Source organism: Capra hircus, chromosome 6 (genome assembly GCF_001704415.2).
Source record: "Capra hircus breed San Clemente chromosome 6, ASM170441v1, whole genome shotgun sequence".
Classification (NCBI taxonomy): domain Eukaryota; kingdom Metazoa; phylum Chordata; class Mammalia; order Artiodactyla; family Bovidae; genus Capra; species Capra hircus.
Genome location: NC_030813.1, coordinates 52,059,068 through 52,131,156, shown reverse-complemented (window position 1 = coordinate 52,131,156; position 72,089 = coordinate 52,059,068). Strand labels below are relative to the sequence as shown.

General features: G+C 37.9%; 1 pseudogene; it reads left to right on the top strand.

The window, feature by feature from the left end:
- Positions 14,108-71,265, top strand: LOC102172249 (annotated as a pseudogene).

Sequence of the window (72,089 nt, the reverse complement as noted above, 5' to 3'; positions counted from 1 at the left end):
GCTGTCATATTTTTGCTGAATGGACTACATTTCACAAACTCCCTGTCCTGGAATTATAAGGGTTAAAATAGGTTAAAGAGAAGGAGGTAATGGGCAGTTGGTGGTGAAGTTGAATCTACAGTTACACTTTTTGCTTTATGTTCTTTGCTATACCCTTGATTCCTTAGTTTCATTATTTTTTACATAAGTCAACTCATTAGATTTTGTTTTATACACAGTTTGTCCCAGCTGGATTCATCAGTTATCATAGGTATAAGATGACACTACTAGAGTCTGAAATTAATCCATTCTTGGTTTCATCAAATTACCAGTTTTCTTTAATGGTTCCTTCACTTTAAATTTTTAATATTCATTCACATTTCTGTTAATTTTGTATCTTTTTATTTAAATTCCAAATTTACTGAGAAAATTTTAAAATTCATAAAAATAAAAATGTACTGTGACCTAACCCAACAGAGATAATTAGGTTATTAAAGTCTCTTGATCCTTCCTCTCATATATATGTTCTAATTTCATTTCCCAATTAGGATCTACTGAGATTATGATGAATATCCTCTTAGTCAAGAACATTTCTGGCTATATATACAGCTTACACTCTAACAACAGGGTATAAAATATACAAGACATTTGATCGACAAAAAATGTCCTTTAAGTTTGGTCTTATTCAAAACTATCATGAGCATATTTGGTCTATGCCTAACGGTTTTGAGTAGGATCAAATTATCAAGGATATTTTGACATAGATGAATTATCCAAGGATGTTTTAGGCAGAAGTAAATTGTCCTGCTGATATCAAGGACCCTTTGGCATGGACCAAATGCCCTACTGACCAAATATTCCATGGATGAAATGTCTTATAAATGTTTTGGAGTGGATCAAATGTCTGTTGTTCAGTAGCTCAGTCACGTCCAGGTCTTTGTAACTCCATGGACTGCAGCATGCCAGGCTTCTCTGTCCATTTCCATCTCCTGGAGCTTGCTCAGAATCATGTACATTGAGTCAATGATGTCATCCAACCATCTCATCTTCTGTTGTCCTCTTCTTGTCCTGCCTTCAATCTTTCCCAGCATCAAGGACTTTTCTCATGATTTGACTCATTTCATCAAGTGACCAAAGTATTGGAGTTCCAGCAACACTCCTTCTAATGAATACTCAGGATTGATTTCCTCTAGGATTGACTGGTTTGATCTTCTTGCAATCCGATGGACTCTCAAAAGTTTACCCCAATATCACAGTTCAAAAGCATCAATTCTTCTGGGTTCAGCTTTGGTTATGGTTCAAAACTCACATCCATACATGACTAAGAGAAAAACCATACCTTTGACTATATGGACCTTTGTTCACAACTTAATGCCTCTGCTTCTTAATCCACCGTCTAGGGAAGTAGCGATGCATTAAATCTTGAAATTTCTAAGTTACCTGGAGTTCCAAATATGGATAATCATTTTAAAGTTCCTCACATTATATACAATGTAATTTGCTCATTCCTAGACATTTTATCCCAATTGGTGTTAAAGATTGCAACATTCTGGTAGTAAAGATTTAACTGAAAGCAAACAATCAGAGATAGAGATATATTCTTCATCTTAATAATCAAAGATTTTTAAAAGGTAAAATTCACAGAGTGATAAATGTAAGAATTACTGCAAATATTGAAACCAGAAGATCGATGGACCCTATAGAAGACACCATCAAGGGTTATTTTAGTTTTTTTTCCAGTGAAGTTCTGTCAAAGACTAAAATGTTTTATTATTAAATAAATGTACGCAATAAATAATACAGAAAAAATTAATAAGTTAGAAAACACATACCTATTAGTTCAGTTCAGTTCATTCACTCAATCGTGTCTGACTCTTTGTGACCCCATGAACCGCAGCACCCCAAGCCCCCCTGCCCATCACCAATCCCCAGAGATCACCCAAATCCATGTTCATCGAGTTGGTGATGTCATCAAACCATCTCATCCTCTGTCATCCCCTTCTTCTCCTGCCCTCAATCTTTCCCAGGATCAGGATCTTTTCAAATGAGTCAGCTGTTCACATCAGGTGGCCAAAGAATTGGAGTTTCAGCTTCAAAATCAGTCCTGCCAATGAACATCCATGAATGATCTCCTTAAGGATAGACTGGTTGGATCTCTTAGCAGTCCAAGGGACTCTCAAGAGTTGTCTCCACTCCACAGTTCAAAAGCATCAATTCTTCATCACTCAGCTTTCTTTATAGTCCTACTCTCACATCCATACATGACCACAGGAAAAAACCATAGCCTTGGCTAGATGGACATTTGTCGGCAAAGTAATGTCTCTGCTTTTTAATATGCTGTCTAGGTTGGCCATAACTTTCCTTCCAAGGAATAAGGGTCTTTTAATTTCATAGCTGCAATCACCAACTGTAGTGAATTTAGACCCCAGAAAAATAAAATCAGCCATTGTTTCCCAATTTGTTTGCCATGAAGTGATGGGATCAGATGCCGTGATCTTTGTTTTCTGAAAGTTGAGCTTTAGGCCAACTTTTTCACTCTCCTCTTTCACTTTCATCAAGAGGCTCTTTAGTTCTTCTTCACTTTCTGCCATAAAGGTGGTGTCATCTGCATATCTGAGGTTATTGATATTTCTCCTGGCAATCTTGATTCCAGCTTGTGCTTCCTCCAGCCCAGCATTTCCCATGATGTACTCTGCATATAAGTTAAATAAGCAGGGTGACAATATACAGCCTTGACATACTCTTTTTCCTTTTTGGAACCAGTCTGTTGTTTCATGTGCAGTTCTAACTGTTGCTTCCTGACCTGCATACAGGTTTCTGAAGAGGCAGGTGAGGTGTTCTGGTATTCATATCTCTTTCAAAATTTTCCACAGTTTACTGTGATCCACACGGTCAAAGGCTTTGGCATAGGCAACAGAGCAAAAATAGATGGTTTTCTGGAATTCTCTTGCTTTTTCCAGCCGATGTTGGCAACTTGATCTCTTGTTCCTCTGACTTTTCTAAAACCATTTGAACATCTGGAAGTTCACTGTTCACTTATTGCTTAAGCCTGGCTTGGAGAATTTTAAATATTTCTTTTCTAGTGAGTGAGATGAGTGCAATTGTGTGGTAGTTTGAGCATTCTTTGGCATTGCCTTTCTTTGGGATTAGAATGAAAACTGACCTTTTCCAGTCCTGGGGCCACTGCTGATTTTTCCAAATTTGATGGCATATTGAGTGCAGCACTTTCACAGCATCATCTTTCAGGATTTGAAATAGCTCAACTGGAATTCCATCACCTCCACTAGCTTTGTTCATAGTGATGCTTCCTAAAGCCCACTTGACTTCACATTCCAGGATGTCTGGCTCTAGGTGAGTGATCATACCATCGTGATTATCTGGGTCGTGAAGATCTTTTTTGTACAGTTCTCCTGTATATTCTTGCCACCTCTTCTTAATATCTTCTGCTTCTGTTAGGTCCATACCATTTCTGTCCTTTATTGAGCCAATTTTTGCATGAAATTTTCCCTTGGTATCTCTAATTATCTTGAAGAGATCTCTAGTCTTTCTCATTCTATTGTTTTCCTCTATTTCTTTGCATTGATCACTGAGGAAGGCTTTCTTAGCTCTCCTTGCTAGTCTTTGGAACTCTGCATTCATATGGGTATATCTTTCTTTTTTTCCTTTGCTTTTCACTTCTCTTCTTTTCACAGCTATTTGTAAGGCCTCCTCAGACAGCCATTTTGCTTTTATGCATTTCTTTTTCTCAGGGATCATCTTGATTCCTGTCTCCTGTACAATGCCATGAACCTACATCCATACTTCATCAGGCACTCTGTCCATCAGATCTAGTCCCTAAATCTATTTCTCACTTCCACTGTGTAGTCATAAGGGATTTGATTTATGTCATACCTGAATGATCTAGAGGTTTTCTCCACTTACTTAAATTTCAGTCTGAATTTGGCAATAAGGAGTTCATGATCTGAGCCACAGTCCACTCCCAGTCTTGTTTTTGGTGACTATATAGAACTTCTCCATCTGTGGCTGCAAAGAATATAATCAATCTGATTTTGGTGTTGACCATCTGGTGATGTTCATGTGTAGAGTCTGCTCTTGTGTTGTTGGGAGAGGGTGTTTGCTATGACCAGTGCATTCTCTTGGCAGAACTCTATTAGCCATTGTGCTGCTTCATTCTGTACACCAAGGCCAAATCTGCCTGTTATTCCAGGTGTTTCTTGACTTCCTACTTTAGTATTCCAGTCCCTTATGTTGAAAAGGACATCTTTTTTGGATGTTAGTTCTAGAAGTTTTCATAGGTCTTCATAGAACTGTTCAACTTCACCTTCTTCAGTGTTACTGGTCAAGGCATAGACTCGGATTACCATATATTGAATGGTTTGTCTTGGAAACGAACAGAGATCATTCTGTTGTTTTTGAGACTGCATACAAGTACTGCATTTTGGACTCTTTTGTTGACCATGATGGCTCCTCCATTTCTTCTAAGGGATTCCTGCCCACAGTAGTAGATATAATGGTCATCTGAGTTAGATTCACCCATTCCAGTCCACCTTAGTTCGCTGATTCCTAGAATGTTGATGTTCACTCTTGCCATCTCTTGTTTGACGACTTCCAATTTGCCTTGATTCATGAACCTAACATTCCAGGTTTCTATGTAATATTGCTCTTTACAGCATTGATCCTTGCTTCTATCACCAGTCCCATCCACAACTGGGTTTTATTTTTGCTCTGGCTCCATCCTTTCATTCTTTCTGGAGTTATTTCTCCACTGAATACCAGTAGCATATTGGGTACCTACCAAACTGGGGAATTTCTCTTTCAGTATCCTCTCTTTTTGTCTTTTCATACTGTTCATGGGGTTCTCAAGGTAGGAATACTGAAGTGGTTTGCCATTCCCTTCTCCAGTGGACCACATTCTGTCAGACCTCTCCACCATGGCCCATCAGTCTTGAGTGTTCCCTCATGGCATGGCTTAGTCTCATGAGTTAGACAAGGCTGTGGTCCATGTGATCAGACTAGCTAGTTGTCTGTGATTGTGGTTTCAGTCTGTCTGCCCTCTGATGCCTTCTTTCAGTGCCTACTGTCTGACTTGGGTTTCTCTTACCTTGGATGTCGGGTGTCACTTCACGGCTGCTCCAGCTAAGCATAGCCACCGCTCCTTACCTTAGACTTGTGGTAGTAGCTCCTCTCGGCTGCTGCTCCTGACCTTGGACATGGGGTAGCTCCTCTCTGCCGTGCTTCTGCAGCATGCCCACCCCTCTATCCATGGGATTCTCCAGGCAAAAATAGTGGAGTGGATTGCAATTTCCTTCTCCAGGGACTACACAATGTTTACCTTATATGAAAATCAATAAAAAGAAAAAGTTGATATATATTAAGGTTACATAACAAACATGAAAAACACTGAATAAATTTAGAAAGTTATTATGAAAATGAATCATTTCCAAGTCACAAAATGTACCATCAACTTTATTTTTATTGATTTATTTTATTCTTTTTTACTGATTCATATGTATTGTTTTTATTCTTCAAGCATAATTCCTTTCTGGATTCTATAAGGAAAAAATTTTAATAAAATGTTATCACCTGAAATAAATATTCTAAAACTGACTTGAATGCTGACTCTATTTGAATTTGTTTCAAGTCTAGAGTCAGTGAATAATAGGCTACATCTTTAAGAATTTTCTGAAAGAAAACTGGCTTTCAGTGTAGATTTTCATCAACATCAAAGAGAATAAAGCCATATATATTAGCATTAAAGGAGAATTGTGAGAAATCTGTACTATAGGCAAATTTAGCATGTATTTTACATATAAATCATTTAATTTAGCTGTTATAATAAACTAAATTAGAATGCTGGTATTCTGTAATTAAGTATCAAATATGACACATTCATGTCTGGTAAAGAAAAAATGATAATGGTTAGCTAATAAAGTATCTCTCTCTTCACACATTTAATTATTGATCTCTTTTCTGAAATGTTTACTTAACTTTTTCCTGAAATTTTAAGTACTCATTTCTTTATAAGTACACAATACGCTCTCAAAATCTTTATTAAAATAGATTTGGAAAACTAAAGCATAATTGTATCTCTTCTGTAGTTAATTTTTAAAAATTATTTTAAATCATTTTGCTGAGGACAATAAAATATAATATTCTTTTAGTTTCATATTGTCTCTATAGCAAATTACCACAACATGGCTTGAAACAACATAAATTTGTTACTTTATGTTGTGAAAATCAGAAGTCAGAATGGAACTCACAGGGCTAAATTTCTTTCTGAAGCCATTAATATTGAATTCATTTCTCTCCTTTAACAGCTTCTGAAAAGCATTCCTTAGCTCCTTCCTCCTTCCTTCAGCTTCAAACCAGCAATGACCATTGGAGGTTTTCTCACAGTGTCAGCTCTGTTTCTGATTCTTCTGCCTCTCTTCCCAGATTAAGGTCCATTCAGATAATTTTAAATAGTCTCTTTACCCTAGGATCAGTAGATTAACAACACTGATTTGATTCTGTGACCTTAATTCTCTTTTTCCATATTCTTAAACATTTTCATAGGTTCCAGGGATAAGAATGTGGACAGCTTTAAGGTATGAAGTAGCATTATTTTGTCTCCATCAATTCTTATTATAAAAATGTAAATCAATTATTATTTGTTATTCATTAAAAATTCTGATTATCTACTATGGGCAAGGCACTATGATAGGTGATGATGATACATTAATAATATGGTTCTTACTTTGGAGATATATGGTACATAATGAGAGAGTAAGTGTTGTTAATAGACCATTAAATGTGCTAAGTTTCTTCAGTTGTGTCCAACTCTTTGCAGGCCCATGGACTGTAGCCTGCCATGCTCCTCTGTCCATGGAACTTTCCAAACAAGATTACTGGAGTGGGATGCCATTTCTTATTTCAGGTGATCCTCCTGACCCAGGGATCGAACCGCACTTCTTGCATCTTCTGCATTGGCTGGCAGATTCTTTATCACTAGCATCACCTAGGAAGCCCAACACCATTAAATAGTATGTATTAAAAATATATTGAGAAGGGCAAGATAATACACCAAAGAGGTCCTCATTATCCACTAGGGATGACAATTGCTTGCTGAAGACAGTGTCTTTTAAACTGAGGTTCTGGAAAAAAATACAAATATCCCATGCATACCTATGTGTATGCTTGCGTGTATATGTACATATGTGTCTATGTATGCTTGCAATGCATGTTCAGGTAAATGAAGATTTTGTGCAGTGAAACTGAGATGGAATGGCACAAAAGACAAATTTTAGGAAATAAATTATAGACCTCTATATTAGCATACAGGAAATAGATGACAGTATTGTCGGTGGTAAACATGGGGATTAAGAAATAAATCAAATGGGTAGGAACATGTCTGTCTGTATAAAGAGATCAAGAATATCTTTAACTCTGAAAACTTGATGTAGGATTAATTTCATCAGACCTGTATTTAAGAGGAATATTCTAGCTGCTATTGGAAAATTAAACGTAGGTTGGCTTAGAATTATGAAGGATTAATGACAAGCTCACAGTTTGTTGCAATAATCAAGAGAGAAGAGGATGAGATTCTCCAGGTAACTGAAGCAACCTGTTATGTGAAACAAGCAGGTTTATTTTTACCTGTGAAATCTTTAGTGTATGAGTGCCTATCAACAGTTTCCCAGCATTGACACATCCACCTCTTCATGGCGAGATCCTCAGTCCACAAGAAAGTGCAAGGGTTTATGTCACATCATATTAAACAGTCTGGACTTTCAAAGAAGTGAGAATTGCAATAGTCATAAATGTATCTGTTCAAGTCATGTCTGCCATAGGAAAGGTGGTTTTTAGTGTCCACAGCTCAGAAATCCCTAGAAACTTCAGTTAATATATATGTAACATGTATATAATCAAAGAAGGCAATGGCAACCCACTCCAGTACTCTTGCCTGGAAAATCCCATGGACAAAGGAGCCTGGTAGGCTGCAGTCCATGGGGTCGCTAAGAGTCGGGCACGACTGAACGACTTTACTTTCACTTTTCACTTTAATGCATTGGAGAAGGAAATAGCAACCCACTCCAGTGTTCTTGCCTGGAGAATCCCAGGGACGGGGGAGCTTGGTGGGCTGCTGTCTATGGGGTCACCCAGAGTCGGACACGACTGAGTGACTTAGCAGCAGCAGCAAAATGTATGTAATATATATATTTAAAATTTTCCTAACTGCATGTGTGGAAACTGCCTCATTTTCTGAGCCAACATTTCATTAGCTCCTTGCCCCAAACAAGCTTCTACAGCTAAGCCGTATACTAAATTATTTAACAATTAACCTATTGAGACCATTTCCCCCATTTCCTCCACGGAGAATCACAGCACTTTCAGAGAGACAGGACAGTTATTTTTATTGTCATGAATATCAAGAGCTTACAACTCTCAATACAAGAATTTCACTTTATTATTTTCTCTATTAAGTGCAATCTCCTTTCTAATTTACCTTTAATGTATTAAGGGAGGGTTCTTATGTTAAAAAATATGACATAAGTAAACAGTTAATATCTCAAGATTTTATTGACAAACAGATGGCATTAGCATCAGAAAAATGGATTTCTGCCAGATTTTGGACAAAATTGTTAAGAAACGAATACAATAGTAGAATGAGTAAACCACTCTAAAGTTACCAAGAGATGTTCAAATCATGCACCACAAATCCACCAAGCAGGAAAAGAGGAGGTCCCTGAAAGGGCAGTCAGATTTCACATAGGGAAGAAGTTGGAATGGGTGTTCTGTGAAGATTTTTTTTTTTTTTTTAAATTTTACTGTTGGGGCTTCACCAATAGCTCAGTTGGTAAAGAATCTGCCTGCAATCCAGGAGAACCTGGGTCAGGAAGATCCCCTGGAGAAGGGATAAGCTACCCACTCCAGTATTCTTGGTCTTCCCTTGTGGTTCAGCTGGTAAAGAATCCACCTGCAAAGAGGGAGACTCAGGTTAGTTCTCTGGGTTGGGAAGATCCCCTGGAGAAGGGAAAGACTACCCACTCCAGTATTCTGACCTGGAGAACTCCAAGGACCATATAGTCCATGGGGTCGCAAAGAGTCGGATGTGACTGAGCGACTTTCAATTTCACTTTAAAAAGAGAGTTTTGCTTTTAAAGCACAGTGAATTGGGTCAGGAGAGACACAAACTCACAAAAAAATAAAATGGCAGGAGAGATGAAAATTATAAGAATGGAAGCTTGAGATAGGAAACATGACTACTTAGTTGCATTTGATATAGCATAGTACCAAAGGCTAATAGAAATGAGAACTATCATGAATTGACTGATCTTGAATAGTAGAATCAAAGAAATATATTTTTCCAGTTAGCAGCTGAGGTCTTCATGTAGGTTTTCAAATAGAGCATTGATAGGAAACTGTTCAATGTATTTGAGGATTATGCCAATAATGACACAGCATTTTTATTAATATTACAGGTAGTTCCCAACTTATGATGGCTCCACTTAAGACTTGCCAACTTTATGATATTTTGAAAGTGATAAACATTTAGTAGAAACTCCACTTTGAATTTTGAACTTTGATCTCTTCCCTGGGTTAACAATATGTACTAAGATACCAGAGCCTCAGCTTGCAATCGGTTCTATTATTATGAGCATGAATAACCAATACACATAGCAACCTTTCTGTACCCAGACAACAATTCTAGTTTTTACTTTCAATACAGTATTCAATAAATTACATGAGATATTCAACACTATAAAATAGATGGTGGTTTGATTATTTTGCCCCAATGGTAGACTAATATAAACATGTTCTGAGCATGTTGTAGGTAGGCTAGGCTAAGCTATGTGTGCTGTGCTTAGTTGCTCAGTCATGTCCAACTCTTTGTGACCCCATGGCTGTAGCCTGCCAAGCTCATCTGTCCATGATGTTTCTCCAGGCAAGAATACCGGAGTGGGTTGCCATGCCCTCCTCCAGGGAATCTTCCCAACCCAGGATTGAATCCAGGTCTCCCACATTACAGGTGGGTTCTTTACCATCTGAACCACCAGGGAAGCCCAAGAATGTTGGAGTGTGTAGCCTATCCCTTCTCCAGGAGAGCTTCCTGACCCAGGAATTGAATCAGTGTCTCTTGCATAGGTTAGCTCTTTTGTATTTCCCTACAAATTGATGAATTTTCTCTTCTTGAAAAAAATCTGATTATAGTAGGATTTTGTACAATGTTGAGGATATTTTGCATGATAAGACTGGCAATTCAGGATTAATATCTTCATCTTGGCAAGTATATTGCTCAAATGGAAGAGGGCGGAACTCAGAAAAGGCTTCTAATTGATTGTAGGCACATAGATTTCTCTGTTTAATGACATGACACTGGTAAAATTTAAGGGCTTATAAATTTGGAACTGATTGGAGGAAAACCTTCCCATGGTGTGGTGACCACTGGCAAAATACTCTGTATCAGGAAATCAGAAAAATACTATAACTGCCCCTTAAAATGGACTATATAATTTTATGGCTGGTGTAACATGTGTAGCTATGAAAGTTAAAATAATGATGGGTAAAGTAAAAAGAGGTAATTAAATATCACACTTCAGTGCATTAACCATTTATCCACAGGGACAAGAGAAGTGCTTCTCTAATCGATTTTAGTAATATATGTTTGAGTTGCTATGCTTTAATAAGATCTATTTTATTTTGCTATTGCTGAAACATCATTTGTGGTTTTGTGTTAAAAATGGTTTGCTCTTTGGAAGGACATGGTGTCTATTACAACATTTGGCATAGTACAGATATTCAGGCAACTTGTAGCCTTCCTTTCTAGTTCAGATCATAGCAGCTTGGGAGTATAAAATGGTTTACAATCTCACTTATATCCTCTGTTTCTCTCCATTATAAATCTTTTCAATACTTTCAAAATTTCATGCAGTTTTCTTTTTTTGAGAGCAACAAGTAATTATATAATCCCGATATAAATTATTACCAATCTTAGGAAGATTTCAGAGAATATAATTAAAAATTGTAATTTAAAAGAAGCTCTACTTTTGCTTTTTAAGGCCTCCAGTTATGAAAATAAAAGGGAAAGTGTTTTAAATATTGTAAAACTAGTCTGAATATAGATAATGAAGTTGACCCAACACTAGGCTTTCAGTCAGCCTCTATTATTTCATGTAATATTGTAATTCAGGACGATCTTAACAAAATTTTTAATGCAATTGTTCAATCAATTTCAGGATCAATTTTCCTCTCCCCTTTTTAGATTTTTCTGGCTTGTCTGATAATTAACTTGACATGGAACAGATCAAAGGAAAAATCAAACAAAAGTTTAGTAATAGGTGTACATGGAAGTGACCCTCCAAAATTGAGTAATTCACCAAAATGGCTGAAGCAATTACCTTAAAATTATCTTTGGCAAAAGACAAAATATGTTGGGGATTATGGTTTTGGATCTCAAAGGTGAGGAAGGCAATTTACATGATAAAGCAAATGTTTGGTAAACGAAAGTTTGTTGAGCCACGCAGAAGCAATAGGGCACAAAGTGGACTCTGATTTTTAAGCCCTGCCAAGTTTTTCCCACCGCACCTAGCCCATATTTTTTGCAGATATCTCTACTAATGGCTCTATTTCAGGAACAGATCCTCCATCTAAATTCTTTCACCCGGTTTGAGGGAAGGTTAAATTTTCTTTCTCAGTCTTTTGAGTCTTGATTGTTTTCAGCTTGAAATAATCTGCATGCTGTAGAGACACATTTCAGGGGAGCAAATTTTAGTTCCCTAGAAATATAAAATAAAATCATTTAAAATTAAAATTACATGTGACAGTTAAATAAATAATAGACTAGATTGAATAAGCTGTATCTCTGGTGTGTCACTAAATTAGCTTCAGCAATGAATGTATTATCTCTCTGATGACTGGTTATTGCACTATTTCAAAATGATTTTATAATTGTAATTTTTCTGTACTGAATTCTACTTTTATTGCATTCTACTTTTTCTATTCTATTCTATTGAATTCTACTTTTTCTGTATTGAATTCTACTGGTGTCATGTGTAGACACCAGTATCACAAAGTAGTCATTAAATTATTTAACAAAAGAAACTACAATTTGCCTAACTTTTTATGCCTGTTATCAGTAACAGTTGTTCGTACATTGTGCTTCTGCCACTTGTTGGCTGTGCAAGATTGGGAAAGTCAATTTACTTCACTCCACCTCAGCCATCGGAGAAGGCAATGGCACCCCACTCTAGCACTCTTGCCTGAAAAATCCCATGGACGGAGGGGCCTGGCAACCCACTCCAGTGTTCTTGCCTGGAGAATCCCAGGGATGGAGGAGCCTGGTGGGCTGCCATCTATGGGGTCGCACAGAGTCAGACATGACTGAAGCAACTTAGCAGCAGCAGCAGCAGCATGGGGTTAAGATGACGCCTAACAGCCTCCCCATATTCTGTGAGGTTGAATGGCCCCCTGTGGGAGTAGGATGGCGACCAGAGAACAACATGAACTTAAAAATAATGGAAGCAATCTATACAGTAGTCACAGGAGAGCCAGGACACCTGGATCAAAATCCACATATTGATTCATGGCTAGGGTTAGCTCAAGACCCTCTTACTTGGACAAGGTTTTGTATCCAGAAGGGAAAGGGAAAAATATTAATGGTACAAAAATTGATTGATGATAAAAAAGGAAATTCTACAGGATTTGGATGGGGACGACCTTCCCCCTCCTCCATGCTGAATAATAATGCGCCCACCGCCCAGTGCTCCACCAGGACTGGAAGCTGCCTTAGTTCCTGATCCAGGGCGAGGTGAAGTCTTCTAGCAGCCGTTGCTTCTCTGCCAGCTCTCCCGGAGGTCATAGAGCTGCCACCTCAGCAGACTCCAATCCTGGTGACAGAACCCTCTGGCCAACACTTCCAGGATCCGGCTCCAGCCGAACAGCCCAAACTATACCCGCCTCTCCCAGTGAGTACTCACAAGAAGTGGAGGGAGACATCAGAAGTAAGCATAGACTGCGCTCTGCCAGAGAGCCGGAGGGAGCTAAAGAGAACAGACAAGAGATTTACAATGCTAGCTGCTGCTCTGGGAAAATCTATCTCGGGCCCTCCAGAAAACCTCCTCTGCCCCAGGGACAGGACAGTCCTTCAAACGGTCCCAAAGGAGGCCCCGGCCCCTTTACAGCCAAACCAGTGTGCTCGGCGCCAAGGTTTTGGCGACTGAAAGAATGAATGCTCTAAGGCAAGGAAGGAGAAGGGAGCTCCCACAGTTGTGGGGCTTGCTGACTTGGAAATTAAATAGGGCTGCTGGGGCTCAGAGATATTAGGTCCCCAAGAACCCATGGTAACCTTAAAAGTGGGGGGACCAAACATTCTTGAGTGCCCAGTACCCCTGTTGGGAAGACACTTGCTCTCCATACTAGGAGCATAAGTGACTTTCTTCTCAGAGGAGAGGCCCACCATCCGGATGGATACTATGACTTACTTGCTCTCTCTCAATACACCCTCAAGATGAGTGGAGGTTGCATGGGCCTCCGAAAGAAGAACTAGGTGGGCCGGAAGAGCATGAAAGAGAGCTAACTCAATTATTCCCTGAGGACTGGACAGAAAACAACACCCCACCCTCCGAACCCCCGCCTCAACCAGGCTGGCTAAATAGAGGCCCAGGCCGACATACTACCCCACATCAATAGATTGAAACAAGTGAGCATTCTGGTAGAGTGCTAGTCAGCTTGGAATACACCAATCCTGCCAGTTAAAAAGGAAGGAGGACAGGACTATAGGCTTGTACAGGATCTAAGGCTAGTCAACCAGGCTCCTGTGACTTTACACCCCACTGTTCCAAACCCCTATACCTTACTTAGTCTCCTCTCACTGAGGACTAAAGTTTGTACTTGCCTAGATCTCAAGGATGCCTTCTTCTGCATATGTCTCGCCCCAGCGTCACAGCCCATCTTTGCCTTTGTGGGAAGATCCAGTCAGGGGCACCGAACAACAGCTCACCTGGACTCTCCCATAAGGGTTTAAGAATTCCCCAACCATCTTTGGGGAAGCCTTGGCTTCTGAACTGGACTCATTCCACCCGGAAAAGTACAGATGTTGGCTCCTACAATATGTGGATGACCTGCTGCTGTCTTCCAAGACCAAGAAAAAATGCTGGGAAGGGACAAAAATACTGCTCCAGCTGCTGATGGAAGCAGGTTACGGGGTGTTGAAGAAGACACAGATCTGCAAGGAGGAGGTAAGGTATCTGGGGTTTGTTTTAAAGAAGGACACAAGTTTCCAGACCCCAATTGGGTCCTATATACTGATGGTACTAGCCAGATAAACAAAGACAATGGCTGTCAGGTTAGCCAAAACAGAATTATTGGTATTGGAGGAGCTGGCACACACTCTGCTAAGCCAAACACACCAAGAGACCCACGTAGGCCATACTGCCTGCTCACAGGTTAATGCTGCCTCTCAGGTATTCAGACAAAAACATGTGGGTATTTAGCTGAATGAAAGGCATGCTGCCTTTTGAACACCTGGGAGTGGACTTCGCTAAAATGAAACCTCACCAACAGCACCGTTACATGCTGGTCAGAGTATGTAAGTTCTTGGGATGGGTAAAAGCTTCTCCTACCTGGACTGAAAGAGCATCAAAAGTAGCCCAGTGCCTGCTTAGGGAAATAGTTCCCAGATATGGATTTCCTACCAGCATTGGACCAGACAACGGCCTGGCTTTCATAGCTGATTTAGTACAACTAAGCTAAACTTTAGACATCAAATAGAAAATGAACACTGCATATAGGCCCAGAGTTCTGAGATGGTGGAATGAACCAACTGGACACTTAAAGAGACTCTCCAAGTGGATCATAGAGACTGACTGCTCCTGGGTGGACTTGCTGCCAATGGCTCTGCTCAGACTCAGGATGACCCCATGGTCCCAAGGCTATTCTCCATACGAAATTGTGTATGGGAGGCCCCCTCCCATAATAAAACAGATGTCAACAAATTTGCCTCAGGTAAGGGGAGATGGGATTTCACAGCAGATGGAACTGTGTAAGGTAATAAACCAGGTAACTAAGTTTGTACAAGAAAGGGTACCATTTCCCCTTGGGGAACAGATTCACAAATTTGTGCCTGTGGGTCAGGTGTGGGTCATGGACTGGAAACACGACTCCTTGGCCCCATATTGGAAGGGTCCATATACTGTTGTTTTAACCAGCCCTACTGCAGTTAAAGTTGCAGGTATCACTCCCTGGTTCCTCCATATGAGGAGGAAGAGAGCATACTACACAGACCTAGAGGATGCCAAGTGGACTATACAAAAGGACTGCACTGATCCCTGTGAAACCAAGATCATCTTAAAGAAGAAGAGGTGAAGCTCTACAATCAACTGCTGCTACAAGGACTTGCTGGTATCGTCTTGAAACTAACCATAGTTTCAGCACAAAGAGGGACCTGTGCTATAATTAATGTTGAATGTTGTATATATATATATTCCTGATTTATCTGGCAATATATCAGCCAACCTAGGTGATATGAAATGTCAGGTAAAAGCTGTGTCTGATGATAATCTTTCTTTTTGGACTTCAGTCCTATCTTGGGTGAAGGGTGATTGGTGGAAAACTATGTTTACCATTGTTATAGTTACCTTAATAGTTCTGCTTTGTGGATCCTGCATTTTACAATTTATTTTGAACTTTGTAACACAGAGGTTGGTATCGTTCTCCCAAATTGGCAGTCAGAGAGCCTGGGTGCAATATATCTCAATGAGTGATGCTCATACTAAGAGTTAAGAGCATCAAGAGGGGGGAATGAAGGAAGAAACAGTCAGAACAGTCTCCAACTTGAAAGCAGGACTCCACCTTGATCCGGACTGTGGACTTTGAGCTATATGCCCAGTATCTATGGAAACAACATACCAACTGGAAAACCAGGCCCTCCGGATGGAAGAACCCCAGGGCTGATACCTAGACTCTTCATTTCCTAAAAGAATACCCTAACTATCTGTGTAACCAAATAGAATCATAAATGCTATTATACTTATTGGGGTATGGCCACAAGCCTGTTGATAATTGTCCACTGTTAACTACCTAGGCTTAAGGCATATGAATCACAGGTTAACTTTGATTGCATCTTTCTCTTCTTTTGTTCAGACTAGTTTCAGGGAATTTGGGGAGGTGGGTTTGGGCACATACACTTAGGGTATATACCGCTACTTCTAAGTCACTTCAGTTGTGTCTGACTCTGTGCGACCCCACAGATGCCAGCCCACCAGGCTCCCCCACCCCTGGGATTCTCCAGGCAAGAACACTGAAGTGGGTTGCCATTTCCTTTTCCAACGCATGAAAGTGAAATCACTCAGTTGTGTCTGACGCTCAGCAACCACACGGACTGCAGCCCTCCAGGCCCCTCCATCCATGGGACTTTCCAGGCAAGAGTGCTGTAGTGGGGTTCCATTGACTTCTCCGTAGGGTATATAAGGTTTTCACAAAAAGTAGCTAGGGTCTTTGGCTAAGAGGAGACTCTGCCTTGGGCCTGCCAGTGTAATAAACTGAACTTCACTATCTGCATTGTCCTTCTGAGTGAGTTTGTTTCCCAGAATGCATGGCTATAATACTATTTCTTGTGTAAAAAAGTTATCATAAAATTAGTGGCTTACACAATACAAATTTACTATCTTAAATTCTGAAGGTCAGATGTTAATAATGTATCTCTAGTTTAAAATCAAGGTGTGGGCAGGTCTATGTTCCTTCCAGGGCCTAGGAGAAAATCTTCATCTTTTCTAGTTTCTTGAGGTTGCCCACATTCCTTGGTTCATGACCCATCTTCTTCCTCGATTTACAAAGCCAGCAATGTTTGGCCAGGTTCTGCTCATGTGGTAATCTCTCTGGTTTTCCTCTTCTTCTTATCTCTTCTACTTTTAAGAATCATTTGGGGTTATACTAGGCCCACTGAAATATTGCAGGATAATCTCCCAATTTTAAGGTCAGATTATTAGCAATACAAATTCCACGTACAAGAGAAAGTAATTTTCCTTTTCACACAACCTCACATGTTGAAAAACTGCTTTGAAATTTACCCTTTCTATTTTAAAACTAAAAAATATGCTCTCCAGTGCTGAGATACAAAAAAATAAATAAATAAACAAATAAATAAATAAATAAATAAATAATAAAGATTTAAAATTCACAACATAGCATGGTCTTTTAAAGTCAGATTTTTTAATTCCTTAGGAGAGTTTAATTGTGTGGAAATCAGTGAAATATGATTGTTCATTTCTTAGCACAATGTTACTATAGACATATGATTTAAATGAAAGATCAAACTCATTATATTTGTAATTGCTTGATTTGCTTTTGTACAGTTGTTCTAAGATATTTGACTAAATGATGAAATCCTGAAGACATCAAATTTGTGATAGTCTTGGAAGTGAAAACAATAAAAACATCTGATCAGCATTATTTTTGTTAATCTTGACTATTAACACTTCAGTTTTATTGTGTTGGTTAGTAATTCAAGAAGAACGTCCTCTACAAGGAAGGAGGGGATTAAATTTCAAGAAACTTCTTTAACCCTATTCATTTATGAGTTCTGACAATTTGTCAACTCCATTTATGCTGAAGGCACACAATGCTAATATTTGTCATGACATGTACAGAAGAAAAGTGCTTAGTGATACATTTTCCATATAATTTTAATGTTATTTTTAAGAGGTATAAATTCACAAGTTAAATTTCTAGATGTACAATCTCAATCTTTTTAATAGACATATTAATTTTCTAGAATTGGATGCTTGTAATCAATTCCATTGGGGCTATGGCAGAGGAAATATTTTTAAATGTAAATGCAATCACAAATGTGTAGGATATAGTGAAAAAATTATATTGGAAATATTTCCTTACCCACTAACAATTTTTTAAATGTAAGGTTTTTATTCACACCTGAGTAAAGTTCTTTCCAATAATTGGGTAATTAAATATTCAAAGACACATTAAATGAAACTAATACATGCAAATATAGTTGCTGCTAATATGATTTAGATTTGACTAAATTAACAGTATTAGTGGATCAGCAAGTACATTGGTGATAGAAATAAAGGGTACCTGGTTTTAATCAAAAATTATGTTTTCTGGATGTTGGTGAACAATTACTTTGAAAGATAAATGTGTTTAAAGACAGTATATTTTAGGAAGTTTATTTACTGCTGGTTTAGTCATAGATTTGCATGTTTGTTTCCAAAAATACCCTCATCTATGGCTTAAATATTTTATAGAATACTCGTCAACTCAAGGGGTTCACAGTTAAATGGTAAAGAATCTGCCTGCAATGCCGGAGACACAGAAGACACGGGTTAAATCACAGGGTTAGGAAGATCCCCTGGAGTTCGGTTCAGTTCAGTCACTCAGTCATGTCCGACTCTTTCCGATCCCATGAATTGCAGCATGCCAGGCCACCCTATCCATCACCAACTCCTGGAGTTCACTCACACTCATGTCCATCGAGTCAGTGATGCCATCCAGCCATCTCATCCTCTGTCGTCCCTTTCTCCTCCTGCCCCCAATCCCTCCCAGCATCAGAGTCTTTTCCAATGAGTCAACTCTTCTCATGAGGTGGCCAAAGTACTGGAGTTTAAGCTTTAGCATCATTCCTTCTAAAGAAATCGCAGGGCTGATCTCCTTCAGAATGGACTGGTTGGATCTCCTTGCAGTCCAAGGGACTCTCAAGAGTCTTCTCCAACACCACAGTTCAAAAGTATCAATTCTTCAGCTCTCAGCCTTCTTCACAGTCCAACTCTCACATCCATACATGACCACTGGAAAAACCATAGCTTTGACTAGATGGACCTTAGTCGGCAAAGTAATGTCTCTGCTTTTCAATACACTTTCTAGGTTGGTCATAACTTTTCTTCCAAGGAGTAAGCGTCTTTTAATTTCATGGCTGCAGTCACCATCTGCAGTGATTTTGGAGCCCCCCAAAATAAAGTCTGACACTGTTTCTACTGTTTCCCTGTCTATTTCCCATGAAGGGATGGGACCAGATGCCATGATCTTCGTTTTCTGAATGTTGAGCTTTAGGCCAACTTTTTCACTCTCCACTTTCACTTTCATCAAGAGGCTTTTTAGTTCCTCTTCACTCTCTGCCATAAGGGTGCTGTCATCTGCATATCTGAGGTTATTGATATTTCTCCTGGCAATCTTGATTCCAGCTTGTGTTTCTTCCAGTCCAGCGTTTCTCATGATGTGCTCCGCATATAAGTTAAATAAGCAGTGTGACAATATACAGCCTTGACATACTCCTTTTCCTATTTAGAATCAGTCTGTTGTTCCATGTCCAGTTCTAACTGCTGCTTACTGACCTGCATACAGGTTTCTCAAGAGGCAGGTCAAGTAGTCTGGTATTCCCATCTCTTTCAGAACTTTCCACAGTTTATTGTGATCCATACAGTCAAAGGCTTTGGCGTAGTTAATAAAGCAGAAATAGATGTTTTTCTGTAACTCTCTTGTTTTTTCCATGATCCAGTGGATGCTGGCAATTTGATCTCTGGTTCCTCTGCCTTTTCTAAAACCAAATTGAACATCAGGAAGTTCATGGTTGACGTATTGCTAAAGTCTGCCTTGGAGAATTTTGACCATTCCTTTACTAGCATGTGAGATGAGTTCAATTGTACAGTAGTTTGAGCATTTTTTGGTATTGCCTTTCTTTGGGATTGGAATGAAAACTGACCTTTTCCAGTCCAGTCCCCTGGAGTAGGAAATGGTAACCTATTTCATTATTCTTGGACAGAGGAGCCTTGTGGGCTACAGTCCATGAGTCACAAAGAGACAGACACAATTGAGTGACTGAACACCAGCATGCGTGCATGCACACACACACACATACACACATCAATTCTAAGACTTCTCCCAAGAGTACTCACTGGAGTGCTTTCAGAGTGTATTATTAAAATATTCAGTAAAAGTAGAGATATGCATATCCTATAACCCAGTTACAGGTTATGTATTACATAAACCCAGAGAAACATGGAGGTTTGTAATAAAAAGTTATAGGAGTGAAAAAGTGAGGGAAGGGAGACTAAGTTCACACCAGTGGAATATATAAGCATACTGTAGAATATTTATGCAGTAGAATAGTAGACTGAAGTCAAAATAAAAACAAATTATAGCTGTACCTACTGGTAAAAAAAAAAAAAAAGATTAACAAATTAAGAGTGAAGAAAGTTTAAAATAGAGATATAATGAACTTAGATAAAAAATGCAAACAGTGCATATTAATCAAGGATATTTTAAATTCATTAGGGATGAATTTAAATGTAATAAAATATGAAGATATGCATGAAAATGCATTGGAATAAGGGTAATCACTATTTCTTGCTTCTTGGATGGCTCAGCAGTAAAGAGGCACCTTCAATGCAGGAGACACAGGAGGCACGAATTTCATCCCTGGGTTGGGAAGATCCCCTGGAGAAGGAAATGGCAACCCATACCAGTATTCTTGTTTAAAGAATCCCCATGGACAGAGGAGCCTGACAGGTTACAGTTTAAAGGATCACAAAGAGTCAGACACAGCTGAGACACTAAGCATATATTTCTTTCCAGGCAGGAGAATTTATTCAGGAAAGGATATATAAACCTTTCAATATATCTGTAATGGGTGAATTCTAATGTTGGATGCTGACTACATTAGGTTTACTAAAAACGCATTTCAATACACTTTAATTGTATAAATTATAAAGCACCCTTTCATTGCACAAATATGATCTGTTAGTTCATACTTTCTGTGGTGCCACTTGTCTGTGTATGTATAACAAAACTCTGGAAAATAAAGTTAGTCAGGCTATTCCTTTCCAAAGCTTTTTGCCTGAAGCAGAATCTCCAAGGTGCCAATTCTGATACAACTTGTAGGGTAATTTCCTTTAGAAAATAGGCCAATTTCCATCTTCATCTCCCTTAGATACTGATGAGGGAATGTGGCCAGCAGTACATTCACAAAATGGAAAAAAGATCTTGGGTGTTGGCTGTCCTTTAACAATTGACAGTCTGCTCTCTCTGAGACAGACACTGGCCTCTTAGCATACTAGAAACTCTTTCTAATTCCTCTACAGTCAGGTAATTTGGGAACAAAAGTTGTCACTCAAAGTGTGACATTGAAAATCACTGATCTAAAAGATTCTTACCAGAATGTTATATTGAGGTCATAGCAAACTCCTTCCCTAAATACCAGCTTATATTATTTCTATTAGCAGTTACATTGTCACTGTATTACTCATTCTTTGAGCCCCACTCTTATCTATACATATGTGAAAAATTCTTTTGTATGCAACAAACTTTTTTGTTTATTTCTAAGTATGTTTAGTGAATACTGGATGAATAAATAAATAAGAACCTCTGGAGAATAAGCTTGTCTAGTTTGAGAATTACTGGTGCCAAACGTGAATATAGTCACTAGATTCTATCTTAGCTGAGATTTTAACCCAGGAACATACTTGTCTTAGTCTATTCAGACTTCTATAACAGAATACCATAGGAAAGGTAACTTATAAACAACAGGAATTTATTTGCCATACTTCTGGAGTCAGGGAAGTCCAAGGTGTACTGATATGGTTAGGTTGTAGTGAAGATACTTTTCTAGGTTGTAGACGTCAAACTCTTCACTGTTTCCTCACTTTGTGGAAAGGGCAAGAAAATTCTGTGGTGTTTTTTAAAGGGTAATTATCCAACTCATGAAGGCTTTCTTGGTGGCTCAGTGGTAAAGAATCCTCCTGCCAAAGCAGATGACAGATTTAATCCCTGGGTTGGTAAGATCACCTGGAGAAGGAAATGGCAGCCCCCTTGAGTATTCTTGCCCAGAAAATTCCTTAGACAAAAAAGCCTGGCAGTGTATGGTCCACAAGGTCTCAAAAAGTTGGACATGACTGAACAACTAAACAAAATAACAACTATCCCATCAATCAGGACTTGACCTTCATAACCTAAGCACCTCCCAGAAGACTCACCTCCTAATAATAATACATTGGGCATTAAAATTTGAACATATAAATTTTAAGAGTATACAAATATTCAAGCCATAACAACTTTTGTATGATGATACCAGGAATAATAAACATCATTGCAAAATTATGTATCGATTTATATTTATGAAATCATTAACTCAAAGCCATTGTCAATGAATCAAAAGTTGTCTTATAAGCATGTAGTTATATGCATTATAGTACATTTAGAATTTGGATCTTAAAAATTATATAAAGGGGGTATGGTAGACCCTAATGATTAGGCTATTGCTATAAATAATTTCAGAGCAAAAGTACTTTGTGTTGTAACTACTCTAAGACATAACTCTACTAAGAAAGAATTGATGTAGCAATAGTATACTTTTTTTTTTCTTAATGTCATTATTCAAAAATGCAAAACAGTTTCCATTCCCCATCCTCTTCCTCCACCTCCTTCTACTAATCTTTCATTTACTTGGACCTTAAGAACAGTTCAATCAAGCAAAACAAATATTACCAAAGATTCATTCCATGTTTTATTTGTGTTTGCTTATAAATATTTGAAAAGGAGATGAAAATGTAGTACAGCAATAGCCATTTTGTTATATAAAGATGTTCAGAGAAAAAGAGATCTCTTTTTCTCCTTGAATCAACCAAGTTACAAATGAGAATTAATTTTAAATTACTTTTCAATGTACCATTGCTTTTCCAAGATAATTAAAATTCATTATATTATGCACAAAACTTAAATACTATAGTTTCCTAAATCTCACATGATAAATAGAAAGTTTAATAGATTGACTACAAAGGTCTTTTGATTGCATACCTATCTGATAGAAAAATCCAATTTCGTATTCTAACTGCATTTGTTGAAAAACGCGACAATGATTTCTTTAAAACTCTTCCTGGGATGACTACAGGCACCCAAATTCCATTCTGAAAAGGCTATAGTACTTGTTCCTTGACATTTTCAAAGTTCATGTGATCCTGAAATGATTAAAGGTTATCTCTAGAGCATATTGTTGATGACAGTTTCCTTAGTTTGCTATAGTTCATAGGTAGCAAAGAATCCATTGTTTTAAGAATTTTTATTTTCTCTTTTACTCCATCCCTCAAGACACAATTTAAACTATTCATTGTTCCATAAGCTGATGTAGACTCCTATACAGTAGGATAGTATATTACCTATAGTGATACAAACACATAGTGATACAAACACATAGTTTAAGTTTTTAAAAAATCATTTAATTCCTATCATTTTCTTTAATGTTATTCCATGTAAATGATATATTACTCCTTTATCATAAACCAAGAAAAATAGAACCCAAGAATAATCTTGTAATCTATTACCAGTTGTTTTATTTGTACAAGGGCTATATAAAAGAAAACTAATAGAATATATTTACACTAGAGATGCTTTCACTCTTAACATGCATTTTTATTCTATTATAAACTTGTGTGTTTTATTAAAGCTCATTTAAAAATCAGATGATAAATGTACATAAAGTTGATTAATTATTTTAAAGTTTAAACTAAGTACCTATAACACTAAATATGTTAATGTGAATAGAATTTCTTAAATTTTCTTCTCTAGCCAAAGGGGTGAAATGTTTTCTACTCTAGAGACCACCAATCAATGGTTTCTTGTCAATTTGCAACTGTTAACTATTGTTTAATCAACCCTAAGATTTTATGCTCTGCTTAGTTACAATTGGTGAAGTTGTTTAGTCATTTTTTCTGACTCTTTACGACCCTGCAAACTATAGCCTGACAGGCTCTTTGTCCATGGGATTTTACAGTCAAGAATAATGGAGTGAGTTACTGTTTCATTTCCTTTTTCAGGGGATCTTCCTCACCCAGGGATAGAACCGACATCTCCTGCACTGGTAGGTGAGTTATTTCCACTGAGCCACCAGGTTATCCCTAATTAATAATTGTGTTTATTATTAATTATAAATATTGTGTATAATAATATTATTAATATTATTATTAATAAATATTGTGTATAATAATATAATAATATTATTATTATAAATATTGTGTATAATAGTTGCTCAGTTGTGTCCAACTTTGTGTGACCTGGAATTATCCAGGCAGGAAAACTGGAGGGGATTGCCTTTCCTTTCTTCAGGGGATCTTCCCAACCCAGGGATTGAACCCAAATCTCCTGAACTTCAGAAACTCTTTACCATTTGAGTCACCAGGGAAGCCCAATTAATAATTAATACTTGTTAATTCTCTCTTTCTTTTTCATACTTTCAAATGTGAATTTGCAAGAGAAATAATCTCTTTAGCTCATGGAAATACTGTGGCAAAATTTTTATTACATAGTAAATTCAGCAAGACAATTTTAAAAATATTTTACACTCAGATATCTACTGATCTTTTCTTTTTTTTTTCCATTCTTGCTCTCTTTTCTCTTATCTGATCCTTTGTTGTATGATGCATAGTTTGAACTGTTCTCATTTTACAGATGATATGGCTGAAGCTCCTGCTGCTGCTAAGTTGCTTCAGTCGTGTCCAACTCTGTGCGACCCCATAGATGGCAGCCCACCAGGCTCTCCCGTCCCTGGGATTCTCCAGGGAAGAACACTGGAGTGGGTTGCCATTTCCTTCTCCAATGCATGAAAGTGGAAAGTGAAAATTGAAAGTGAAATCGCTCAGTCGTGTCCGACTCTTCACAACCCCATGGACTGTAGCGCACCAGGCTCCACCTTTTTAACTTTTTAATCATGTGCTTTAATACAGTTGCCTTACATTCACTTCCCCCCATCTTGCTTACCTTCTCGGACTTTCTTCTACTTTTCCTTTTCATTCGGTCTATGAAGTTCTTGGTACCCTATTTACTTCTAATATTTCAACTCAATGAAACACTTAAATTGCCATTCCACCTCCTTCCTAACTGGGGTGAGAAGAGACTTACCTACTAGATCCTAGAGTGAGAAGGGGGATCGGTATGTCTTCACCTGCCGGTCAGCACAGCCAAACCAGAACACCACATGGTCCATGGTTGTTTCTCCCTTAACTTTCAAAATCCATTCTGCTTTGGTGGACTTGATCAGGTGCAGATGAAAACACAGATGGGTTAATTGTTCCATGTCCTAGGCCATCTCTGGAAAAGCCAATTCATACTCACATATGTATCCCGCTCCTTCTAGCCTGACAATTCCGAGGAGGTCAAGAATTTCACAGCAGATGGGACACCTCCTGGGGGAGGGTAGAATATGAGCACACAAGGACCAAGTTTCTTCCCCTAAAAATCCCCTGGCAATTGCTTAGTAATAATTTTCCCCAAGACGGCGTGGACACCACCTCCTAAATTACCTTCACAAATTTCCTTCCTAAGCCCTAACACGCTTGTCTACCTGTGTACCAAGCAACTGCCACCTGTCTATTCCAGGCTCCTGTGGGTCCCCACTCCTTCTAGTCCCTCCCAGGTGGGTGATCAGGCCCCCTCTTCCACCCTGACAGATGGGTTCCTCCTCACCTGAGCACCCAGTTCCCTTGCTGCTGTTCACTACCTGCCAAAGCGAAGAAACAAGGCATTGAAAGGCTGAATACTTCCAAATCGGTGAGGCGCCTTCCCTCCCCAGGAGATTCTAGCCACAAAGCCTCGGGGTGGCCTCACATGAGACCTGTCTCTTCAAAGTGAGGAGTTTCCCAGCCAATGCACCAAATGTTGTAGCCACGTGTTCTGGGAAACAAACTCACTCAGAAGGACAATGCAGATAGTGAAGTGTAGTTTATTACACTGGTGGGCCCAAGGCAGTCTCCTCTTAGCCAAGGACCCCAACCAGTTTTTGTGAAAACCTTATATACCCTAAGTGTACGTGCCCAAACCCACCTCCCCAAATTCCCTGAAACTAGTCTGAACAAAGGAAGAGAAAGATACAATCAAAGTTAACCCGTGATTCATATGCCTTAAGCCTAGGTAGTTAACAGTGGACAATTGTCAATAGGCCTGTGGTCATACCCCAATAAGCATAATAGAATTTATGATTCTATTTGGCTACACAGATAATTAGGGTATTCTTTTAGGCAACGGAGAGTCTAGGTATGAGTCCTGGGGTTCTTCCATCCCAGGGGCCTGGTTTTCCATTTGGTATGTCGTTTCCTAGATACTGGGCGTATAGCTCAAAGTCCACAGTCCAGCTCAAGATGGAGTCCTGCTTTCAAGATGGAGCCTGTTCTGTCTGGTTCCTCCTTCAATAGGAAACCAATACTGCCCTAGAAGATATTTAAGGTTTTTCATGTGTGACATTCATGGTATTTCAATGAATATAATGTCAATCTACAAATATTTCATATTTTGGAATGTATATATGAGTCAGGAAATGTATCCCACTTTCAGTCAAATTCACAGACATGTTTTACTCAGAAGCTTGGATTACCAAATAACTATAGAAATTAAAAACAGGAAGAACATTAATTCTGGGTAAATCTATCTTTTGTTTTTAGCACTTCTTTGTTGATTCTTCTTTTAGGTAAATAGAACTCACTTGCCGTTCTAATATTCTCTAATTCTTTTTCTTTGTGTGTGCCACTTTGATATAACTTTTCTTTAATTATTCCTACCATTTAGATTTAAACATTTCTATACACTTATCTTATTTCAGATTGTCAAGCTTATATTTTATTTTCTCAAGGATCACTTATTTGGTACTAATCACCAAATCCAGGATAAGGCAGTAGTAAGAGCAAATCTTTTTTTTTTTTTTTTTCTGTGATCAGATACGAACACTGTTTCTTCAAGTAAGTTATTCAAATTCAGCCAGCATTGGTTCATATATAAAGAGTTCATTACTGAAGAAATAAGTGTCTTCTGCTGCTTTTTTTGAAGGGAGTTAAAATTTTTGTTTTTTATTTGAAGTATAGCTGATTTACAGTGCTGTCAGTTTCAGGTGTACAGAAAACACTGATTTTTACACATATATTTATGTGTTCTAGTTTAGATTCTTTTCTATTATAGGTTATGATAAGGCATTAAATATAGTTACATGTGCTAAAGAGTAAGTCCTCATTGCTTATCTAATTTAGGGGGATTTTTATTAATTATATTGATCAGTTCAGGAAGGCTGACAAATTTTATCTAATCTTGTACATTTCTGAGTCACTTCAGTCTATTTAGTCTTTTTTTTTTTTTTTTTTTTTCAGGGGCTATTTTACACAGATGTTTTCTTCCATTGTCATTTCAAATGGTTCATTTGCCTGTTAGAGAGCCATGGATTTCTTTTATGTTAATTCTGACTATATTATTTCTGCTTTGATCGAGTGGCTAATGCTTCCTCCTGCTTAGAACTTCCTTTAACTGATTCTGGAGGATTTACCTAGCACTAGATTGCACTCCTAAAAGAGACTGGTTTTCCTTGATCCTTCTATTAAAAAATATATATATATATATATATTAGAATATAGTTGCTTTACAAGTTTCTGCTGTACAGCAAAATGAATCAGCTATAGTTAGTCACTCAGTCATGTCTGACTCTTTACAGCCTCATGGACTGTAGCCCATCTGGCTCCTCTGTCCATGGGATTCTCCAGGCAAGAATACTGGAGTAGGTTGCCATTCTTCCCCACTCAGGGATTGAATCCAGGTTTCCTGAATTGAGTCAGATTCTTTACTATCTGAGCCATGAGGGAAGCCTGAATTAGCTATATGTGTGTATACATATATTTACTGGTGTTGACCTGAAGATCCTGGCACACTTGAGCCAGGTAACTGTAGTCTTTCCATGAACCTCCTATAACACTGTACCAAATGGTGTTGGATGTGTCTCTAAGACTAGGAAATGTGAGTTGAAGAGTCTTTTTAGGGAAAACGAGCTGCAAGCCTCCCTCCAGTGTGTGTTTGGCGGCTGGGGGTGGGTGTGGGGGGGTGAAGGGGGGGGAGTGTGTGTAATCAAAGTAAAATGAAATTTTAAAAGAAAAAAATAAATTTACGATTAAATGGATTATTTCTTTAAATAAAGTAAACAATGTTTTTGAGTTCTGTGGATTCAAAGAAATTATTTATCTTCTTAAATAGGAACATCTCATTAAATCTGTTGGGAAAAAGTGAACTAATCAAGGATGGTGACCTGGAAAGAGGCAACTCAGCAGACCTGGGTTATAAAAACCCAACACATTCCTGAATGTAGTGAAAAGCCTGTCTTCAGAATGAGCCCTTGGCTGGCTCTGAACCTAACCTCTGATCTCTTAGGATGCTCTGCTTGGTAAGATTATTATTAGTTTTTTCATTCCTGAGGCCTTGGACCAAGCCTTACCAGCCTGGCCAGATAAATTTATCCTAATGATGTGATTTGTGGTGAATGCTTGGTTTTTCTTTGGGATGAAGTTTGGATGCAGTCTGAGAAATTGAAGTCAGTCACGTGTCAGTACTTCATGTGTACTATAACTGCTGCTGGGAGAATTAAATATATGCCTTTATGACTCCACTGGTCAGGGACACCTGAAAGCTTGTACCTGGTTTCTCTGGCCTTCCCCCCATGTGCCTTTTCACTTTGCTGATTTTGAACTGTGTCCTATGTTATGTAATAAACTGTAACCACGGAAATAACAGATTTATTATGACTAGCAAAGTCTTCAAGTAAATTATGAAGGCTGAGATGAATCTTGGGACCCTGATATAGATGAGAAAAAATATTATTGTAGGAAAATACATCTTGTTTAATAAAAGTCCTAGACTCCAGTTACAGTTGCCATGAAAGTTTTAGTCAAAATAGAATTAGCAATAACAGAAAATTAGGTCAATGAATCTTCCTAGTTCTGTTTGTTATATAAACAACAAAGATGATCATATTTACTCAAAAATAGAAACATTAAGGAAATTAGGGCTACAGAGTCTATCTGCCTCTTATAGTTTACAATTTGACATGATTTTTTTATTATTATTCACAAAAACTCATCTTTAATCATATAATTTAAGTAAGTGAAATCAGGGTCTCATATGTCTAATTTTGATTTATAGTCAACTTTAAAAAGTATGGTTAAAAATATGACAGGTATGTAATATGTATTGATGCTTAAGATGTAGTTGAATTTTCTTTTAACATTCATTCGTATACCTGCATGCTTAGTCGCTCAGTCATGTCCGACTCATTGCAGTCCCATGAACTGTAGCCCACCAGGTTCCTCTGTTTGTGGGGATTATCCAGGCAAGAATACTGGGGTGGGTTGCTGTTTCTTCTTCCAGGGGCTCTTCTCGACCCAGGAATGGAAACTGAATCTCTTGTGGCTCCTGTATTGACAGGTAGATTCTTTACTACTGAGTCACCTGGGAAGCCCAAATGCATTTACAGAAGATATAAAATTATTTCTCAAATGCCTTTGCAGCTAATTTTCTGGATATACTTTGGTTACTCAAACAGTATAAATTTAAATTTGAATTACTGGAACAGGGAGGTAGGAGTTGAGACGTCCCTTGTACTGACACAGATGAGGGAAAAAAAAAAAAAAAAAAAAAAAAAAAAAAAAACCTCAGTTAGGTCAACTCTGCTTTATGATTCTAAGTTTTTTGATTTTTTTTTCTTTCTTTTTCTACAGTGGAGCTTATGATCATGGTAGAGGCAGTTTTATTTGGAAGTGAAATCATTCCTGGAAATGTGGCCAGAACATTTGTTTTAATATACTTCCAATGATTTTGTATCCTCCTAATGACCAAAGTGAAGTGAAAGCTGTTCACTTGTGCCCGACACTTTGCAACCCCATGGACTATACAGTCCATGGAATTCTCCAGGCCAGAATCCTGGAGTGGGTAGCCTTTCTCTCCTCCAAGTGATCTTCCCAACCCAGGGATCAAACCCAGGTCTCCTAGCTTTGCAGGCAGATTCCTTACCAGCTGAACCACAAGTAAAGCCCAAGGATACTGGATTGGACAGCCTATCCCTTCTCCAGGGGTTCTTCCAGATCCAGGAATCAACCCCTGGTCTCCTGCATTGCAGGAGGATTCTTTACCAACTGAGATATCAGGGAAGCCCTAATACTGGCTAATAAATCCCTTTCTATTTAAATTTGCCAGGAAATGTTCAGTTGCCTGAAAGCAAAATCAAGGGATTCCATAAAGGGAGGAAGAGTCACCTTTAATTTATGCTGCTTCACAGTTTTTCTTTAAAAAAGGTTTCAAAAAAGAACATCAATATTTCACAGAATTTTCATGTTTTCTTTTTCTCCAATTGAAGACAACCAATTGCAGTGTCAATTCACCTAATGAATTCCCAACCTACCAGAGTGAGCTTTACTCACATAAAAGGCACAGTCAAAACCTTTGTTCTGAAAGGCTCTTTATATTTTAGTTCAAGAATGCAGGAAACTCAACATGAAAATGATATTATTAACCGGATATAGATAGTTCTCTGTTAAAACCATAAAATGGTTATGCCAACATGAGTCACTTTTAATATACTCACCTCAAATTATTTATTTCTTCATCTCTGTCAGAATCTCTGGAGAGCATCAACATCAGCATGTAACAAATGCATATCATTTTCTGTAATTGACAACAAAGAAATAGCCGGGAACACATGCTGAATCATAGCCCAGCAGAACTTGTGCTATTCACTATAACTCCTCCATGCCTTAGGTGCCTCTTAACCTAGAATTCTGAGTGAAGGACAACTATCACTCATAATTTTGCTTCAGGTATCTCAAAGAATTTAAGAGCTAAGTAAAGTTAAGTAAAGTTAACAGCTTAGTAAAGTTAGTTTAAGAGTCTCAGTCTCCAGAACTTGTTCCGTTTGCAAAGTTATTTACATTTCTGTGCCCGTGACATGTAAGTAAAACTGAAGAGTCACTTAAAGAAAATCATGTTGTCTTGGGAAATTATTTTACAAGACAGACACAAGAGAGACCTGAAGGATCCTTACCATATTCTAATGTGGTTATAATCTTTGTTGCAAAGGAAGAAACTTTCTTTGTATTCTGTCCTTTACTTATATAAGAATTATTGTTAAAATTCTATTCTGAAAATAATAAACACAAAGATTTAACCTTTTATAAATATTTAATTCCATTGATAAATGAGAAAAACAAATACTTTAGAAGTAAATGTAGTTTTATTTACCAAATAGTGAAAAATGGTAACTGTACCAAAAACTGTAATCAAAGCAGTGGCAATTTTGGCAAGAATCCTGCTAATGCAATTTGGAGAGAATTCTCCAACCTCTGTTATCAGATCATCCTCAACATCTGATTAAATTCTTCTATCCCACATCATCTCATAGGTGATATCTGATCACCATGACATATCTTCAAGGAAGAATTTTGTTAGATCAGTTTACAGTGAATCTCTCTACTCTTTATGCTTCCTCTCAGTAATTTCCCATCTAACAAATCACCTCCCCCTCCCTCCCCCCCACCACACACACACCAAATTCTCCTTGGCTATTAACCCCTATTTTTTTTTTTTTCTGTATTTAAAGTTGAGCCTGATAGCTTTCACCTACTGTGATACTCTTGACACCTATGGTGATAGGTCTTACTTTTTTAACAGACATTAAAATAAGTTTTTCTTTAACCCCACCGCTTAAACAAAACAACGAAAAACTATCTTTCTGTTTCTTACTTTGTTCAAGTTCCTCAAGGGATAGTCTACCTTTGGTCTCAAATTCTTCTTTACCACTTTTCTTTTCAGCCCACTTTAATCAGCATTTTACACCTAATATTCCACCAAAACTGTCCTTGTCAAGATCACTGAGATGGAGACATTTGATTGAAGTCTTAAAGGAGGAAACGGAGAAAAACTACTCAAAACTGTGGCCCAAGAAAAACAAAGGAGACAGTAAGGCTCAGTGTAGTAGAAGACATGCTCAGAATGGAAAAGATCTCAGATGGAGGAAGGGTTGTAGGTCATGATGAGAAGGTCAGCTCTACACTGCCCTTAGAGAATTTGAAATAGAGCAGGGATAGGGTAAGGAGATGGGCTTTCCTGATGGCTCCATCAGTGAAGAATCAGTGACGTGGGTTCCATCCCTGGTTCAGGAAGATCCTGTAAAGAAGGAAATGGCAACCCACTCCAGCATACTTTCCTGGAGAATGTCATGGACTGAGGAGCCTGGTGGGCTACAGTCCATGGGGTTGCAAAGAGCTGGACACAACTGAAGTGACTGGGCACACATGCATGGTAAAGAGATTATCCTGGCTATGGTGCTGGAGCTGTCAACAGACAGAAAAGTTGATGACTGGAAGCCGGGAAACCACTTAGGCCGTGAGAATAACCAACAATCTAGATAACATTGCCTTTAGTCCTAGTGTTTGTGGTGGATGAGAGCAGTAAATTGCTGATAAAAATTGGAAGTATTTCCAGGGTTGAGTCAACAAGATTTGCTGAAGAAATTGACATAGAGTATGAGAAAATGAATTTAGGATATTTCAAAGATTTCATTGTTATCAATGAAGAATACAGTATTCTCATTTTCAGTCCAATAAAGGGATTGGATTTATAGGGAGACTTGAGATTTCAGTGTGGGAAATGAGAAAACAAGAATGATATGAAGTTGGGGGAGGTAGATTTTTCTTAGAAATTGAAGCATGCTTCATGCTGAGGATAAGCATTCAGTTAAAAAGGGTGGAGGGGGGAGAATGGATCAGAAGAGAGATGGGAATGTTGCCTGAGAAATATCACTGTGGAGGAAAGTATAGATGGAATGTAATGTATAAAATATCAAGTTTTGGACTTGATGAAATGCACAGAAACACAGTAAGGGGCTGTGTTTTCATCTTAATTGATCTTTCTGGAGCACTTTTCTTAGAATGTCCTTATTGAAATATCTTCCCAATGCTTTGCTTTGTTGAGGTATATGTTGCATACTTTAAAATGAATAGATATTAAATATAAGTACTATATGCTTTGGTAAATGGATACATCCATGTAGAGTGTGCTTTTATTGAAATATAGACATAACTCCCTTTATCTCAGTTTCCAATCAATAATGTCTTCATTTTGACTAAATCATTGGTAGAAAATTCTCTTCTGCTTTCTTTCACCATAAAATAGTTTTGCCAGGTTTAAATTTCAGAAATATGTCGTTCAGTTGCTAAGTTGTGTCCAACTCTTTGTGATCCTGTGGACCATAGCAGGCTAGGCTTCTCAGTCCTTCACTATCTACCTAAATTTGCTCAAATTCATGTCCATTGACTCAATGATGCTCTTTAACCATCTCATCCTCTGCTGCCTCTTTTCCTTTGGCCTTCAATCTTTCCCACTATCAGTGTCTTTTCCAAAGAGTTGATTCTTTGCATCAGGTAACCAAGTACTGGAGCTTCAACTTCAACATCAGTCCTTCCAATGAATATTCAGGGTTGATTTTCTTTAGGATTGATTGATTTGATCACCTTTCTGTCTAAGGGACTCTCAAGAGTCTTCTCCAGCACCACAGTTCAGAAGCATCAGTTCTTCAACACTCAGCTTTCTTTATGGTCCATATCTCACATCTGTACATGACTATTGAACAAACCATAGCTTTGACAATATGGACCTTTGTAAGCAAAATGATGTCTCTGATTTTTAATATGTTATCTAGTTTTGTCATAGCTTTCCTTCTAAAAAGTAAGCTTCTTTTAATTTCATGGCTGCAGTCACTGTCTGCAGTGATTTTGGAGCCCAAGAAAATAAAATCTGTCACTGTTTCCACTTTTTCCCCACCTATTTGCCAAGAAGAGATGGGACTGGATATCATTATCTTAGTTTCTTAATGTTGAGTTTTAAGCCAGCTTTTACACTCTCCTCTTTCACCTTCATCAAGAGGCTCTTTAGTTCTTCTGCCATTAAAGTGGTATCATCTGCATATCAGAGATTGTGATATTTCTCCCAGCAGTCTTGATTCCAGCTTGTGATTCACCCAGCGCAGCATTTCACATAATGTAATCTGCATATACATTAAGTAAGCAAGATGACAATATGCAGCCTGTCATACTACTTTCTTTTAAATTTCAGAAATATGGAATGATAAACTATGAAGTCCTCTGCTTTTGTGAATTTTAATGCTGCGGATTTATAATGTTGTGTGTGTGTTAGTCACCCAGTCATGTCCAACTCTTTGCAAATCCATGGTCTGTAGCCTGCCTTGCTCCTCTATTAATGGAATTCTCCAGGCAAGAATACTGGAGTGGGTTGCCATTTCTTTCTCCAGGGGATCTTCTGACCCAGGGATCAAACCCATGTCTCCAGCATTGAAGGCTGATTCTTTACTATCTGAGCCACTAGGTAACCTGTATATTAGAGTTGGACATGACTGAGCAATGCACACATAACATTATAAATCCCATAGCATTAAATTTCACAATAGCAGAAGAGTTCATATTTTATCATTCAATATTTCTGAAATATAAAAGAAAGGAGTATGATAAGGCTGTATATTATAATGTTATATGAATCAGTAATTTGTCCTTTTTAAGTCCATATTTGTAGTACATTGTATGAATATATACATTTATACCAGATAAGAGACATTTAGGTTGTCTTCTGCTTTATGTTTGATTATGAATAGAGTTTCCAGAAATATTATCGTAAAATTCTTTATATTGGCATTTGATTTTATTTCTCCTGGATATATGCTTAGTGGTAAAAATGTTGAGTTATAGAAAAGGTATATTTTTAACTGTATAATGTTACCATATTGTTTGCTAAAATGATTGTTTTACACTCCCTCAAGCAATGTAGAGTTCTGGTTGTTACATTCCTTACCATCGTTCAGTTGGATGTGAGGCTCTGTCTCATTATGGATTTAATTATATTTCATTAAAGATATTGAATATTTTTTCATATGCTAGTTTATTTATTTGTCATTTTCCTCCATAAAATCTTTCTTCATGAAATTGTAATTGTTGTTCATTTTCTGATATCTTTAATATCAGAGTTCTTTTGTTTAAACTTAAATATTTTGGGATCCACATGTATGTTATAAACACTTCTCCCAATCTATTACTTGCCTATTCTCTCTCTCTCTCTCTCTCTCTCTCTCCATATATATATATATATATACATATACATATATATATATATGCCTGCATTGGGTTTTAGCTGTGACACACAGGATCTTTGTTGTAGTGAGCAAGCCCAGTGGTTGCCACATGTGGAGTTAATTGCCTAGTCCATGGCATCTGGGATCTTAGTTTCCCAACAGGGGATCAAACCCATGGCCCCTGCATTGGAAGGTAGATTCTTAACCATCAGATAACCAGGGAAGTCCCTCCTTAGTATTCTATTTTTTTTAATGTAAATTTAAAAATGATTTTTTTCTTTTTATATCTGATATTTCATTGGTAGTATAAAGAAATGCAATTGATTTCTGTGGTTTAATCTTCTATCCTGCTACCTTGAGGAATTTATTTATTAAGTTCCAGTAGCTATTGCATGGAGTCTAAAACTAATCATGCCTTTAAAAGAGCATTTCTCTATGACCCAATCTTAAGGATGTTAGGCAATTTAACGTTCTGTCTCCGAATAATATTTGTCTCAATATTCTATCTTCTCAAAAGCAGTTAGCATTCACTTAAAATATTTATATTCTTGATTATTGGCCCAGCTATATCAGGGACTATATTTGTCATTTTCATCTTGGTAGCTTCCATGCTCCATAAAATGTCTGGAATATTTTAGTCACTTCAAAAATAATTTTAAAGCCAAGCCATACACTAAAAAATTATTATTGCCGTATTATGCAAGCATTCAAATGATTACTACTGCACAGTCTTAAAAAAATGGATTTAAATTGTAGCTTAATGGAAGAGTGAAGCTTAAATGACAAAATGGAGAAAAGGAATTTCAAACATGCTATACACACACACATTCTAATTCTAAATCAAACAGGGGAGATATGATAATAGATCATGTCAATTATGGTATATGGGAAATAATGTCCGAAGTTTAGGGGAGAAAGAAAAATAATTAGTAGGGAGAAAATCAGATTTGAAGAGACTTAATGAATATGCAATATTATGTTGAATGGAAACGCACAATTGTTCATTTATTCTATTAATGACTTTATGTTAATACACATAATTATATCAACTATGTGATTAGAATCAGTCACCATTTTTCCTCACTTGTCCTGTGTCAACATTGCTTGTGAAGTAACTTAATTGATGGAAATATACTCTGTCTTAGATAATTTTTCATAACTTCAGTATCTGATATGATGTAATGGATCTGGTATTTACATTTCCTATTATGCTTGAAAGATGTCATTTAAGTTTCTCTTTCCTTCATGAGAGCACATTTTATTATCAAAATGAGATTTAGATTACGGGGTATGATACGTTGAGTTCAGTTCAGTTCATTTCAGTTCAGTTGCTAAGTCATGTCCAACTCTTTGTGACCCCATGAATCACAGCACGCCAGGCCTCCCTGTCCATCACCAACTCCTGGAGTTCACTCAGACTCAACGTCCATCGAGTCAGTGATGCCATCCAGCCATCTCATCCTCGGTCGTCCCCTTCTCCTCCTGCCCCCAATCCCTCCCAGCATCAGAGTGTTTTCCAATGAGTCAACTCTTCACATGAGGTGGCCAAAGTACTGGAGCTTCAGCTTTAGCATCATTCCTTCCAAAGAAATTCCAGGGCTGATCTCCTTCAGAATGGACTGGTTGAATCTCCTTGCAGTCCAAGCAGCTCTCAAGAGTCTTCTCCAACACCACAGTTCAAAAGCATCAATTCTTCAGTGCTCAGCCTTCTTCACAGTCCAACTCTCATATCCATACATGACCACTGGAAAAACCATAGCCTTGAGTAGATGGATCTTAGTTGGCAAAGTAATGTCTCTGCTTTTGAATATGCTATCTCAGTTGGTCATACCTTTTCTTCCAAGGAGTAAGCGTCTTTTAATTTCATGGCTGCAGTTACCATCTGCAGTGATTTTGGAGCCCCCCAAAATAAAGTCTGACACTGTTTTCACTGTTTCCCCATCTATTTCCCATCACTTGATGGGACCGGATGCCATGATCTTTGTTTTTTGAATGTTGAGCTTTAAGCTAACTTTTTCACTCTCCTCTTTCACTTTCATCAAGAGATTTTTTAGTTCCTCTTCACTTTCTTTTATAAGGGTGGTGTCATCTGCATATCTGAGGTTATTGATATTTCTCCCGGCAATCTTGATTCCAGCTTGTGTTTCTTTGTGCCAGTTGAGGAGACGTGGGTCCGATCCCTGGGTTAGGAAGATTCCCCAGACAAGGGAATGGCAGTCTACTCTAGTACTCTTGCCTGGGAAATCTCATGGACAGAGGAGACAACTATAGCCCATGGGGGTCTCAAAACAAGTCAGATGACTTAGTGACTAAACAACAACAATAACATGTTGAGCTATATCCATATAAATATGTGTGTACTTAGTCATTCAGTCATATATATAAATTGAATAGACACATGATATTACAATACTTAATTTTCTGAACTAATTTAATAAAGAAACTTAGGTCATGAAACTACAGCAGTTTGGGTCTGGTGAAACATGAAAGAAAGTTTATGCTCAAAAGACGCTTTAAAACATTGATGCTTAAGGTTATTAGGCCGAAGAACAAAGCTCTACTTTTTAATTTACTAATTGTATGACTTTGACCAATGTGGTCCTTTTGACTCAGACTCCAAATATAGAGAATGGTGATAAAACTTCTTCTGTCATGTGTTAATTAAATAATTATTAAAATTAATTTCAATTAAAATTAAAAGAGATAATATATATATAAAGTTTTGCCCAATGTGTGATATGTAGAAGGCCTTACTCAATGGTTTTCATTACTATTCATAAAAATCGCTTCACTATAGTATCATTTTTTCCAATTATTTCATTCATCTAAAATCTTCCATTGTCTAGAGGGAGTTTTGAATCCTGTGCCTTACAGCAAGACTACATATTATTATACTAAAAGAGTATTTTCATTACTAAAAGTTGTATTTTTCAGAGAACATAGTGTAATCATTGATTTTCTATAAACAAAGTTGCTAAGTGCAGTGAAAATTTAACATTTGAAAATGCAGGCCACAAATAACCAGTTTGCCTCAACAAGGAACATCAAGTTGGTTAATTTAGTTTGCATTGACCTTGTGCCTTTGTGTTTCTCTTCCATTCTCTTCCATCAAACTGACAAATTCATTCACATTCAATATATTTTTTCTGGAATTTATATATCATTTTTTTAAATATTAGCTATAATACATTAGAATACCAAACTTAAAGTAAAGGCATGTGTGTGCTCAGTAGCTCAGTTTTTTCCACCTCTTTGTGACTCCTAATGGGATTTTCTAGGCACGGATACTTGACTAAGTTGTCATTCGCTTCTCTAGGAAGAAAAGGTAAAACTTCTGACAAAACTATAGAAAAATAATGATAATGTGTTGAGGAAAATACATCATATAACTTCAATAGTCTTCTTGGCACTTCCCAAAATATTGTTACATAGAAGACTGCTGGCTCTAACCACAAGTAATAGAAGACTAGAAGGAGCTTTTGTACTGATGTCTACGTTATCTGTTTAATTGTTTTATTATACATTAACCTACTTCAACCGTATAATGATTTTATCTTAATTATTTAATATTTAGATTGTCTGGATTCTATAACGCTAATATGTTCCCTTTAGAATCTTTGATAACAAGTGCTTAATATTCAAAGGTATTACTAAAAAAGTTGTCTTTGTAAAGGTTTTTCTTCAACATGCATTTAATTTGTCTGTGTGACCATAATGATTGCCTCCTGAAATCGGGCAGCTTTTATCAGGAGTCTGAAGTAATCAATGCTTACCATGAATATTTTGCTCTTTTGTTGACCCTGGTTTTACAGTATCAAATGTGACTACTCAGCATCACTCATTAAGTATGCACTTCATTTTAATAAAATATTTCAATAACACTTATGTGGTAGAGACTTTTATTATTTTTTCTTTCCTAATTACAACTGTGTTTCTTTGCATTTAACAGAATATGTTGCAATTATTAAAAATGGTGATGCTTATTCAGCCTGCATCTTCAATCATGTGTGAAGACTGTCACAGGGGAATGAACAAATTACTTAATTAAAGTTGTTTTATATAAACTGCTTTTATGAATGACTTTTAATTTCTGAAGATAATAAAAGTTGTATGTATTTTAAAATATATTGCATACTAAATTAACTTATAATGGTCTTGTCAGATCATAGAACATAGGAAATATTTTATATATGTTTAATGGGCATGAGCTCATGACAGGTCACTAATGGAGTCCACTTAATGTATGACTTAGAAGGTTTTATATATATATACATACATATACTTCATATAAATCAGCCTCAAAATAGATATGTTCCCCTATGATTAGTCATGGAGAACAAGCATAACTAAATTAGATGGATAAAAACAGGTTATATTTACTCTCACATAATATTATCTATATATAAATATAATCAGTGTGTCTGAGAATACTATCCTTTTATTTTAGGAGGAAAGGATCTTAAAAAGGCTTTCTCCATTATCAACCTCTGCTCTCCCCAGCCACCATAGTTTATAAACTGGTTATTTTTAGAGGAAGAAGCATATGAATTGAACAATTAAACATTGATTCAGCTTCAGTTCAGTCACTCAGTCTTGTCTGACTCTTTGCCAGCCCATGGAATGCAGCATGCCAAGCTTCCCTGTCCATCACCAAAACCCGGAGACTACTCAAGTTCAAGTCCATTGAGTCAGTGATGCTATCCAATAATCTCATCCTCTATTGTCTCTTCTCCTCCTGCCTTCAATCATTCGCAGCATCAGGGTCTTTTCCAATGAGTCAGTTATTCACAACAGGTGTCCAAAGTAATGGAGTTTCATCTTCAGCATCAGACCTTCCAGTGAATGTTCAGGACTGATTGCCTTTAAGATGGACTGGTTGGATCTTCTTGCAGTCCAGGGGAATCACAAGAGTCTTCTCCAACATTACAGTTCAAAAGCATCAATTCTTCAACACTCATATACAAGAATGACTACTGGAAAAAACCACAGCTTTGACTAGCTGGACCTTTGTTGGCAAAGTAATGTCTCTGCTTTTTAACATGCTGTCTAGGTTGGTCATAGCTTTTCTTCCAAGGAGTAAGCATCTTTTAATTTAATGGCTGCAGTGACCATCTGCAGTGATTTTGGAGCCCAAGAAAATAAAGTGTCTCACTGTTCCCATTTCTTGCCCATATGTTTGCCATGAAGTGATGTGACCAGATTCCATGATCTTAGTTTTTTGAATATTGAGTTTTAAGCCAACTTTTTAACTCTCTTCTTTCACTTTCATCAAAAGACTCTTCAGTTCTTCACTTTCTCCCATAAGTGTAGTGCCATCTACATGACTGAGGTTACTGATATTTCTCCTGGCAATCTTGATTCCAGCTTGTGCTTCATCCAGCCCAGGATTTCTCATGATGTATGCTGCATATAAGTTAAACAAGCAGGGTGACAATATACAGCCTTGATATACTTCTTTCCCAATTTACAGTCTGTTCCACGTACGGTTTTAACTGTTGCTTCTTGACCTGCATAGAGATTTCTCAAGAGGCAGGTAAAGTGGTCTGGAATTTTCATCTCTAAAAATTTTCCACAGTTTGTTGTGATCCACACAGTCAAAGTCTTTGGTGTTGAGGTCCTTTAATGGACTGGAACCTGGAGGTCCAGAATCAATGATAAGAAAGTAAAGGAGAGAGAAAGAGGCTGATATACCTTGGTTTATGCAGAAAAACAATAAAGCTCCTGACACGGGGCTTGTGCTGTTCACAAAGGCACCTGGAGTCCTCTCGATGGGGTGAAGGCACAGAGTGCCTTCTTGAGAGGGTCTTAGAAGCCTGAGCAGGAAAGCAAACACAGCGGGCTTCTATGCTCTGGAGAAGTAGCCTGAGAGTGAGAGAGAAGACATGGCCACCCAAGCTCTGATGGAGCAAAGGTGTTTTATTCATCATTGTGTGGGATTCATACTGTCTTACAAGATAGCTATTTTCAACAGAGATAAAATCAAAACTTACAAGTTATCAAGGAAACATGAGATCATCCATATGAAAGAGAGAGGGTTGTAAATAATCACATTTCCATATGGTTCATAAAATGGAAGAGGGTCATAAATAGTTATTTATCACCATATGGAAAAACTAACAAAGGAAACACATGCATTCTTAAGCCCCTAGGAGTAGCTTGCTACTCTGCTTATTTCCTGAATATTCAGGAATTAATAAAGGATAGAGGATTCATGACAGATCCTAAACAGCACACAGGAAGCCTCCTGTTAAATGCTTCCTGACACTTTGGCATAATCAATAATGCAGAAGTAGATTTTTTCTGGAATTCTCTTGCTTTTTCTATCATCTAATGGATGTTGGCAAGTTGATCTTTGCTTCCTCTGCCTTTCCTAAATCGACTTGAACATCTGGAAGTTCTTGGTGCACATACTGTTGAAGCCTGACTCGGAGCATTTTGAGCATTACTTTGCTAGTGTGTGAGATGAGTGCAATTGTGTGGTAGACATTCTTTGACATTTCCCTCCTTTGGGATTGGAATGAAAACTGACCTTTTCCAGTCCTGTGGCCACTGCTGAGTTTTCAAAATTTGCTGGTATATTGTAGCTTTCACAGCATCATCTTTTAGGATTTGAAATAGCTCAACTGGAAATCCATCAACTCAGCTAGCTTTGTTTGTAGTGATGCTCCTAAGGCCCGCTTGACTTCACCCTCCAGGATGTCTGGCTGTAGGCAAGTGATCACACCATCATGATTATCTGGGTCATGAAGATCTTTTTTGTCCAGTTCTTCTGTGTATTCTTGCCACCTCTTATTAATATCTTCTGTTTCTGTTAGGTCTGTACCATTTCTCTCCTTTACTGACTCATCTTTGCTTGAAATATTCCCTTGGCATCTCTAATTTTCTTGAAGAGATCTCTTGTCATTCCCGTTCTATTGTTTTCAACTATTTCTTTGCATTGATTACTGAAGAAAGTTTTATCTCTCCTTGCTATTCTTTGGAACTCTGCATTCAGATGGGTGTATCTTTCTTTTTCTCCTTTGCCTTTAGCTTCTCTTCTAGTCTCAGCTATTCGTAAGGCTTCCTTAGACAACCACTTTGCCTTTTTGCATTTCTTTTTCTTGAGGATGGTCTTGTTCACTGCTTCCAGTACAATATCATCCATAGTTCTCCATCCATAGTTCTTCAGGCACTTTCTCTATCAGAACTAATCCTTGAATCTGTTTCTCACTTCCACTGTATAATGAAAGAGATTTGATTTAGGTCATACCTGAATAGTCTAGTGGTTTTTCCTTCTTTTTTCAATTTAAAGCTGAATTTGGCAATAAGGAGTTCATGTTCTCAGCCACAGTCAGCTCCAGGTCTTCTTTTTGCCAATAGTACAAAGCTTCTCCATCTTTGGATGCAAATAATATAATCAGTCTGATTTCGGTATTGACCATCTGGTGATGTCCAGGTGTGGATTCATCTCTTGTTGGAAGAGGGTATTTGCTATGACCAGTATGTTCCCTTGTAAAACTCTGTTAGCCTTTACCCTGCTTCATTTTGTACTCCAAGGCTAAACTTCAAACTTACCTGTTTCTGCTTCTTGCCTGTTGCCTCTTTTCTTTCTTTTTTTTTTTTTTTTTTGCCAACCCAAAAAAGGCAATGGCAAAGAATATTCAAATAACTTCACAATTGCACTCATCTCACACTAGCAAAGTAATGCTCAAAATTATCCAAGCCAGCCTTCAACAGTATGTGAACTGTGAGCTTCCAGATATTCAATCTAGATTCAGTAAAGGCAGAGGAACCAGAGATCAAATTGCCGACATCTGTTGAATTATAGAAAAAGCAAGAGAGTTTCAGAAAAATACCTACTTCAGCTTTATTGACTATGCCAAAGTCTTTGCCTGTGTGGATCACAAAACTGTGGACAATACTTAAAAATATAGGAATACCAGACCACCTGGTCTGCTTCATGAGAAATCTGTATGCAGGTCAAGAAACAACAGTTAGAACCAGACATGGAACAACAGACTGATTGCAAATCAGGAAAGTAGTAGGTCAAACCTGTATATTGTCACATGGTATATTTAACTTATATACAGAGTACATCATGCGAAATGCCAGATGAAGTACAAGCTGGAATCAAGATTGCCGGGAGAAATATCAATAACCTCAGATACGCAGATGACACAACCCTAATGGTAGAAAGCAAAGAAGAACTATGAGGCCCTTGATGAAAGTGAAAGAAGAGAGTGAAAAAACTGACTTAAAACTCAGCATTCAGAAAACAAAGTTCATTGCATCCAGTCTCATCACTTCATGGCATTTAGATGGGGAAATAATGGAAACAGTGAGACACTTTATTTTCTTGGGTTCCAAAATCACTGAAAATGGACTATAGCCATGACATTAAAAGACACTTTCTCCTTGGAAAAAAAGTTATGACCAACCTAGACAGTATATTAAAAACCAGAGACATTACTTTGCTGACAAAGGTCCATCTAGTCAAAGCTATGTTCTTTTCCAGTAGTCATGTTATGGATGTGAGAGTTGGGCCATAAAGAAAGCTGAGTGTTGAAGAATTGACGCTTTTGAGCTATGATGTTGGAGAAGACTCTTGAGAGTCCCTTGGACTGCAAGGAGATCCAACCAGTCAACCCTGAAGGAAATCAGTCCTGAATATTCATTGGAAGGTCTGATGCTGAAGTTGAAACTCCAATATTTTGGCCACCTGATGTAAAGAACTGACTCATTGGAAAAGACTCTGATACTGGGAAAGACCGAAGGCAGTAGGAGAAGGGGATGACAGAGGATGAGATGGTAGGATTGCGTCACCGAACTGATGGATATGATTTTGAGCAAGCTCAAAAGTTGGTGATGGATAGGGAAGCCTATGTGCTCTAGTCCATGGGATTGCAAAGAGTCAGATATGATTGAGCAACTGAACTGAACTGAATTATTTTACTAAATTAACTACAGTAAACGTTTTCAAATTAGAAATTGTGTGTTAGTAAGTATTATTTCTATGTATCCCATTAAAAGTAGCTTGTTAATTTTCAGGAAATAATTTAGAGAAGGAAGATATTTAAATTGCTGATTAATCAATTAATACCTTCATCTCCCTCCACAAAGGAAAACTAGTCACCTCTAAAATTATATGTGGTATGTGAATTTTAATTTGTTTTATTCTATGTAGATTTTTATAATGTTATTTAAGGTAGAATTGGAAAACAGTATTTGAGTACTAATTAAAATTATTAGATAAAATTTCAAGTGTGGTTTCACACAAAATGGTTAAATTTATTTACTGTATGATAAAACGAAGATCATGGCATCCGGTCCCATCACTCCATGGGAAATAGATGGAGAAACAGTGGAAACAATGTCAGACTTAATTTTGGGGGCTCGAAAATCACTGCAGATGGTGACTGCAGCCATGAAATTAAAAGACACTTACTCCTTGGAAGAAAAGTTATGAGCAACCTAGATAGCATATTCAAAAGCAGAGACATTACTTTGCCTACTAAGGTCCATTTAGTCAAGCCTATGGTTTTTCCAGTAGTCATGTATGGATGTGAGTGTTGGACTGTGAAGAAGACTGAGCGCCGAAGAATTGATGCTTTTGAACTGTGGTGCTGGAGAAGACTCTTGAGAGCTGCTTGGACTGCAAGGAGATCCAACCAGTCCATTCTGAAGGAGATCAGCCCTGGGATTTCTTTGGAAGGAATGATGCTAAAGCCGAAACTCCAGTACTTTGGCCACCTCATGTGAAGAGTTGACTCATTGGAAAAGACTTTGATGCTGGGAGGGATTGGGGGCAGGAGGAGAGGGGGATGACCAAGGATGAGATGGCTGGATGGCATCACTGACTGGATGGATGCAAGTCTGAGTGAACTTCAGGAGTTGGTGATGGACAGGGAGGCCTGGCGTGCGACGATTCATGGGGTCACAAAGAGTTGGACACAACTGAGCGACTGAACTGAAGTACTTAATTATGCCTTATATGTTCCTGAATTCTTAATTCAGTAGTAATTATGAAAATTATAACTTGAAATATTGTACTTTTGGAAAATATTTCATATCTTTTGATAGCATATTTTTTGTTATTTAGTTATTTTAGAGTAAAGCCAACAGTGAGTTTGTCTCTTTTTATGAATTTCATACTTGACCACTTATCTAATTTAAAATTATAGGTAGTGTAGACATACATGTACTGGATGCTCCATAAGTTAAAAATAAAAATAGGCTTCAGATTATAAAGTTATAAAATGATACACATTCTCTTTCTGTGCTCACATTTATGGTTGGAAATAAGATTTGGAATATCAGTTTTACTGTGAATATCTAAAAATTATAACTATATTAGAGATATACTGTAAAGATTGTACAATTTTTAAGATATCTGAACTTGAATGCACCTATAAGATTATCAAGAAGTCCAACCAAAATTCAACATACAAATTAAGGTGTTTTTCTTTGCAAATCTAATGAACTGATTTGGGAAACTAACGTTTTTCAAACTTTGTTTCTTTCAACTTGAAATTTTATTGCTCTGCACTTTAAGATTCATCCTCATGTAAAAAGTGGTAGGAGTTTACAGTTTAAAAAATATCAACAGTGGAGGAAATAAAAAGAATCTCTAGCCAACCAACAAATACTCTTTAAATGGAAATGGTAGCAAGGGTTCTAAATTTGAGCAGAAAACAATAAAGCAAATAAAGTGAGGTAGTGAAGTTGCTCAGTTGTGTCTGACTCTTTACAACCCCATAGACTGTAGCCTACCAGGTTCCTCCAATCCATGGGATTTTCCAGACAAGAATACTGGAGTGGGTTGCTGTTTCCTTCTCCAAAGGCTTTCACTAATATAAACATATTTACTGTAACTAAGAAAAAGAGTCCTTATTTAGGTTTACAAAACCTCGGATAATACCTGCAAAGACCAGTTCTTAAATCTTGGCACATAGATTAATTATCATAATCTAAATATAACTAGAGTCATTAACAGAAAGACATATATTTATGTATCAGAATAATAGAAGAACATTCAGAAATGGAATAAAAAAGCTTAGTTCATCTTATATGAGAAAACTCAGGCAAACAGGCTACCTGTAAGTTAAACTCCTTTTATTACCCTTCATTTTGCTCTTTTTAATGTAATTTCTATCCTTGATCAGCAATGTGAAGTATAAAAAAGAAATGTTTTCCAAGCTTCAGGCTGCTGTACTAGCCTCTCATTTAAAGTAGCTCTTTCATCTGCTTAAGTCAGCATGGAGTAACATTTTTATTATATGAGTTTCACATTATTAAGAGAATTCCCCACTCAAGCATAGCTACATTGAGTAGAAAGAAAACCAATTTCATAAGAAAATTTGTTTCTTGAAGAAAGCTGAGCGCCAAAGAATTGATGCTTTTGAACTGTGGTGTTGGAGAAGACTGTTGAGAATCCCTTGGACTGCAAGGAGATCCAAACAGTCCATCTTAAAGGAGACCAGTCCTGAGTGTTCATTGGAAAGACTGATGCTAAATCTGAAACTCCAGTACTTTGGCCAGCTCGTGCGAAGAGTTGACTCATTGGAAAAGACTCTGACACTGGGAGGGATTGGAGGCAGAAGGAGAAGGGGACGACAGAAGATGAGATGGCTGGATGGCATCACTGACTCGATGGATGTGAGTGTGAGTGAACTCCGGGAGTTGCTGATGGACAGGGAGGCCTGGTGTGCTGCAATTCATGGGGTCGCAAAGGGTTGGACACAACTGAGCAACTGAACTGACTGACTGAATAACATGCTGCAGTCCCTGGTGTCGCAAAGAGTGGGACATGACTTGGTAACTGAACAGCAACAACACTCACAAATATTGGTATACTATAATTTTTTTTTATTCTATCACTTGTATGAGCTTTATTCAAAGTAACTCAAGTTACTCCTGTAAATGTGAAAGTAGAATATGAGTCATGGAATGTGGAATTCAGTAAAATGTAAAATTCAGTTCATAAATCACATATTTATGCCAAAAAATGCAAGAAAGGATTGAATGAAATGAAATGATCTTGTAATATGTGTCACTTATTAATAAAAGTAATCACTGTTGCAATTCCTTCAAAAAATTAGACCATGTTACTCAGAAGCTTATGCAAAGCACAGGATATAATCCTTTCATGAACTCTGAGCATATTAATTTTAAATAATATTCTGTAATCCGCTTCCCTGGTGGCTCAGAGGTTAAAGCGTCTGCCTCCAATGCGGGAGATCGGGGTTCGATCCCTGGGTCGGGAAGATCCCCTGGAGAAGGAAATGACAATACACTCCAGTATTCTTGCCTGGAGAATAGTAGGTTACAGTCCACGGGGTCGCAAAGAGTAAGACACGACTGAGTGACTTCACCTCATCATCTAGTTTGGGCTTCTCCAGTGCCTAAGTGGTAAAACATTCACCTGTCAATGCAGGAAACACAAGTTTGATCCCTGGGTGGGGAAGATCCCCTGGAGAAAGAAATGTCCACCCCTCTAGTATTCTTCCTGGGTAATCCAATGGACAGAGGAGTCTTGTGGGGCTTCATTTCTTGGGATTGCAAAAGAGTTGGACAAAACTTAGAGACTAAACAACATCTAGCTTATTTACAGTAACTACAAATCTGGGATCATACTACAAGTGCTCAGCCTCACCTGACCACCACTTTCCCTAATGTATTAGGCAACTAACAACTAATTTTAGCACTCAATTCTCATTTCCCTGGTTATAATATGAGAATATTAAACTTTGGTTTGAGTATTGTGAGAAATAATTATATAATGTTTATAAACTTCCTTCCAGCTCCAAAGTAGAGAAGTCACAGATGTATTTCTTATAGTCACAATGGATGCTCTCATAAATGCAAAACAGGAAGTGTTATTTGTAACTATAATCAAAATTTATAAGTAAGAATGAGAAATAGAGTCAAAGACAAAGATGATACAGTGCACAATGTATATTTTAGCTGTTAGAGGAGTGAGTTTCCATATTTTATACTTTTTACCTCCAGCCATGCTAAATAACACAAATGTAAAGAATGTGTCAGATGGTCTAACATGGAGTTTAGTATCAGTAGTCCCTCCTTATCCAGGGGTTTCCAATCTGAAGGCTTCCAAGGCACAGATTCAACCAACCGAGGATCTGGGGTTGGTTGAATCTGTGAATGTTGAAACTTCAGATAGGACAAAAAAGGCCAAATGAAGTATTTGAGGACTTTGATATCCCCTGGCATGGTGGAATTAGTACTACAGATAAGGATAAGGAGGAATGATGGTAATTCTGTGAAACTGGAACCACTCAATGAAAACCAAATTAAATCGAGTCACATAATACAACTTTACAATGGACATCTGTGCAAGTCAGAATCTGTCAGAGGGCAACAGGGAGAAGGCTTATCTGGATGGTGTTTTAACTACATTTTGGGGGCTTCCCTGATAACTCAGTTGGTAAAGAATCTGCCTGCAGTGCAGCAGATCCCAGTTTGATGGGTTGGGAAGATGTGCTGGAGAAGGGATAGGCTACCCACTCCAGTATTCTTGGGCTTCCCTTGTGGCTCAGCAGCTAAATAATCTGCCTGCAATGCCAGAATACCTGGATTTGATCTCTGGATTGGGAAGATTCTCTGGAGAAGGAAAACGCTACCCACTCCAGTATTCTTGCCTGGAGGATTCCACGGACTGTATCTTCCTTGGGATAGCATAGAGTCAGACATGCCTGAGCAACTTTCACTTTCACTTTCATACCAGCTAAAGTAGTATTATGATATTCTTTCTTACCATTATGTTATAAAGAGAGAAGTAATACAATTGAACTAAAGACAAAGAAAACTAAACACAAGTCATATTTTAATACTTCTCCAAATCCAAAACATATTAGAAAGTTTGAAAAACAATATATAGAATTAACATATGTATTAGGGCTATGCCAAAATTTGGTGAGTTGATAAAAGTGTTAACCTTTCTCCTTCAACCTTTTGATTGGTGAAATTGGGCTATGTTATCACATTGAATTTTTGGAGTCATAAATTTAAGAATAATCAATAATGTGAAGCCTGTAGTGCTAATCTCATTGTTCTTTCAGAAAGATTGATAGAAAGGCCTGGCTTTAAAACACTAAGCTGTCCAGTTTTGGTCCATGACAAATAGCATCAACATGATTATATCTGCAATAAGAAAATAAAACTCCTCCCAAAAGCTTAAGGCCTGTGCTAAACAACACACTGGGAACCATTCCACATTTTGTGTTCCTAAATGACTAAAATTTACTTAAGCAAAATTGATGAAAAAAGGAAACAATAGCAATTTTAAAAAATCTGATTTAATTTAAAGGGCTTTTGATCAAATATCCAGCTTTGAGCAGAAAATATTCCCTACTTAGTAGCTTTGCCAAATATCTTGCTTTGTGTTTGGCCACTGCAACATAAATTGCTTATGTTGGCAGTAAAACTAAAAAGGGATTAATTAAGCTGTATAAACAAATATAAATGTGGTATTGTAGTGTTTCAAGAAAATCAAGTTTTGTTTTATTTTTCCCATCTAACCCTGGTCTCTAAAACTGCCTAATAGAAGTACATATATCTTATATAAATTAAACATTTGGTAAACCCTTATTGACTAATGTGCTAGATCTTTTTTTTTTTTTAACCAAGCTATTTTAAAATCAATTTACTTGCCTCATTTTCCTTTTAAAAGGCCAAAAAGAAATAAGCGAAATTATATTTTTAAATTTTAGATGTAAATGACAGAAACACAAATTAAAACCTCCTGTGTGTGTACTAAGTCACTTCAGTCATATCCGACTCTAGGATATGTAGAGTGCAGCCCACTTGCCTCCTCTGTCCATGGGACTCTCCAGGCAAGAATACTGAAATGGGTTGCCATTTCCCCTCAAAGAAATCTTCCCAACCCAGGGATTGAACCCGCATCTCTTAACTCTTCTGCATTAGCTAACAAGTTCTTTACCACTAGCTCCACCTGAGAATCCCCAAACCACCTGAAGTTCCCTAAATATAGTGTACTACTTCTTTGTAAACTTTAATCAATACATATTGGGGCTTCCTTTGGTAAGGGTTCTGAGTAAATATTAAATTAATATTAATATTTTGTCATTTTATTGAGTTTTTTTGAGACCGAGTATTTTTGTTATTTTGTTCAGTCACTCAATTATATTGGATTCTTTGCAACCCCATGGAGCATACCAGGCTTCCCTATCCTTCATCTTTTCCCAGAGCTTGCTCAAATTCATGTTCGTTGAGTCAGTGATGCCATCCACTTATTTTGTCCTCTGTCATCCACTTCTCCTATCTTGTCTTCCCCAGCATCAGGGTCTCTTCTAAAGAGATGGCTTTTCACATCAGGTGTCCAAAGTATTGGAGTTGCAGCTTCAGCATCAGTCCTTCCAATGAATATTCAGGGTTGATTTCCTTTAGGATGGACTGGTTTGATTTCCTTGAAGTCCAAGGGACTCTCAAGAGTCTTCTCCAACACCAGAGTTTAAAAACATCAATTCTTTGGTGCTCAGTCTTCTTTATGGTCCAACTCTCACATCCATAAAAGACTACTAAAAAAACATAGCTTTGACTATACAGACTTTGGTTGGCAAAGTAATGTCTCTGATTTTTAATATGCTGTCTAGGTTTGTCATAGCTTTTCTTCCAAGTAGCAAGCATCTTTTAATGTCATGGCTCCAGTCAGCATCTGCATTGTTTCGGAATCTAGGAAGATAAAGTTTGTCACTGTTTCCATTTTTCCCCAACTATTTGCCACAAAGTGATGGGACTGGATGCCATGATCTTCGTTTTTTGAATGTTGAGTTTTAAGCCAGCTTTTTCACTCTCCTCTTTCACTTTCAAGAGGTTTTTAGTTTTTCTTCAATCTCTGCTATCAGCATGGTGTCATCTGTATATCTGAGGTTATTGATATTTCTCCCGGCAATCTTGATTCCGGCTTGAGCTTCTTCTAGCTCAGCATTTCTCATGATGTACTCTGCATATAAGTTAAATAAGCAGGGTGACAGTAAACAGCCTTGACACACTCCTTTCCAATTTTGAACCATACTGCTGTTGTGTTGCTTCTTGACCTGCATACAGGTTTCTCAGGAGGCAAATAAGGTAATCTGGCATTCCCATTTCTTTAAGAATTTTCCAGTTTGTCGTGGTCCACACAGTCAAAGGCTTTAGCATAGTCAGTGAAGCAGAAGTAGATGTTCTTGCTTTTTTGATGGTCCAACAGATGTTGGCAATTTGATCTCTGGTTCCTCTGCCTTTTCTAAATTCAGCTTGAACATCTGGAAGTTCTTGATTCACATACTGTTGAAGCCTAAGTTGGAGAATGTTGAGCCTTTTTTGCTAGCATGTGAAATGAGTGCAATTGTGCAGTAGTTTGAACAATCTTTGACATTGCCTTTCTTTGGGATTGGAATGAAAACGGACTTTTACTAGTCCTGTGGTGGCTGATGAGTTTTATACATTTTAGATATAATTTATGTATCCAATATATGCTTGGAGAAGGCAGTGGCAGCCCACTCCAGTACTCTTGCCTGGAAAATCCCATGGATGGAGGAGCCTGGTGGGCTACAGTCCGTGGGGTCGCTAAGAATCGGAAACGACTGAGCAACTTCACTTTCATTTTTCACCTTCATGCATTGGAGAAGGAAATGGCAACCCACTTCAGTCTTCTTGCCTGGAGAATCCCATGTGTGGAGGAGCATGGTGGGCTATAGTCCATGGGGTCGCTGAGTTGGAGACGACTGAGCGACTTCACTTTCACGTTTCACTTTCATGCATTGGAGAAGGAAATGGCAACCCACTCCAGTATTCTTGTCTGGAGAATCCCAGGGACGGCGGAGCCTGGTGAGCTCCATCTGTGGGGTCCCAGAGAGTCGGAAACGACTGAAGCAATTTAGCAGTAGCATCAGCAAACTTTGTATATATTTAAGTGTACAACTTGATGATTTGATATACTATATATATTATAAAATATTCACACTACTTATCTAATTAACATACCCATAAGTTCATATAGTTACTATTTTTCTATTTTTTGTGTGTGCAGTGATAAAATTTTGATCTACTCCCTTAGCAGATTTCATGGGTACAGTACAACATTGTTAATATAGTCACATTGTTGTCCATTAGATCTCCACAATTCATCTTCTTACATAACTGAAACTTTGTAGTTTTCCTTAATTTTTAACATGTCAAGAATTTTAGTTTTTCTGAGTCTGGGAGTAAGATAACTATATGAAATGGGAACTTTCAAACTGAGTCAGGCTTCATTGGCCTTTCACTTAATGCCTTGAAGATTTAACATACAATGGTTTCTACTAAAATGCTAACTACATGAAAAGGTGGAAGAGAATAATTAATCACACTGATGAAAATTCTACTTTTGACTTTATTTTACTTAAGAACTCAAATTCTTAAGATTTAATTAAATTGTCTCATATTTTGTTTAATGTTTAAATCTTTCCATGTGCAATGAAGGTGATCATTTGACATAAGAAAGGAAGACTACTATTCCTCGGAACTGTTGTAACCACTTTCTCAGAAGAATAAAGAATCTGACTTGTAGTGAAGAGTCTGCCTGGTCAAACCATGCTAGTTAGTAATCGCTTCACCCATCTAATACTATCTTAACTTCAAAACACTGAAGCAGATTGATTCTGGAAAAAAAGAAAAGTATGAATAAGTACGTACTCACCATTCATTTTAACTCTATTGGATTTGGAGAGTTGATGTATGGCAATTTTGAGCAATTGCCCAATTTAAGAGGAATTATTTCAGATAGTGTTCACTGTAATTTTAAAGTTCCTGTCTTTTCTAGAGGTTACTATGTCATTGATAACTGAAATTTTTCTCAGAGCTCTTCCATTGCAAATAAACAATTTGAGCTTCACTTTATTATTTATAATTCAATGATGTCAGGAACAATGAAAGAGATATTCATCTACTTGGCAGATTTCATAGAAACATGCATTTATGAAATACTGATGCTATATCTGCACTGCATAATGGCAATATGTACTCAAGAATAACCTGTTTGGAAGACTATTGTATTATAATCTCAGTCCTCTGGGGAGTTATTTAATCAAAATAGCTCTGCTCAAGTGCACTACAAGAGGAGACATGAAAAAAATGTCAGAGGATCAAGGAGAGACAAAGGACTAGCAATTGTAATACTAAAAGTAATTTAGTGCCTTGAGAAATGGTAATTTTTTTTTTTTTCTTGAAGTGGAAAAAGCTCTGATAAGTCAGGAATGTCAGAGCTCCAACTGAGATCTCAGTGAATAGCAAAATAAATTCTCATACCTGTGAACAACTAAACACCTAAAGAAAACGTGTTAAGTGAAAATGGAAATGTAAGTCACACTGTGCTCCTTAATAATCAGTGTTAGTGAAATACTAATTGGTATCATATGATGATAAGCAACCATATTTGATCATATTCCTCTATCTTCTTAACTCTTTTTTGCACAGCATAACTTTAAGTAGGCTTTCCAGTAACTCTATAAGCTAAATTCTAGCAATCCTCACGAGTTATAATAAGGAGTTAAAGAACATAATGTTTTTGCATAATAAATCTAGTATTAAGATATACACTCTTATCTTACTGTGGAAATCTATGGTAATTACTCTATTAATGAGTAGTATGTGTTTAACCAACATGCTTAATTATTTTAAACTTTCATTATTGAGGATAAAACAATATGGGAGGTACAGAACAGTACAGAGAGTTTAACTGCTTCTATTTATTTGTTTTTCTGTATGAATTCATTTTCACCCTTCCAGTCTAAATATATCATGTCAAAATTTCCTCCAAACTATCTTCACAGAGCTTTCCTCCCGTAATAAAATACCAGTAATTTTTCTTCCTCCTTAGTAGTCAGTATTTTAGCATTGTATTGATATTACCATATTAATCTTTTTTAAAGTATTCTAGCTTATAGCACATGCTTGTGCATGACTACCTTTTTGAAAACTTGTCTTCTACTTCAAAGTAATTGAGATTAATGCTTTGTTGATCTTCTCTATCTCTGGCATTAACTGTTAATACTGAACAATATATTTCTACAAATATCTCCAGATACTGTTGGTGGTAGGTGAGTTTTAAAACATAAATGTTGAATACAAATTTGACCCTATATTTCTGGCAGGGTTTATTTGCTCAGTGTTTGATAAATAACTTGTTTCAATATATTCTATGTGTGCTCCCATCATTGCTCTGATTTCAAGAGCATTATCCACCTTTCATACAGATTAGTGTGTAGCCAGTGTTTCAACCAAACATGATTCAAAGCTTACCTCTTTTTAGTGGGTCCTACAATTATGAATGGTCCTCTTTATGAAAAAAATCCATCCAGTATGATCTACTCCCTTTAGATATGTTTTTATATTTCACTGTTTGAAGAAAGACTTACTGTTTGATTCAAAAAGACTTTAAATATCAGTGATAATGATATAAATAATAGACAGCATTTTTTAGTATTTATTAATTTCTAGAGCCTGTGCTAAGTTATGCTATGAAATATCTCACTTAATGCCATAATACTGAGAAATAAGGTTAACTCTATTAATTTTTGGCAGATAACATAGAACTTGGATCTAAATCATGTCTTAGAACACCATAGTTGATGGCCTCTAGAAAGAAATCTGAGCTCAGTTCAACTGTTATTTTCTCTAGGAGGTCTTTCCTAAACACTGTATACAAATATGATCTCTGCCATTATCCCAGCCTGCCTTCTTTGGCACAGGTAGCTAAAAACTATATTCTGGAAACAGGGAAATGTGACTGAGCTTTCTATTTATCATTTTTGAGTGGGAGAATTTAAGAAACAGTGTGAAGTTGGCTTAATCCCTGAAAGGCAATGTGTCTGATGGTGAAGGCTGCATCAACTCCTAGAATGAGATTGGGATATTTAGCCAATGCAATAAATAAAACTTTATTATAAGCCACCACAGTGCTTGGGTTTCCCTTTTTTGAAATCAAAGGCTGATTTCACTGTGCACTATTAGTTCATATATCCATTCATTCAAAAATCATATTTGTGTACCTACTATGATTAGGAACTGTTCCAAGTACTAAGAACATTATAGTAATGAAAACAAAAGCACATGTCATTTTGAAGTTTGCTTTCAGGAAGGAAGATAAGGGAGAACATGGACAGCAAATAATACTGTTTTTCAAAATTATCTGTTAATGATGATAAGTGCTGTGGGGGGAAATATGAAATTGTCATAGGGAGGGATGCAGTTAATGAAGGAATAAGTTGCTAATAGAATGACATTTGACCAAAGGGCTGAAAAAGACAAAAGAAAGCCTGGCATACAGTTATGCTGAAAAAGAACTTTTCAGGAAAAAGGGACAAACTTCTGTCACTGAAGGACAGCAAGGAGGCTAACATAGTAGGAACTGATTGACTGAAGGGAAGTATAGTGAAAGCAAGATGATAAAGGCATAGGAGGGCCTTCTGAGCTCTTCATTTTTTATCTGGTGTAACTTACTCACTGTGAACAGTGCATGGTTGTTGAATAAATGAAAGAACAATCTCTATAATGATAAGATTTGGATATTCTGCTTCATTCCACCACAAACAAAAGAAAACAAAAAATCACAGTTGAACTGACCAGGTCCGCATCAAATAAGTGTAGGTACTATTAACCAGCATAAGTAGGTATATCCTAATGACAATTCTCATTGGCACAAAATAATAATGAAAGAAAAAAATTTTAAATACATAGTTCAGTTCAGTTCAGTTCAGGTCAGTTCAGGCGCTCAGTCATGTCCGACTCTTGCGACCCCATGAATTGTAGCACGCCAGGCCTCCCTGTCCATCACCAGCTCCCGGAGTTCACTCAGGCTCACATCCATCGAGTCAGTGATGCCATCCAGCCATCTCATCCTCTGTCGTCCCCTTCTCCTCCTGCCCCCAATCACTCTCAGCATCAAAGTCTTTTCCAATGAGTCAACTCTTCACATGAGGTGGCCAAAGAACTGCAGCTTCAGCTTTAGCATCATTCCTTCCAAAGAACACCCAGGACTGATCTCCTTTAGGATGGAGTGGTTGGATCTCCTTGCAGTCCAAGGGACTCTCAAGAGTCTTCTCCAACACCACAGTTCAAAAGCATCAATTCTTCAGTGCTCAGCCTTCTTCACAGTCCAACTCTCTCAACCATACATGACCACAGGAAAAACAATAGCTTTGACTAGATGGACCTTAGTCGGCAAAGTAATGTCTCTGCTTTTGAATATGCTATCTAGGTTGCTCATAATTTTTTCCAAGGAGTAAACGTCTGCTAATTTCATGGCTGCAATCACCATCTGCAGTGATTTTGGAGCCCCCCCAAAATAAAGTTTGGCACTGTTTCCACTGTTTCCTCATCTATTTCCCATGAAATGATGGGACCAGATGCCATGATCTTCGTTTTCTGAATGTTGAGCTTTAAGACAACTTTTTAACTCTCCTCTTTTACTTTCATCAAGAGGCTTTTTAGTTCCTCTTCACTTTCTGCCATAAGGTTGGTGTCATCTGCATATCTGAGGTGATTGATATTTCTCCCGGCAATCTTGATTCCAGCTTGTGTTTCTTCCAGTCCAGCGTTTCTCATGATGTAATCTGCATATAAGTTAAAGAAGCAGGGTGACAATATACAGCCTTGACATACTCCTTTTCCTATTTGGAACCAGTCTGTTGTTCCATGTCCAGTTCTAACTGTTACTTCCTGGCCTGCATACAGATTTCTCAAGAGGCAGGTCAGGTGGTCATACCAGATTCAAGCCTTGAGGGACTAGACTCTTTGCTCTGATGAGAGGAGTGGCAAAGATATTATTAGAAATATGAATGTGTAATTGTAGCATTCTCATTTTCTTCTACATATCTTGTAAACTCTTATTCATAATTTTATCTCTTTGAATCTCTATGCTGTAAACTCCTAACTCCTTAAATTGATATTTATCCTACTAATCCTCTCTTCAGCTCTATAGAATCTGCTATAAACAAGTTCATTGAGATTTCCAACTTCTAACTGAAATATAACAAGTGTACTAAAATGTGCACAAATCACAAGTATAAACAGCTTAATGAATTTTCACAAATTACCAATTGCAAGTAGAACCTTGGTCAAGAAGGAAAATATCACCAGCCTTGTCAAAGTCTCCATTATGCCTTCACTTAGTCACTATATCCTCTCCAAAGATAAGCAATAGTTTGGCTTGTTTTGAATTTTATATATGAATGGAAGCATAAGTATGTATTATTTCGTGCCTGTCTGACTTACTTCTATAGTACATTTGCTGTTGTTCAGTGGCCCAGATGTGTCATACTCTTTCTGACTTTATGGACTGCAGTGAGAATCATCTATATAAAGATTCAGTTTACATTCTCTGGATAATGCGCTATTATGCTAGAAAATATATATAAAAGTTTAGATATTTCAAATACATTTAAAAAAATTAAAAACACACTAAATCCAAGTCTATGCTTCAACCAGTAACACTGAAGAAGCTGAAGTTGAATGGTTCTATGAAGACCTACAAGAACTTTTAGAACTAACACCCAAAAAAGATATCTGTTTCATTATAGGGGACTAGAATGCAAAAGTATAAAGTCAAGAAATACCTGGAGTAACAGGAAAATTTGCCCTTGAAATACGGAATGAAGCAGGGCAAAGTCTAATACAGTTTTGCCAAGAGAATGCACTGGTCATAGCAAACACCCTCTTCCAACAACACAAGAGAAGACTCTACACATGGACATCACCAGATGGTCAACACCAAAATCAGATTGATTTTATTCTTTGCAGCCAAAGATGGAGAAGCTCTATACAGTCGGCAAAAACAAGACCAGGAGTTGACTGTGGCTCAGATCATGAACTCCTTATTGTCAAATTCAGACTAAAATTGAAGAAAATAGGGAAAACCACTAGACTATGTATGTATGACCTAAATCAAATCCCTTATGATTATACAGTGGAAGTGAGAAATAGATTTAAGGGCCTAGATCTGATAGATAGAGTGCCTAATGAATTATGGATGGAGGTTCGTGACATTGCACAGGAGACAGGGATCGAGACCATCCCATGGAAAAGAAATGAAAAAGAGCAAAACGGCTGTCTGGGGAGGCCTTTCAAATAGTTGTGAAAAGAAGAGAAGTGAAAAGCAAAGGAGAAAAGGAAAGATATACCCATTTGAATGCAGAGTTCCAAAGAATAGCAAGGAGAGCTAAGAAAGCCTTCCTCAGTGATCAATGCAAAGAAATAGAAGAAAACAATAGAATGGAAAAGACAAGAGATCTCGTCAAGAAAATTAGAGACCAAGGGAATATTTCAAAGATGGGCTTGATAAAGGACAGAAATGATATGGACCTAATAGAAGCAGAAGGTTTTAAAAGATGGCAAGAATACACAGAAGGAGTGTACAAAAAAGCCTTCACGACCAAGATAATCACGATGGTGTGATCACTCACCTAGAGCCAGACATCCTAGAATGTGAAGTCAAGTGGGCCTTAGAAAACATCACTATGAACAAAGCAAAGCTAGTGGAGGTAATGGAATTCCAGCTGAGCTATTTCAAATCCTAAAAGATGATGCTGTGAAAGTGCTGCACTCAAAATGCCAGCAAATTTGGAAAATTCAGCAGTGACCACAGGACTGGAAAAGGTCAGTTTTCCTTCCAATCACAAAGAAAGGCAATGCCAAAGAATGCTCAAACTACCACACAATTGCACTCATCACATATGCTAGTAAAGTAATGCTCAAAACTCTCCAAGTCAGGATCAATAATACGTGAAGCATGAGCTTCCAGTTATGCAAGCTGGTTTTAGAAAATGCAGAAGAACCAGAGATCAAATTGACAAAATCCACTAGATAATCGAAAAAGCAAGAGAGTTCCAGAAAAACATCTCTTTCTGCTTTATTGACTATGCCAAATCCTTTGACTGTGTGGATCACAATAAACTGTGGGAAATTCTGAAAGAGATGGGTGAAGGGTTAATAGGGTAGCAGAGATATGCTTGCAAATGGTTCTCTCTGCTCAGGCTTAGCGTCCTTGCATACGAGGCGTTCTGCCAAAGAGTCTGGACACAGCCTTGAGTTTAATGGTCCCTTGCAAACAAGGGAGCACTCCCTTCTTGAGATAAGAAGGAGATGAGGGCTTTGTGCAGACTCTGCAGTAGACAGAGATTTCACTCCCCTTTGCTGTTCGATAACATGTATGCACCTGCACTGTACTGAAAAGGCTTATTCTTACAGTCTGGAATTCTGCTCAAGGAGGGCTTTATAATAATAAATGGCAATTAGTTTGCCCAGTTCTTGTCCCTCTGGCCAGAGTATATGTCTCTTGTGTGCGTCTTGTATGTCTTGTATGTTCTGTGTCATTTCACTCGTAGTAACCAACAATGGGTATAACAGACCACCTGACCTGCCTCTTGAGAAACCTATATGCAGGTTAGGAAGCAACAGTTAGAACTGGACATGGAACAACAGACTGGTTCCAAATAGGAAAAGGAGTACGTCAAGGCTCTATATTATCACCCTGCTTATTTAACTTATATGCAGAGTAGATCATGAGAAACGCTGGGCTGGAGGAAGCACAAGCTGGAATCAAGATTGCTGTGAGAAATATCAATAACCTCAGATATGCAGATAACACTACTCTTATAGCAGAAAGTGAAAAGGAATTAAAAAGCCTCTTGATGAAAATGAAAATGGAGAGTGAAAAAGTTGGCTTAAAGCTCAACATTCAGAAAACAAAGATCATGGCATCTGGTCCTATCACTTCATGGGAAATAGATGAGGAAACAGTGGAAACAGTGTCAAACTTCATTTTTCGGGGCTCCAAAATCACTGCAGATGGTGATTGCAGCCATGAAATTAGAAGATGCTTACTCCTTGGAAGAAAAGTTATAACCAACCTAGATAGCATATTGAAAAACAGAGACATTACTTTGCCAACAAAGGTCCATCTAGTCAAGGCTGTTTTTTCCAGTGATCATGTATGGATGTGAGAGTTGGACTGTGGAGAAAGCTGAGCATCGAAGAATTGATGCTTTTGAACTGTGATGTTGGAGAAGATCTTGAGAGTCCCTTGAACTGCAAGGAGATCCAGCTGAAACTCCAGTACTTTGGCCAACTCATGCGAAGAGCTGACTCACTGGAAAAGACTGATGTTGGGAGAGATTAGGGGCAGGAAGAGAAGGGAAGGGAACGACAGAGGTTGAGATGGCTGGATGGCATCACAGACTCGATGGATGTGAGTTTGAGTGAACTGTGGGAGTTGGTGATGGACAGGGAGGCCTTGTGTGCTGCAATTCATGGAGTTGCAAAGAGTCGGAACAACTGAGCATCTGAACTGAACTGAACTGAATAAATAATTTGTATCAAAAATGACAGAACCCATACTTTAAATTAGAAAATCTTTATCCTTAAATATAGAAAAGTTTTAGCTTCTCAAAACTTATGAGATGAAGTTAATTATTAGATAAGAATATAAATATGCTAATTTTTAGGAAAATAATAATAGCAGCCAATTATATAGACCCTGATGACTCAGACAGTAAAGAATCTGACTGCAACATGGGAGAGCTGGGTTCAGTCCCTGGGTCAGAAAGATCCCCTGGAGAAGAGAATGACTACCCACTCCAGTATTGTTACCTAGAGAATTCCATGAAAAGATGAGCCTGGCAAGCTGAAGTCCATTGAGTAACAAAGAGTCGGACATGACTGAGAGACTAAAACTTCAAGTAGATAAGCATCAAACTTGACTATTCAGTTGACTTGACTATTCAGTTCAGTTCAGTTCAGTTGCTCAGTCGTGTCCGACTCTTTGCGACCCCATGAATCATAGCATGCCAGGCTCCCTTGTCCATCACCAACTCCCAGAGTTCACTCAAACTTATGTCCATCGAGTCAATGATGCCATCCAGCCATCTCATCCTCTGTCTTCTCCTTCTCCTCCTGCCCCCAATCCCTCACAGCATCAGGGTCTTTTCCAATGAGTCAACTCTTCGCATCAGGCGGCCAAAGTATTGGAGTTTCAATTTCAGCATCAGTCCTTCCAAAGAACACCCAGGACTGATCTCCTTTAGGATGGACTGGTTGGATCTCCTTGCAGTCCAAGGGACTCTCAAGAGTCTTCTTCAACACCACAGTTCAAAAGCATCAATTCTTCGGCACTCAGCTTTCTTCATAGTCCAACTTTCACATCCATACATGAGCACGGGAAAAACTATAGCCTTGACTAGACAGTCCTTTGTTATTACTAAACTATTACTAAAATATCCCAAAAAAACTATATAAAAATTTTTAAAATGATACAGAAATAAAAGCCATGCATACCTAAAATTGTTAAAATTTTCAGAGACAAGTTTACTTTTTATCTTCAAAGATTAACACACACAGGGGAGATTCAGAAGATGGAGAGGGAATAGGACGGGAGACCACTTTCTCTCCCACAAATTCATCAAAAGAACATTTCAACGCTGAGTAAATTCTACAGAACAACTTCTGAATGCTGGCAGAGGACATCAGGCACCCAGAGAAGCACATCATTGTCTTCAAAAACAGGTCGGAAAAAATATAAAAGATGAAAAAAGAGACAAAGAAGGTAGGGAGGGAGCTCCATGCTGGGAAGGAAGTCCCGTCCTGGGAAGAGTCTTAAAAAGAGAAAAGTTTCCAAACACCAGGAAACACTCTCACTGCCGAATCTGTGGCAAGCCTTGGAAGCACAGAGGGCAACATAACAGGGAAGAAAAATAAATAAATAATTAAAACCAACAGATTACAAGCCCAATGGTAACTCCTTCAGCAGAGAAGCAGTGCAGATGCCTGCATCCGCCACTAGCAAGTGGGGGCTGGCAGGGAGGCGCGAGCTGCAGTGCTTTTTAAGAATTGGGCCAGAATGCCCAGAATATAACCCCAAATGTTAGAGCAAACTAACTTGGGCTAGCATACCAGACTGTGGGATAGCTACCACAAGAAAAGCTCTAACATAAGACACTGCCGGGACTGTGCACAGAACAAAGGATGGAACAGAAATAGCCCACTGCAGACCATCCCCCGCCGGTGACAGGCAGCCAGAGCTGTAAGGGCTGGAAGGGGGCAGTCACAGCCCTGGAGAGACTTTACCTACCAAACTGCAAGCAGGCTTCTTTCCTAACGAAGACTTCTTGGGGTTCTGGACTGTCACCATCTGCCTGACAAGGGCGCCAGCAGTACACCCAGAAAACTGAGCAGCAGGGACAGGCGATAAGTCACAGTGACCACGCTTGCCGAACACCTGAGCTACTCGGTCCTGGGAAGGGCACAAAACACAGGCCCAACCGAACCTGCACCTCTGAGGGCTACCTGAGAGCCGAGCCTGAGCTGCTTAGACCAGGGAAGTGCATGCAGCCTAGGACAAGCCTCAGACGGTTCCTGGAGGAGCAACATAGAGCCTGAGCAGAGTGCACCATGTGCAGGGGCATGCCCAGCGTGGCTGAGACACTGCGAGCACACACCAGTGTTATTTGTTTGCAGCATCCCTCCCTCCCCACAGCACGACTGAAAAAGTGAGTCTAAAAAAAAAAAAAAAGTCCACCACCACCTCCCTTGTGTGAGGGCAGAAATCAGACACTGAAGAGACCAACAAACAGAAAAAGCTAAACAGGGAACCGCCTTGGAAGTGACCGCACACTGACCACAACACCAGAGAAAGTCCCAGAAATATCTTTACTATATTTACGACCATTCTCTTTTTTTGTTGTTGTTGTTGATGTTGTTGTTTGATTGTTTTTTCTTTTTTATTTTTCTTCTCCTTTTTTAAACTTTTTTTTTAAATTTTTAAGTCCTCTATTTCTCCTTTAATTTTAATTTTTATAACCTACTATTACTTTTCAAAAAAAAAAAGACCCTATTTTTAAAGCAAACGACATATATATATTTTTGTGTGTGGTTGTTGTTGTTGTATTTTAATAATTCTCATGACTTTTTTTTCTTCTTCTTCTTCTTTTCTTTAATATTGTACTTTTTAAAATCCAACCTCTACTCTAGATTTTTAATCTTTGCTTTTTGGTATTTGTTGTCAATTTTCTACTTTTCAAAACCCAATCTTCAGTACCCAAGTTTACCTGAGAGTGAGATTACTGGCTTGACCACTCTCTTCTTATTTGGACTCTTCTTTTTCTCCACCAGGTTGTCTCTGTCTCCTCCTTCCCCCTTCTCTTCTCAACTCAACTTTGTGTGAATCTCTGTGTGTTCCAGACGATGGGAACTGGTTACTGGCTGGATCTGTCTCTCTCCTTTTCATTTCCCTATTTTATCCTCCTGGTCACTTCTGTCTACTTCCTCCCTCTCCTCTTCCCTGTATAACTCTGTGAACATCTCTGAGTGGTCCAGACTAAAGAGCATACATAAGGAAGTGATTACTGGCTAGCTTTCTCTCTCCTCTTTTGATCCCACCTCATCTCATTCCAGTCACCTCTAACTATCCCCTCCCTCTTCTCTTCTCCATGTAACTCAGTAAACCTCTCTGGGTGTCCTTCAATGTGGAGAAACTTTTCATCTTTAATCTAGTTGTTTCATCATCGGTGCTGTATAGATGGAGAAGTCTTAAGGCTACTGTAAAAATAAAACTGAAAACCAGAAGCAGGAGGCTTAAGTCCAAATCCTGAGAATATCAGAGAACTCCTGAATCCAGGGAACATTAATCAATAAGAGCTTATCAAACGCTTCCATACCTACACTAAAACCAAGCACCACCCAAGGGCCAACAAGTTCCAGAGAAAGACATACCACGCAAATTCTCCAGCAACACAGGAACACAGCCCTGAGCTTCAATATACAGGCAGTTCAAGTTACTCCAAAACCATAGATGTCTCATAATTCATTACTGGACATTTCATTGTACTCCAGAGAGAAGAAATCCAGCTCTACCCACCAGAACTCCGACACAAGCTTCCCTAACCAAGAAACCTTGACAATCCACTGATACAACCCTACCCACAGTGAGGAAACTCCATAACAAAGAGAACTCCACAAATTCCCAGAATACAGAAAGGCCACCCCAAATGCAGCAATATAACCAAGAAGAGGAGACAGAGGAATACCCAGCAGTAAAGAAACAGGAGAAAAGCCCACCAAACCAAACAAAAGAGGAAGAGATAGGGAATCTACCTGAGAAAGAATTCCAAATAATGATAGTGAAAATGATCCAAAATCTTGAACTCAAAATGGAATCACAGATAAATAGCCTGGAGACAAGGACTGAGAAGATGCAAGAAAGGTTTAACAAGGACCTAGAAGAAATAAAAAAAAGAATCAATATATAATGAATAATGCAATAAATGAGATCAGAAACACTCTAGAGGCAACAAATAGTAGAATATCGGAGGCAGATATAGGTTTAGTGAAGTAGAGGATAGAATGGTAGAAATAAATGAATCAGAGAGGAAAAAAGAGAAATGAATTAAAAGAAATGAGGACAATCTCAGAGACCTTCAGGACAATATGAAACGCTCCAACATTCGAATTATAAGAGTCCCAGAAGAAGAAGACAAAAAGAAAGACCATGAGAAAACACTTGAGGACATTATAGTTGAAAACTTCCATAAAATGGGGAAGGAAATAATCACCCAAGTCCAAGAAAACCAGAGAGTCCCTAACAGGATAAACCCAAGGCAAAAAACCCCAAGACACATATTAATCAAGTTAACAAAAATCAAATACAAAGAACAAATTTTAAAAGCAGCAAGGGAAAAACAATAAATAACACACAAGGGGATTCCCATAAGGATAACAGCTGATCTTTCAATAGAAACACTTCAGGCCAGGAGGGAAAGGCAAGACATACTTAAAGTGATGAAAGAAAATAACCTACAGCGCAGATTACTGTACCCAGCAAGGATCTCATTCAAATATGAAGGAGAAATCAAAAGCTTTACAGACAAGCAAAAGCTGAGAGAATTCAGCACCACCAAACCAGCTCTCCAACAAATACTAAAGGATATTCTCTAGACAGGAAACAGAAAAAGGGCATATAAACCCGAACCCTAACAATAATTAAATGGCAACAGGATCATACTTATCAATAATTACCTTAAACGTAAATGGGTTGAATGCCCCAACCAAAAGGCAAAGACTGGTTGAATGGAAACAAAAACAAAACCCCTATATATGCTGCCTACAAGAGACCCACCTCAAAACAACAGACACATACAGACTGAAAGTGAAGGGCTGGAAAAAGATATTCCACGCAAATAGAGACCAAAAGAAAGCAGGAGTGGCAATACTCATATCCGATAAGATAGACTTTAAAACAAAGGCTGTGAAAAGAGACAGATAAGGCCACTGCATAATGATTAAAGGATCAATCCAAGAAGAAGATATAACAATTATAAATATATATGCACCCAATATAGGAGCACCACAATATGTAAGACAAATGCTAACAAGTATGAAAGGGGAAATTAACAATAACACAATAATAGCAGGGGACTTTAATACCCCACTCACACCTATGGACAGATCAACTAAACAGCAAATTAACAAGGAAACAAAAAACTTTAAATGATACAAACGACCAGTAAGACCTAACTGATATCTAGAGGACATTTCACCCCAAAACAATGAATTTCACCTTTCTCTCAAGTGCTCACGGAACCTTCTCCAGGATAGACAACATCCTGGGCCATAAATCTAACCTTGATAAATTCAAAAAATTGAAGTCATTCCAAGCATCTTTTCTGACCATAATGCATTAAGATTAGATCTCAATTACAGGAGAAAAAACTATTAAAAATTCCAAAATATGGAGGCTGAACAACACACTTCTGAATAACCAACAAATCACAGAAGAAATCAAAAGAGAAATCAAAATATGCATAGAAGCGAATGAAAATGAAATCACAACAACCCAAAACCTGTGGGACACTATAAAAGCAGTGCTAAGAGGAAAGTTTATAGCAATACAGACATACCTCAAGAAACAAGAAAAAAGTCAAATAAATAACCTAACTCTACACCTAAAGCAACTAGAAAAGGAAGAAATGGAGAACCCCAGAGTTAGTAGAAGGAAAGAAATCTTAAAAATTAGGGCAGAAATAAATGCAAAAGAAACAAAAGAGACCATAGCACAAATCAACAAAGCCAAAAGCTGGTTCTTTGAAAAGATAAATACAATTGACAAACCATTAGCCAGACTCATCAAGAAACAAAGGGAGAAAAATCAAATCAATAAAATTAGAAATGAAAATGGAGAGATCACAACAGACAACACAGAAATACAAAGGATCATAAGAGACTACTATCAGCAATTAGATGCCAATAAAATGGACAGCATGGAAGAAATGGACAAATTCTTAGAAAAGTACAACTTTCCAAAACTGAACTAGGAAGAAATAGAAAATCTTAACAGACCCATCACAAGCATGGAAATTGAAGTAATCAGAAATCTTCCAGCAAACAAAAGCCCAGGTCCAGACAGCTTCACAGCTGAATTCTATAAAAAAATTAGAGAAGAGCTAACACCTATCCTACTCAAACTCTTCAGGAAAATTGCAGAAGAAGGTAAACTTCCAAACTCATTCTATGAGGCCACCATCACCCTAATACCAAAACGAGACAAAGATGCCACAAAAAAAGAAAACTACAGGCCAACATCACTGATGAACATAGATGCAAAAATCCTCAACAAAATTCTAGCAATCAGAATGCAACAACACATTAAAAAGATCATACATCATGACCAAGTGGGCTTTATCCCAGGGATGCAAGGATTCTTCAATATCCGTAAATCAATCAATGTAATTCACCACATTAACAAATTGAAAAATAAAAGCCATATGATTATCTCAATAGATGCAGAGAAGGCCTTTGACAAAATTCAACACCCATTTATGATAAAAACTCTCCAGAAAGCAGGAATAGAAGGACCATACCTCAACATAATAAAAGCTATATATGACAAACCCACAGCAAATATTATCCTCAATGGTGAAAAATTGAAAGCATTTCCCCTAAAGTCAGGAACAAGACAAGGGTGCCCACTTTCACCACTACTATTCAACATAGTTCTGGAAGTTTTGGCCACAGCAATCAGAGCAGAAAAAGAAATAAAAGGAATCCAAATTGGAAAAGAAGAAGTAAAACTCTCACTGTTTGCAGATGACATGATCCTCTACATAGAAAACCCTAAAGACTCCACCAGAAAATTACTAGAGCTAATCAATGAATATAGTAAAGTTGCAGGATATCAAATCAACACACAGAAATCCCTTGCATTCCTATACACTAATAATGAGAAAGTAGAAAAAGAAATTAAGGAAACAATTCCATTCACCATTGCAACGAAAATGATGAAATACATAGGAATATATCTACCTAAAGAAACTAAAGACCTATATATAGAAAATTATAAAACACTGATGAAAGAAATCAAAGAGGACACTAATAGATGGAGAAATATACCATGTTCATGGATCGGAAGAATCAATATAGTGAAAATGAGTATACTACCCAAAGCAATCTACAGATTCAATGCAATCCCTATCAAGCTACCAGCGGTATTTTTCACGGAGCTAGAACAAATAATTTCAAGATTTGTATGGAAATACAAAAAACCTCGAATAGCCAAAGCAATCTTGAGAAAGAAGAATGGAACTGGAGCAATCAACCTGCCTGACTTCAGGCTCTACTACAAAGCCACGGTCATCAAGACAGTATTGTACTGGCACAAAGACAGAGATATAGATCAATGGAACAAAATAGAAAGGCCAGAGATAAATCCATACACCTATGGACACCTTATCTTCAAGGAAGGAGGCAAGAATATGCAATGGATTAAAGACAATCTCTTTAACAAGTGGTGCTGGGATAACTGGTTAACCACTTGTAAAAGAATGAAACTAGATCACTTTCTAACACCATACACAAAAATAAATTCAAAATGGATTAAAGATCTAAATGTAAGACCAGAAACTATAAAACTCCTAGAGGAGAACATAGGCAAAACACTCTCTGACATAAATCACAGCAGGATCATCTATGACCCACCTCCCAGAATATTGGAAATAAAAGCAAAAATAAACAAATGGGATCTAATTAATATTAGAAGCTTCTGCACAACAAAGGAAACTATAAGCAAGGTGAAAAGACAGCCTTCTGAATGGGAGAAAATAATAGCAAATGAGACAACTGACAAACAACTAATTTCAAAAATATACAAGCAACTCCTGCAGCTCAAGTCCAGAAAAATAAACGACCCAATCAAAAAATGGGCCAAAGAACTAAACAGACATTTCTCCAAAGAAGACATATGGGTGGTTAACAAACACATGGAAATATGTTCAACTTCACTCATTATCAGAGAAATGCAAATGAAAACCACAATGACGTACCATTTCACACCAGTCAGAATGGCAGCGATCCAAATGTCTACAAGCAATAAATGCTGGAGAGGGTGTGGAGAAAAGGGAACCCTCTTATACTATTGGTGGGAATGCAAACTGGTACAGCCACTATGGAGAACAGTGTGGAGATTCCTTAAAAAATTGCAAATAGAACTGCCTTATGACCCAGCAATCCCACTGCTGGGCATACACACTGAGGAAGCCAGGCTTGAAAGAGACACGTGTACCCCAATGTTCATCACAGCACTGTTTATAATAGCCAGGACATGGAAACAACCTAGATGTCCATCAGCAGATGAATGGATAAGAAAGCGGTGGTACATATACACAATGGAGTATTACTCAGCCATTAAAAAGAATACATTTGAATCAGTTCTAACAAGGTGGATGAAACTGGAGCCTATTATACAGAGTGAAGTAAGCCAGAAAGGAAAACACCAATGCAGTATACTAACACATATATATGGAATTTAGAAAGATGGTAATGATAACCCTCTATGCGAGACAGCAAAAGAGACACAGATGTATAGAACAAACTTTTAGACTCTGCGGTAGAGGGAGAGGGTGGGATGATTTGGAAGAATGGCATTGAAACATGTATACTATCAGGTAAGGAAAGAATCACCAGTCTATGTTCGATACAGGATACAGGATGCTTGGGGCCGGTGCACAGGGATGATCCAGAGAGATGATATGGGGTAGGAGGTGGGAGGGTGATTCAGGATTGGGAATTCATGTACTCCTGTGGCTGATTCATGTCAATGTATGGCAAAACCAATACAGTATTGTAAAGCAAAATAAAGCAAAAATAAAAATTGAAAAAAGATTAACACACACACACACACAAAAAAACATACCAAAATTACTGAAAAATTTTTCAATTTTTATGAAAACTTCCCAGATCCTATTTACTTACTTGTGACTATTCCTTTGATAACATATAACAAGGCATTGTAAGTTTAGAAGAGTTGAACCTTATTTCATGAACGTTTAAATATGGGCTGGCTTTGTGATTTGCTGTGGTCAATAAAGTATGAAAGAAATGCCAGTATTCCATTTCCAAACAAGACATCAAGAGTCCTTGAATGCCTGTGTTCTCACTTTTGTTTCTCTATCTGTACTCTGAGAACAAGTAAATGTGAGCCAACCTGCTAGACAATTAAAAAAAAAGAAAAAGAAACCCTCATAATTTACAGTCCAGTCAGGACAAACAGAACCACCTAGTCGCGTGCTGCTAAATACAGATGTGCAAGTGTGTATCTCTGGGCCGTTAGAGACTAGTGATCCCCTAGCCAACCCATACACATGTGAGCTTAAAAGAGCTTATTGTTTTAAGCATTTGGGCTTTGTGTGTTATTTTTTAATAAATATTAATTTTTCTATAATTCCTATTGCTTGCTTAGTACTTATTAATATAATTATTAAAGTTAAGAGATTTTTACTTATAAAATATATTCTTTGGAAATATATGCTGCTATAATGGATTCAATGCAATTACCTACTGCTATCATAAACTTGTGTAACCAGAGGTCACAATCATGCTTGGACCTAGAGTCTGTCATACAGAGTGAAGAAAGTCAGAAAGAGAAAAACAAATATTGTATATTAACTCATATGTGTGAAACTTAGAAAAAATGGTACAGATGAACCTATTTACAGGGCAGGAATAGAGACACAGATGTAGAGAATGGACATGTGGACATAGAGGGGGAAAAGAGAAAGGTGGGATGAATTTTGAGAGAATCATTAGCATATATATGTACTACCATGTGTAAAATAGATAACTAGTGGGAAGCACAGGGAGCCCAGCTCAGTGCTCTGTGTTGAAAAAGTGTGAATGACCAACAGGAAGAGGGCTATGGATGGAACTGGGAGTCCCTAGAAATTATTCAATCCCACTCCAACTTTGAGCAAGGAATAACCAAAATGATGAAGTAATAGGGGAGCTGGGATATGACCGTGGATGTGTTGGACATGGGGCCCTCTCACTACAAGAAAAGCAAAAAACAATAGGGAGCCAGATGAAGAAACAAAACCAATCCTGTGCAGGCAGGAAAAGTATGGTTTTATCGATGACCTTAGGCTGAGTAATGACACTCAATATATGCCTGTGCAGCTACCGTTGGCCCATGTGATGGTAGTTTAATTGCTAAGTTGCATCCGACTCTGCAACCCAAGGGACTGTAGCCTGCCAGGTTCCTCTGTCTTTGAAATTTTCTAGGCAAGAATACTGGAGTGGGTTGCTATTTTCTTCTCCAGGGAATCTTCCCACCAGGGATCAAAGCTGCATTGCAGGCAGATTCTTTACCAACTGAGCCACCAGAGAAGCCCATGGCAGCTGGCCCACTTGAGCTGGCTTTTTTAAGGAAGAGGACTTGGAGGTGATGTGCCTCCTGGGAAAATGAAAGAGAAGCCATGAGATGAGAAGAAGGAGACCAAGATGAAGGCTCCCCTGGAGTAGCCAGGAAGATCTTTGGCCTCCCAAAGGATGGATCTTCCTCAGGGCTGCTCAGGAAGCTAAGCCTCATGCAGGAGGAAGAGTTGCTGTTCCTGCAGCTACCAGACTGGCTCCTCAGCCAGCTGCCTCTTCAGGACATCAAGACGAAGGTTCTGAACAAGTATGGACAGACGGTGGTTATAAAACAGGATGAAAAGCAGGAAGCCAGATTGCCAGAGAATGCTTGTACCCTGGCTGACCTGACAGCGTCAGTGATAAGTCGCTCACCCACACATCAGGGCAGGGGCAGTACGTCCTGGGCAAAGTCACTCTGGATGTGATGATGGGAACAGTCTGCTCTTTTCTGCAGGAACTGGTGGCCATGGGCTTTGGAGACAATAGAATGAGTGAGATGACAGTCTTGAGATATGCAAAGCGCAAACTCATCTGCTCTCCCAATTTTGAATCCCTGTTGGATCACAAACACCAATGAGCAGATGGAGAATGGTGGTGACTGTGCCTGTGACTGCTGCCTGCTCCAAACGTTATGTTCTCATATCTGTTCCACCCAGAAAGGGCCTGCTTAGCCCACCCACTCTAGCCATTGTCCCAGTTTGCTCCACCCCAAGTAGCTTCCTCTGACAGCAGCTGTGAACAAGGCATAACCTTCCCAAAGCATGCACCCTTACTGCTGGGGGGCTTTTCCCTGCTATTTTCAACAGGCTGCATCCTCTCAGGTGGAGAGGTATCTGTGGGAAAGAACAGGATCCTTCTCTCAGTAACATCTTGGTTCTCAGGTAGGAAAAGTAAGAAGGGCTGCAGCAGCTTTGGCTCTCTCATCCCTCCTGAGAGATTGCAGAGGTTTCTTGAATGTGAGACTCAGCCCCTGCTCTCTCTGTTACTAAGTGTGTAATTGGACAAACTCTGTAACCTTTCTGAGCTTCATAGTCCTCTTCAGACAAAAATGAGGATGATACCGACCTCATGAAGCTGGTATGGGGATGAAATGGAATAATCTCAATGAAAACTCCTTGTCGAAGCCAGACACAAGTAGGTGCTCAATTAATGTTAGGTTAGTTTCCCTTACCAAAAAAAAAAAAAAAAAAAAGAAAGAAAGGTGATGTGTTACCAGTAGTTAATAATTCAAATATTCATAGAAAATTTCTATTGTAGTTTACTTAAAATCAAAATACTGAGCAGTATGAATGACTTGGGAATTAATTCCTGGGATATATGGTCACTCTTTTTGTGAAATATTTAATATCTCAAGTAACTGAAAGAAATTTAAGAAATGATATATATGCAGTTGGCTTCCCTGGTGGCTCAGAGGATAAAGTGTCTGCCTGCAATGAAGGAGACCTGGGTTCGATCCCTGGGTTGGGAAGATCTCCTGGAGGAGGAAATGGCAACC